The sequence below is a fragment of the Salvelinus namaycush genome, chromosome 39 (genome assembly GCF_016432855.1).
Source record: "Salvelinus namaycush isolate Seneca chromosome 39, SaNama_1.0, whole genome shotgun sequence".
Classification (NCBI taxonomy): Eukaryota; Metazoa; Chordata; class Actinopteri; order Salmoniformes; family Salmonidae; genus Salvelinus; species Salvelinus namaycush.
The window spans coordinates 22,610,594-22,669,409 of record NC_052345.1 but is presented as its reverse complement, the minus strand read 5'-3'; the positions used below and the strand labels follow the sequence as shown (position 1 = coordinate 22,669,409).

The window sequence follows — 58,816 nt, the reverse complement described above, 5'->3', positions numbered from 1 at the left end:
ACTTCATTTACTGTCGAGCAACACTGAAGCATGCATGAGAGCACCAGATGTACCGGACGACTGTGATCACACTCTCCGTAGCCGATGTGAGTAAGACCTTTAAACAAGTCAACATTCACAAGGACGCAGTGCCAAATGGATTACCAGGATGTGTACTCCGAGCATGCGCTGACCAACTGGCAAGTGCCTTCACTGACATTTTCAACCTGTCCCTGACCAAGTCTGTAATACCAATGTCACGTATACACCCTCTCCGGTGCTCGAGGTCACCAGTCTGCTTATTATTACGCACATCTGTCACCACCATTACGCGCACCAGCGCCTCACCGGGACTCCATCACCTTCCTGATTACCTTCCCTATATCTATCACTCCCTTTGGTTCTTTCCCTAGGCGTTATTGACTCTGTTTGTGTTTCATGTCTGTACGCTACTCGTGTTTCTTGTATTGTTCCATTTTCGTTTATTTATTAAATATTCACTCCCTGTACTTGCTTCCTGACTCCTAGTATATACTTTGCAACCAACATGTTTCAAGCAGACCACCATGGTCCCTGCCCAATAACACCAAGGTAACCTGCCTAAGTGACTACTGACCCGTAGCACTCATGTCTGTAGCCATGAAGTGCTTTGAATGGCTGGTCATGGCTCACATTAACACCATTATCCCAGAAACCCCAGACCCACTCCAATTTGCATACCGCCCCAACAGATCCACAGATGACACAATCTCTATTGCGCTCCACACTGCCCATTCCCACCTGAACAAAAGGAACACCTACGTGAGAATGCTATTCATTGACTACAGCTCAGCGTTCAACACCATAGTGCCCTCAATGCTCATCACTAAGCTAAGGACCCTGGGACTAAACACCTCCCTCTGCAACTGGATCCTGGACTTCCTGACAGGCCGCCCCCAGGTGGTAAGGGTAGGTAAAAACACATCTGACACTCTGATCCTCAACACGGGGGCCCTTCATTGGTGCATGCTCAGTCCCCTCCTACTCCCTGTTCACCCATGACTGCATGGCCAAGCACGATTCCAACACCATCATTAAGTTTGCCAACAACACAACAGTGGTAGGCCTGATCACCGACAACGATGAGACAGCCCTATAGAGAGGAGGTCAGAGACCTGGCAGTGTGGTGCCAGGATAACAACCTCTCCCTCAACGTGATCAAGACAAAGGAGATGATCGTGGACTACAGGAATAGGAGGGCCGAGCACGCCTCCATTCTCATCAATGGGTGTGTGGTGGAGCAGGTTGAGAGCTTCAAGTTCCTTGGTGTCCACATCATCAACAAACTATCATGGTTCAAACACACCAAGACAGTCGTGAAGAGGGCACGACAACGCCTATTCCCCCTCAGGAGATTTGGCATGGGGTCCTCAAATCCTCAAAAAGTTCTGCAGCTGCACTATCGAGAGCATCCTGACTGGTTGCATCGCCGTCTGGTATGGCAACTGTCGGTCTCCGACCGCAAGGCACTACAGAGGGTAGTTGGTACGGCCCAGTACATCACTGGGGCCAAGCTTCCTGCCATCCAGGACCTCTATACCAGGCGGTGTCAGAGGAAGGCCCTAAAAATTACCGGAGCTCCAAATCTATGTCCAAAAGGCTTCTTAACAGCTTCCACCCCAAGCCATAAGATTCCTGAACAGCCCGGACTATTTGCATTGACCCCCCCCCGTTTCTACGCTGCTGCTACTCTCTTTTTATTATCTATGCATAGTCACTTTACCTCTACCTACATGTACATATTACCTCAATTACCTTGACTAACCTGTGCCCCCGCACATTGACTCTGTACCGGTACCCCCTGTAAATAGCCTCGTTACTGTTATTTTATTGTTGCTCTTTAATAAATTGTTATTTTTCTATTTTCTCCTTTAAATATATATATATTTTTTTTTTTACTTCTGTTTATTTAGTAAATACTTTTTTAACAATAATTTTTCTGAAAACTGCATTGTTGGTTAAGGGCTTGTAAATAAGCATTTCACTAAGGTTGTATTCGGCGCATGTGACAAATAAAATGTCATTTGATTTGTAATTTGCACCAGTTTGGTTAACCTAGCAAATGTGCCAATTTAATTGCTCAATGTTTTCCCATGTCCACTCCACCAGTACAGATTGCAATCCTTGTCGTCCCCATTTACATGTTTATTTATGTAATTTTTGTCATGCCAGGCACACATCCAGGCTCCATTTTAATGGGCCATTATTAGAGCAGGCGAAGGCGCAGATCAAACAAGCCAAGTTAACACCCACAAATCCATTTCACCAATGCTCGTTTGATGGCAATTATTTCATCACTATGAGCTCAATTCAGACTTTGATACTGTCACAGAATAGAATTGCAATAGCATGATGCTGAAATGTATATTGATCATTTGTTTGGGGACAGATAGGGGATTGTTGAAAATCCGGACATTTTGGATATGTCCCCTGAAAGCTTTATATACAGTTCATGAACTCCGTTCATTAGTTCACTTTAATATGTCCATTGTTTGCGTGTGTGTGTTTTTGGTTTCACTATCCTTGTGGGGACCAGAAATCCTCACTAGTATAGTAAAACAAGAAAAATTGGGGACTTTTCGACAGGCTATTTTAGGCTTAGGGGTTAGGTTTAGGGTTAGGTTTAGAATTAGGGTTAGGGGGTAGGCTAAAGGTTAGGAGTTAGGGTCTGGTTTAGGATTAGGGGTTTGGGTTAAGGCTAGGGTTAGGATTAAGGTTAGGTTAAGGGTTAGGTTTAGGGGTTAGTGAAAATAGGATTCTGAATGGGAGTCAATTGTTTGGTAGTGCATATGTGGGTGTGTGTGTGTGTGTGTGTGTGTAAGATAGAGAGAGGGAGTACTGCAGTATTGGCTCCTATCCTTCCTTGAAAGTTTGTGTGACCATTGCGTTCAGAACAGGTGCATCTTCCAACATTGTGTAGCTGGTCCGCACTCGAAAGGAGATTCAAGGTTTCTTTTTAGTATTAATTTCATTCAGGGGTAGGTAGATAGACAAATGTTTTGGCCTGTTTCGCGTGTGTCATGTATGTGTGTGCATCTGAGAGAGAGCGAGTAATTTAAGTTTTACACATTAAAATTGTCAAACTGTTACTTGTTACTTGTTGTTTTGGGAGTGTTGATGTTTCATCAAAATAAGGACGCAAGGGTTAAGTTACATTTGGAGTCATAGGAAACCATTATTTTATCTTAAAGACACACCCATCTTTATGACTGACTTTGAAAGAGTAGGACAACCTTGACATTCCCTCACACAAGCGCCTCCGGGAGATAGTCATTTCCCTCTCCATGTGAATAGGAGGAGCCTTTAGTTTTAGAGGACACGACTTCAAGTCCAGGTGCTGAGGAGAGGGAAAGAGCGAGAGGGGTGGTGTGGTTTATGCAGGTAAACACTAGTAATCTCGACCACAGAGAGGCAAGTGCGGAGTTTAGCCCACACCCAGCACGCTTGCGGACACCGTACCGATCCACCTGTGTTGCTGTATCTTCCGTTTCAGCAACCCGCGGGTGGGAAGCAGCCAATGCCAATGCGCTCTCGACTGTGGACCGTGCTCGCGGGTCAGAGGATGCGTAAAAATGCTTAGTAACTGGAATAGCAGGTGCTGGAAGAAGGGCGTCCGACTGTCAACACGTCTAAACTGTGCGCATAGCGCCGAGCGCTGATGTTCAAACCATGGAGAAACAAGCTCTTGCAACGGCTCTGAGCTTGTCCATGAGCGTTGTCTCTTTACTCTTGCTGGTCACCGCTATCTTCACCGACCATTGGTACGAGACAGACACCAGAAGGCATAAGGAGAACTGCGACGAGTATGGGTCGGATTCTAACGACCAGAAAAACAGGGAGATGCCAATATACCATTTGCCTCTTGTGGACAACGGTAACTCCAAACGGAACGTGGCGCTTATGAAGCCGATTCACGTCGGGAGTAGAGAGGAGGAATTGCTTGAGAACTGGAGGGCGATACTGGGGATGGGGATTCTTGAGACGGAATGTGGGCGCCCGTTGTTCTCCACATATTCTGGACTGTGGAGAAAATGCTACTTTCAAGGCATGGACCGAGATATCGATAAACTCATATCAAAGGGTAAGTTTTAATGTGCACACTAAAAAGTGTGAGAAAAGAAAAACAGTTGTGAAATTTGCTGTCAATGATCCGTGACTATTAGGCAAGGACTGTTTTGCATTCCTTTAATCGAGGTAGCTCCATCTGTGGTGATGATTCTGCATACGTGCATTGCGTCAAAACAAGGTTTATGAGGGCTCATGCACAAGGGCTCATGATTATACACGCCCAAACTAATTTTCAGGAACATGAATTGCCATTTCAAACTCATTGCCAAAGCTTGCTTTAGTAGGCTATTATTATTTCTATAATTGTCGCATCATGATGAGGGTGCTGGGAAATTATAGCCTAATGATTTAGGTTATTAATAGGTTAATTTATGAAGAACATTTTTACATTTATTTCCCTCTCATTTTCCCACAGTGGTAATCGTTGTAGACTGGCCTTGGAAATGTTTGTTTATGTTGTTATCCCAGTCAAATCGTCAATAGAGCCATCCATAGGGCTACAAAAGCCAAAAATGTTGATTGACTACACTTAGGGAAAAAAAGGTTCCAAGAGGGTTCTTTGGCTGCACCCATAGGAGAACCCTTTTTGATTCCAGTTAAACCCTTTTTGGTTCCAGGTAGAACCATTTTGGGTTCCATGTAAAACCCTCTGTGGAAAGGGTTCTACATGGAACCCAAAATGGTTTTACTTGGAAGCAAAAGGGTTCTACCTGGAAGGGACAGATAGCACCTTTTTTTTACCCACAAAAAAACCCCTTTGAAGCCATTTCTTATTCTACAGGGAAGTGTTCAACATGGAATCCTACAGGGTTCTTAAGAATAATCTCTATGGAAAAAAGGGATCTAAAAGGTTTATTTGATTGAAAGTGTTCTACCTACAACCATAAAGGCTTCTCCTTCAGGGAAACGCCAGAATAAACCTTTTCTAAAACTGATACAGTGAATTCATGCCCAATGTGCTGAAGTTCAAGTCCCTACAAAGTCTTTTTAAGGTTGAAACTCAAAAGGTCGATCGGGATGAAATTTCCCCACGGTGTACAGTCCATCAAGATTAATGTCGCCCTGATTAAGCCAGGGGCTAAATGTCACCGAAACCCACTTGCCACCTTGCATTTAAAACAGATAAGGTGTCATGTGAAGGATCTCAAGCTTCAACACCTACCCTTTGATTTCTGTCAATGTTGATTTAATTTGATACCTGCTTCAACCTGTGAAGGATTGTGCCCATACACTCTTAGAAAAAAGGGTTCCAAAAGTGTTCTTTGCGGAAGGATAGGGTTATACCAAGAACCGTTTTGATCAGAAGAAGGGTTCTTTGTAAGGCGAAGGGTTCTACCTAGAACTTTTAACATCCTAAAAAACGTTTTTGGAAGAAAGGGTTCTTTGATGATTCTTTGGAAGGCAAGAAGGGTTCTACTTAGAACCACATATACAATGCATTAGGAAAGTATTCAGACTCCTTGACTTTGTCCATGTTACAGCCTAGAAATTTTTGCAAATGTATAAAAAAATGTATTAAAAAATATCACATTTACATAAGTATTCACACCCTTTACTCAGTATTTTGTTGAAGCACCTTTTGGCAGCTATTACAGCCTCGAGTCTCTTGGATATGACACTACAAGCTTGTCACACCTGTATTTGGGGAGTTTCTCCCATTCCTCTCTGAAGATCCTCTCAATCTCTGTCTGGTTGGATGGGGAGCATCGCTGCACAGCTATTTTCAGGTGTCTCCAGAGTAGAGGTCGACCGATTAATCGGAATGGCCGATTAATTAGGGCCGATTTCAAGTTTTCATTACAATCGGTAATCGGCATTTTTGGACACCGATTATGGCCGATTACATTGCACTCCACGAGGAGACTGCGTGGCAGGCTGACTACCTGTTATGCGAGTGCAGCAAGGAGCCAAGGTAAGGTGCTAGCTAGCATTAAACTTATCTTATAGAAAACAATCAATCTTAACATAATCACTAGTTAACTACACATGGTTGATGATATTACTAGTTTATCTAGCTTGTCCTGCGTTGCATATAATCAATGCGGTGCCTGTTAATTTATCATTGAATCACAGCCTACTTCGCCAAACGGGTGATGATTTAACAAGCTCATTCGCGAAAAAAGCACTGTCATTGCACCAATGTGTACCTAGCCATAAACATCAACGCCTTTCTTAAAATCAATACACAAGTATATATTTTTAAACCTGCATATTTAGTTAATATTGCCTGCTAACATGAATTTCTTTAAACTAGGGAAATTGTCTCACTTTTCTTGGGTTCTGTGCAACAGAGTCAGGGTATATGCAGCAGTGTAACGGTTTTCTTCCAGGGGTGAAGGAGAGGACCAAAGTGCAGCGCGGCTAGTGTTAAACATGTTTAATAAAGAACAAGTGAAACACTACAAACAACAATACAAAATAACAAATGTGCAAAAACCGACACAGACCTATCTGGTGCAGACAATCACAGAGACAGGAAACAAACACCCACAAAATCCCAACACAAAACAAGCCTCCTATATATGATTCTCAATCAGGGACAACGATTACCATCTGCCTCTGATTGAGAACCATATTAGGCTGGACATAGAAACAGACAAACTAGACACACAACATAGAATTCCCACCCAGCTCACGTCCTGACCAACTAAACACATACAAAACAACAGAAAACAGGTCAGGAACGTGACAGAACCCCCCCCTCAAGGTGCGAACTCCGGGCGCACCCCTAAAACTCAAGGGGAGGGTCTGGGTGGGCATCTGTCCGCGGTGGCGGCTCCGGCGCAGGACGAGGACACCACTCCACCACTGTCTTTGTCCCCCTCCTTAGCGTCCTTTGAGTGGCGACCCTCGCCCACGACCTTGGCCTAAGAATCCTCCCCAAGGCCCCCACATGATTTAGGAGGTAGCTCAGGACAGAGAGGTAGCTCAGGACAGAGAGGTAGCTCAGGACAGAGAGGTAGCTCAGGACAGAGAGGTAGCTCAGGACAGAGAGGTAGCTCAGGACAGAGGGGCAACTCCGGACTAATGGCAGCTCCGGACTGAGTGGCAGCTCCGGACTGAGTGGCAGCTCCGGACTGAGTGGCAGCTCCGGACTGAGTGGCAGCTCCGGACATAATGACCGCTCCGGACTGTAGGGCAGCTCATGACTGTAGGGCAGCTCATGACTGTAGGGCAGCTCATGACTGGAGGGCAGCTCATGACTGGAGGGCAGCTCATGACTGGAGGGCAGCTCATGACTGGAGGGCAGCTCATGACTGGAGGGCAGCTCATGACTGTAGGGCAGCTCATGACTGTAGGGCAGCTCATGACTGTAGGGCAGCTCTGGCAGCTCCTGACTGGCTGGCGTCTCTGGCAGCTCCTGACTGGCTGGCGTCTCTGGCAGCTCCTGACTGGCTGGCGTCTCTGGCAGCTCCTGACTGGCTGGCGTCTCTGGCAGCTCCTGACTGGCTGGCGGCTCTGGCAGCTCCTGACTGGCTGGCGGCTCTGGCAGCTCCTGACTGACGGACGGCTCTAGCGGCTCCTGACTGACGGACGGCTCTAATGGCTCGGGACAGACGGGCGGCTCTAATGGCTCGTGGCAGACGGATGACTCAGATGGCGCTGGGCAGACAGATGGCACAGATGGCGCTAGGCAGACAGATGGCTCAGACGGCGCTGGGCAGACGGATGGCTCAGGCGGCGCTGGGCAGACGGATGGCTCAGGCGGCGTTGGGCAGACGGGCAGTGCAGGCGGCGTTGGGCAGACGGGCAGTTCAGGCACCGCTGGGCAGACGGCAGACTCTGGCCGGCTGAGACGCACTATAGGCCTGATGCGTGGTGCCGGAACTGGAGGTACCGGGCTGAGGGCACGCACCTCAGGGCGAGTGCGGGGAGGAGGAACAGGGCTCTGGAGATGCACTGGAAGCCTGGTGCGTGGTGTAGGCACTGGTGGTACTGGGCTGGGGCGGGAAGGTGGCGCCGGATATACCGGACCGTGAAGGAGGACACGCGCTCTTGAGCACCGAGCCTCTCTAACCTTACCAGGTTGAATGGTCCCCGTAGCCCTGCCAGTGCGGCGAGGTGGAATAGCCCGCACTGGGCTAAGCACGCGTACTGGGGACACCACCTGTAAGGCTGGTGCCATGTACGCCGGCCCGAGGAGACGTACTGGAGGCCAGATATGTTGGGCCGGCTTCATGGCACCCGGCTCGATGCCCAACCTAGCCCTACCAGTGCGGCAAGGTGGAATAGCCCGCACTGGGCTAAGCACGCGTACTGGGGACACCGTGCGCTTTACCGCATAACACGGTGTCTGACCAGTACGACGCCCTCTCACTCCACGGAAAGCCCGGGGAGTTGGCTCAGGTATCCAACCCGGCTTCGCCACACTCCCCTTTAGCCCCCCCCCCAAGAAATTTTTGGGTGAGCCTCTCGGGTTTCCAGCCACTCTGCCTTGCAAGCGCCTCATAATGCCGCCTCTCCGCTTTTGATGCCTCCAGCTCCGCTTTGGGACGGCGACACTCCTCTGGCTCTGCCCAGGGTCCTTCTCCGTCCAGAATCTCCTCCCATGTCCATTCCTCCTTGTACCGCTGCTGCTGTTGCTGCTGCCCGTTGCCACGCTGCTTGGTCCGGGTTTGGTGGGTGTTTCTGTAACGGTTTTCTTCCAGGGGTGAAGGAGAGGACCAAAGTGCAGCGCGGCTAGTGTTAAACATGTTTAATAAAGAACAAGTGAAACACTACAAACAACAATACAAAATAACAAATGTGCAAAAACCGACACAGACCTATCTGGTGCAGACAATCACAGAGACAGGAAACAAACACCCACAAAATCCCAACACAAAACAAGCCTCCTATATATGATTCTCAATCAGGGACAACGATTACCATCTGCCTCTGATTGAGAACCATATTAGGCTGGACATAGAAACAGACAAACTAGACACACAACATAGAATTCCCACCCAGCTCACGTCCTGACCAACTAAACACATACAAAACAACAGAAAACAGGTCAGGAACGTGACAAGCAGTTTGGGCTGCCTGGCTCGTTGCGAACTGTGTGAAGACCATTTCTTCACAAGCGCATTTGCGAAAAAAGCACAATCGTTGCACAAATGTACCTAACCATAAACATCAATGCCTTTCTTAAAATAAATACACAGAAGTATATATTTTTTTACCTGCATATTTAGTTAAAAGAAATTCATGTTAGCAGGCAATATTATCTAGGGAAATTGTGTCGCTTCTCTTGCGTTGTAATTTGCCAGAATTTTACATAATTATGACATAACATTGAAGGTTGTACAATGTAACAGCAATATTATGGCTTATGGATGCCACCCGTTAGATAAAATACGGGACGGTTCTGTATTTCACTGAAAGAATAAACGTTTTCTTTTCGAAATGATAGTTTCCGGATTTGACCATATTAATGACCTAAGGCTCGTATTTCTGTGTGTTATTATATATAATTAAGTCTATGATTTGATAAAGCAGTGTGACTGAGCGGTGGTAGGCAGCAGCAGGCTCGTAAGCATTCATTCAAACAGCACTTTCCTGCGTTTGCCAGCAGCTCTTCGCAATGCTTCAAGCATTGCGCTGTTTATGACTTCAAGCCTATGAACTCCAGAGATTAGGCTGGCACTACTAAAGTACCTATTAGAACATCCAATAGTCATAGGTATATGAAATACAAATGGTATAGAGAGAAATAGTCCTATAATAACTACAACCTAAAACTTCTTACCTGGGAATATTGAAGACTCATGTTAAAAGGAATCACCAGCTTTCATATGTTCTCATGTTCTGAGCAAGGAACTTAACATGTTTCATTATTTATTTGAGACTAAATTGATTTTATTGATGTCTTATATTAAGTAAAAAATAAAAGTGTTCATTGTTCATTCAGTATTGTTGTAATTGTCTATATTACAAATATATATATAAATATCGGCCAATTAATCGGTATCGGTATCGGCGTTGAAAAATCATAAACGGTCGACCTCTACTCCAGAGATGTTAGATCGGGTTCAAGTCCAGGCTCTGGCTGGGCCACTCAAGGACACTCAGAGACTTGCCCCGAAGCCACTCATGCGTTGTCTTGACTGTGTGCTTAGGGTCGTTGTCCTGTTGGAAGGTGAACATTCACCCCAGTCTGAGGTCCTGAGCACTCTGGAGCAGGTTTTCATCAAGGATCTCTCTGTACTTTGCTTTGTAATTTTTTCCCTCGATCCTGACTAGTCTCCCAGTCCCTGCCACTGAAAACATCCCCACAGCATGATCCTGCCACCATCATGCTTCACTGTAGGGATGGTGCCAGGTTTCCTCCAGATGTGACGCTTGGCATTCAGGCCAAAGAGTTCAATCTTGGTTTCATCAGACCAGAGAATCTTGTTTCTCATGGTCTGAGAGTCCTTTACGTGCCTTTTTGGCAAACTCCAAGCGGGCTATCATGTGCCTTTTACTGAAGAGTGGCTTCTGTCTGGCCAATCTACCATAAAGGCCTGATTGGTGGAGTGCTGCAGAGATGGTTGTCCTTCTGGAAGGTTCTCCCATCTCCACAGAGGAACTCTGGAGCTGTGTCAGAGTGACCATCGGGTTCTTGGTCACCTCCCTGACCAAGGCCCTTCTCCTCGATTGCTCAGTTTCGCCAGGCAGCCAGCTCTAGGAAGAGTCTTGGTGGTTCCAAATTTACATTTAGGAATGATGGAGGCCAGTGGGTTCTTGGGGAACCCACTTCCTTCAATGCTGCAGAAGTTTTTTGGTACCCTTTCCCAGATCTGTGCCTCGACACAATCCTGTCTACGAACAATTCCTTCGACCTCATGGCTTGTTTTTGTTCTGACACGCACTGTCAACTGTGGGACCTTTATATAGACATGTGTGTGCTTTTCCAAATCATGTCCAATCAATTGAATTTACCACAGGTGGACTCCAATCAAGTTGTAGAAACATCTCAAGGATGATCAATGGAAACAGGATGCACCTGAGCTCAATTTCGAGTCTCATAGCAAACAGTCGTAATACTTATGCAAATAAGGTATTTATTTATTTTTTACAAATTTGCAAAAAATCCTGTTTTTGCTTTGTCGTTATGGGCTATTGTGTGTAGATTGATGAGGAAAACAATTAATGTAATCCATTTTAGAATACAGCTGTAACATATCAAAATGTGGAAAAAGGGAAGGGGTCTGAATACTTTCCAAATGCACTGTATACTATATATAATATTTCACAGCATGCTCTATTGCAGGGAGATTTTCGGAATTGTTTGTTTTACTGTAATATCTGTGTTTTTGCATGTACATTGATCGCTTGATAAATGTTATGTTACACAGAGATAAATAACATACCGGTTTCTAAACTAATCCAATCTGTTAGTAATTGGATTTATTTCACCCATTACTGAGATGATTGTTTTAATTTAGATGATTGAAGTTGTCTCAGTATTCAATCTTCCCTACCCTGGCAGTCATTCTGAAAGCAGGTTGCAGATGATTAACAATTCCACTTGTTGGATATCCTAACTCTGTCTGGATTCCAATAGGAATTACACATCACTTTGCAAGCCAGCGTAATGTGACTTGCAGGCCTGATGTGGCCTGTAAACCAGGAGATTCCTAACACCACTGTATTAGGGAATAATTAGACCCTCAACAAATGGCCTTGTGATATATGTAAAATATTGTCAGAAATAATTCGATTTTAAAAGCTAATAAGCCTAGTGGAACCGTTCATATAGGGTTCTAGGAAGAACCCTCAGAAGATAAAAGGGTTCTCAGTAGAACCCTTTATAGATGGTTCTAGGAAGAACCTTCAGATGATAAAATGGTTAGAGGGCTCTAGGCAGAACCTTTCATAGAGAGTTCTCGGTAGAACCATATACAGGGGGTTCTTTGAAGAACCCTACATGGAGGGTTCTAAATAGAACTCTACACAAAGAGTTCTATTCAGCACCAAAAAGGGTTCCCCATGGGGACAAACCAAAGAACCCTGTACTGTATGGTTCTACTTAGCACCTATTTTTCTAAGTGTGTAGACTAAGGCTACTCAACCTGTAGTGCACTTATTTTGACCAGGGCACATAGAGCAATAGTCAAAAGTAGTGCACTATACACTCTTAGGAAAAAAAGGTGCGATCTAGAACCTAAAAGGGTTTTTCGGCTGTCCCCATAGGAGAAACCTTTGAAGAACCCTTTTTGGTTCCAGGTAGAACCTTTTTGGGTTCCCTTCAAAACCATTTCCACAGAGGGTTCTACATGGAACCCAAAAGGGTTCTACCTGGAACCAAAAAGGGTTCTACCCAGGCTCCCAGTGTTCTGTCTGGAGCGTGAAGTCACGAGCTCTGCTGGTTGGCTACTGCGAAGCAACCTAGTGGTGCCAAAAGCCCTAGAAAACGTATGTAAATTACGATCGTCAGAACGGCCAAAAATGTTTGGGGTGGACAGCCGTTTTGGGCTCAATCTAGTTTATTATGGTCAAGTTCGATCCCCACAGTGAATTATTTAAGAGTTCACTACAAATTGAGATATTTAATTAAATAGTGATCCAGTCTGACTACTACACAGGACCACATGCTGACACAGACCAATCACGGGCTACGAGGAGGCTCCCAGTTGACTCTCTCAGGCAGGATGAAAACGACTACATCGACCATGATCTTTTGCTAGTTACAGCCACTTTCACTATGATCCTTAGTGCCATTCAGCCCCATTTAGCAATAGGGCATGCTTAAAATTAACATACTTCCGGCTCCATGTGCCAATCGGGAGTTTTCCATGGTTTTCCATAGGAATACGTGGATGACGTCAGCGCTATCACTATCTACTGGAACTAAAAAGGGTGCTCCTATGGGGCCAGTCGAAGAATACTTTTTTCTAAGAGTGTATAGGGAATAGGGTGCCATTTTGGACACAGCCAGGGACTGCGAGCAGAGCTACTCATATCTATGCAAAGGCACGGAGTGTTGGCTACTGTAAATAACCAAACAACCTCCCCACTCTCTGAGCGTGAGATGCAGATGCTCGGCTCGCAGCCTCACACGCCTCGCGTTCGCAGTGAGAGACCAAACACAGGTGTCAGCGCTCACTTCAAAGTGCCTGCTCAGATATGCACATGATGATGTTTCATAATGTCTACCAAGTATGAAATGGTAGCGGTTCCCATGCATTATGTAGATGTGGACCACAAGACCTATGATAGAGCTTTTGAATGTGTGTTAAGATTTGGAATAATTCAAGTGTTTTAAAGAGTATCAGGGCTTCATTCGATGGTAAACTGTCGAGATTTTGTCCCACCAATTCAAGTTGTGGGAGCTCAGCTTGAAATAAGGACAGACGTTCTCACCAGCAACATAGCAACATAGGACTCATGGGGCGTCTACTGTACTCTCGAACAAGAAAGAGACAATGTTTTACAGTAGCTCACATACAGAGACACCGTAACAGCAGCACAGGTAACTTGGTAACACTTCATAGGTTGCCTTTATAAAGGTACATTTTCTAAATGGCTTATAACAGTTATTTAATCATTTGTAAATGCATCATAAACAAATTGAAAAGGGTACCTTATAAAGGGTTACTGAGCACTCACTATGTGAACCTGTCTAAACCTGTCCAGTTTGGAAAAAGAACAACGTAAGCAACAGCACAGGCCAAGTTAAATTAATTTGTCCTGCATATAGTTGATTACTATACCAATTCAACTCTGCAGAAGACCTAGGCCTACCATGTGTGTAAGGGAAACTGGACAACCCAAGTCACAGGTTGCTTCAAAGCCAAGTAAATGTTAAAGTGTTTACCCTTTTCCAACCAAGTGAGCCATTGCATGGAAATACAAGAGCTCTCTCAAATGTCACAGTTTGAGGCAGTTAATGAGGGTTAAAAGATTGAGTATTGCAATGGCCCTTTACAATGCGACCTGACACATCAAATTTATAACACTGTTATAAGCATGCCCTGTATAATATGCAATGCCTGGTTTATGACAAAAAGGCTTTTGTTAACCATCAGTGACATAAAGCTGTTATGAAATTAAACGTTAAATGAAACTTTTATACAGTACATGATTATAAACCATTATAATATGGCATTATGCCATATACAGTACCAGTCAAAAGTTTGGACACACCTATTCATTCAAGGTTTTTTTTTTTTTTTTTTTTTTACTATTTTCTACATTGTAGAATAATAGTGAAGACATAAAAACAATGAAATAACACATATGGAATCATGTAGTAACCAAAAACAAATCAAAATATATTTTATATTGTCACGTCCTGACCTTAGTTATCTATGTTTTCTTTATTATTTTGGTTAGGTCAGGGTGTGACTAGGGTGGGTATGCTGGTTTTGTATTGTCGAGGTTTTTTTGTAGTCTAGGTATATGTAGGTCTATGGTGGCCTGAATTGGTTCCCAATCAGAGGCAGCTGTTTATCGTTGTCTCTGATTGGGGATCATATTTAGGTTGCCATTTCCCCTTTTGGTTTTGTGGGTTCTTGATCTATGTTTAGTTGCCTGTCTGCACTATACATATTAGCTTCACGGTTCGTTTTGTTATTTTTTTCGTTTGTTCAGTGTTCGTTCTTTTAATAAAGAAGAATGTACGCTGACCACGCTGCCCCATGGTCTCCTCCTTACGACGGCCATGACAGAAGAACCCAACATAAAAGGACCAAGCAGCGGGTTAAATAGGAGCGGACATCCTGGGCCCGGGAGAAAGATGAGTGGAGGACATCCTGGACTTGGGAGGAGGTAATGACAGGGGACAAGACCCTGCCATGGAAGCAGGTGGAGATAGCACAGGAGGAACGGCGACGATACGAGGGGACACGGTGAGCAAGGAAGCCCGAGAGGCAGCTCCAATAAGTTTTTTGGGGGGGCACACGAGGTGATTGGCTGAGTCAGGTTGGAGACCTGAGCCAACTCCTCGTGCTTACCGTGGGGAGCGTGTGACTGGTCAGGCACCGTGTTATGCAGAAATGCGCACGGTGTCTCCAGTTCGCATTCATAGCCCGGTGCTATCTATTCCAGCTCCTCGCATTTGCCGGGCTAGAATGGGCATCCAGCCAGGACGGATGGTGCCGGCTTAGCACTCCTGGTCTCCAGTATACCTCCTTGGACCAGGATATCCTGCGCCGGCTTAGCGTACTGTGTCTACGGTGCGTCTGCACAGCCCAGTGCGTCCTGTGCTAGCGCTCCGCACTTGCCGGGCTCAAGTGAGCATCCAGCCAGGATTGTGCCAGCTCTACACTGCAGATCTCCAGTGCGCCTCCACAGTCCAGTATGTCCTGTGCCTCCTCTCCACACTCGTCCTGAGATGCGTGTCCCCAGCCCGGTACCACCAGTGCCGGCACCACGCATCAGACCTCCAGTGCGCCTCCACAGTCCAGTACGTCCTGTTGTCCTGTTTCTGCTCCTCACACTCGCCCTGAGGTGCGTGTCCTCAGCCCGGTACCACCAGTTCCGGCACCACGCATCAGGCCTCCAGTGCGCTTCCACAGTCCAATACGGCCTGTGCCTCTTCCCCGCATTCGCCCTGAGGTGCGTGTCCTCAGCCCGGTACCACCAGTTCCGGCACCATGCATCAGGCCTCCAGTGCGCTTCCACACTCCAATACGGCCTGTGCCTCTTCCCCGCACTCGCCCTGAGGTGCGTGTCCTCAGCCCGGTACCACCAGTTCCGGCACCACGCATCAGGCTTCCAGTGCGCTTCCATAGTCCAGAGCTTCCGGCGACAGTACCCAGTCCAGAGCTTCCGGCGACAGTACCCAGTCCAGAGCTTCCGGCGATAGTACCCAGTCCAGAGCTTCCGGCGACGTTTCACAGTCCGGAACCTCCAACGACGGGCCACAGTCCGGAACCTCCAACGACGGGCCACAGTCCGGAATCTCCTACGACGGGCCACAGTCCGGAACCTCCTATGACGGGCCACAGTTCGGAACCTCCTATGACGGGCCACAGTTCGGAACCTCCTATGACGGGCCACAGTCCGGAGCCTCCAGCGACGATCCCCAGTCCGGGGCCTCCAGCAACGATCCCCAGTCCGGAGCCTCCAGCGACGATCCCCAGTCCGGAGCCTCCAGCGACGATCCCCAGTCCGGGGCCTCCTGCGACGATCCCCAGCCCGGGGCCTCCGGCGACGATCCCCAGCCCGGGGTCTCCGGCGACGATCCCCAGCCCGGGGTCTCCAGGGACGGTCCCTAGCCCGGGGTCTCAGGCGATGATCCCCAGTCCGGGGCCTCCGGCGAAGAGCTGCGGTCCGGCTCTACAAAGGCGAAGGGACCAGTGTAAAGAGGGGGGGCGGCGTCCAGAACAAGAGCCGCCACCGGGGGTAGATGCCTACCCGGACCCTCCCCTATAAGTTCAGGTTTGCGGTCGGGAGTCCGCACCTTTGGGGGGGGGGGGGGGGGGGGGTACTGTCACGCCCTGACTTTAGTTATCTATGTTTTCTGTATTATTTTGGTTAGGTCAGGGTGTGACTAGGGTGGGTATGCTGGTTTTGTATTGTCTAGGGTTTTTTGTATGTCTAGGGGTTTTGGTAGTCTAGGTATATGTAGGTCTATGGTGGCCTGAATTGGTTCATAATCAGAGGCAGCTGTTTATCGTTGTCTCTGATTGGGGATCATACTTAGGTTGCAATTTTCCCTTTTGGTTTTGTGGGTTCTTGATCTATGTTTAGTTGCCTGTCTGCACTATACATATTAGCTTCACGGTTCGTTTTGTTATTTTTTTCGTTTGTTCAGTGTTCGTTCTTTTAATAAAGAAGAATGTACGCTTACTACACTGCGCCTTGGTCTCCTCCTTACGACGGCCGTGACATATATTGAGATTCTTCAAAGTAGCCACCCTTTTCCTTGATGACAGCTTTGCACACTCTTGGCATTCTCTCAACCAGCTTCATGAGGAATGGTTTTCCAACAATCTTGAAGGAGTTCCCACATATGCTGAGCACTTGTTGGCTGCTTTTCCTTCACTCTGTGATCCAGGTCGCGTGATTGTGGAGGCCAGGTCATCTGATGCAGCACTCCATCACTCTCCTTGGTCAAATAGCCCTTACCCAGCCTGGAGGTGTGTTTTGGGTCATTGTTCTGTGGGAAAAACAAATGATAGTCCCACTAAGCGCAAGCGAGATGGAATGGTGTATCGCTGCAGAATGCTGTGGTCGCCATGCTGGTTAAGTGTGCCTTGAATTCTAAATAAATCACTGACAGTGTCACCAGCAAAGCACCATCACACCTCCTCCTCCATGCTTCACGGTGGTAACAACACATGCGGAGATCATCCATTCATCTACTCTAAATCTCACAAAGACACAGCGGTTGGAACCAAAAATCTCAAATTTGGACTCATCAGACCAAAGGACAGACTTCCACCAGTCTAGTCCATTTCTCGTGTTTCTTGGCCCAAGCAAGTCTCTTCATCTTATTGGTGTTCTTTAGTAGTGGTTTCTTTGCAGCAATTCGACCATGAAGAAAGCTGGTACCGATTATTGGAGGACCAAAAAAAGCCGATACCCATTAATCGGCCTATTTTTATTTATTTATTTGTAATAGTGACAATTACAATAATACTGAATGAACACTTATTTTAACTTAATATAATACATCAATAAAATCAATTTAGCCTCAAATAAATAATGAAACATGTTCAATTTGGTTTAAATAATGCAAAAACAAAGTGTTGGAGAAGAAAGTAAAAGTGCAATATGTGCCATGTAAGAAAGCTAACGTTTAAGTTCCTTGATTCACGCAGTCTCCTCTGAACAGTTGATGTTGAGATGTGTCTGTTACTTGAACTCTGTGAAGCATTTATTTGGACTGCAATCTGAAGTGCAGTTAACTCTAATGAACATCCTCAGCAGCAGAGATAACTCTGGGTCTTCCAGTCCTGTGGCGATCCTCATGAGAGGCAGTTTCATCATAGAGCTTGATGGTTTTTGCGACTGCACTTGAAGAAACTTTCGAAGTTTTTGAAATGTTACGTATTGACTGACCTTCATGTCTTAAAGTAATGATGGACTGTCGTTTCTCTTTGCTTATTTGACCTGTTCTTGCCATAATATGGATTTGGTCTTTTACCAAATAGGGCTATCTTCTGTATTAGAGGTCGACCGATTATGATTTTTCAACGCCAATACCGGTACCGATTATTGGAGGACCAAAAAAAGCCGATACCCATTAATCGGCCTATTTTTATTTATTTATTTGTAATAGTGACAATTACAATAATACTGAATGAACACTTATTTTAACTTAATATAATACATCAATAAAATCAATTTAGCCTCAAATAAATAATGAAACATGTTCAATTTGGTTTAAATAATGCAAAAACAAAGTGTTGGAGAAGAAAGTAAAAGTGCAATATGTGCCATGTAAGAAAGCTAACGTTTAAGTTCCTTGCTCAGAACATGAGAACATATGAAAGCTGGTGGTTCCTTTTAACATGAGTCTTCAATATTCCCAGGTAAGAAGTTTTAGGTTGTAGTTATTCTTGGAATTATAGGACTATTTCTCTCTATACCATTTGTATTTCATATACCTTTGACTATTGGATGTTCTTATAGGCATTTTAGTATTGCCAGTGTAACAGTATAGCTTCCGTCCCTCTCCTCGCCCCTACCTGGGCTCGAACCAGGAACACATCGACAACAGCCACCCTCGAAGCATCGTTACCCATCGCTCCACAAATGCCGCAGCCCTTGCAGAGCAAGGGGAACAACTACTCCAAGTCTCAGAGCGAGTGACGCTATTAGCGCGCACCCCGCTAACTAGCTAGCCATTTCACATCGGTTACGCCAGCCTAATCTCGGGAGTTGATGCTTGAAGCATTGCAAAGAGCTGCTGGCAAAACGCACGAAAGTGCTGTTTGAATGAATGCTTGCCTACCATCGCTCAGTCTGACTGCTCTATCAAATATCAAATCATAGACTTAATTATAACATAATAACACACAGAAATACGAGCCTTTGGTCATTAATATGCTCGAATCCGGAAACTATCATTTCGAAAACAAAACGTTTATTCTTTCAGTGAAATACGGAACCGTTCCGTATTTTATCTAACGGATGGCATCCCTAAGTCTAAATATTGCTGTTACATTGCACAACCTTCAATGTTATGTCATAATTATGTACAATTCTGGCAAATTAATTACGGTCTTTGTTAGGAATAAATGGACTTCACACAGTTCGCAACGAGCCAGGCGGCCCAAACTGCTGCATATACCCTGACTGCTTGCACGGAACGCAAGAGAAGTGACACAATTTCCCGAATTATAAGAAATTCATGTTAGAAGGCAATATTAACTAAATATGCAGGTTTAAAAATATATACTTGTGTATTGATTTTAAGAAAGGCATTGATGTTTATTGTTAGGTACATTGGTGAAACGACAGTGCTTTTTTTCACAAATGCGCTTGTTAAATCATCCCCCTATTGTCGAAGTAGGCTTTGATTCAATGAGAAATTAACAGGCTCCAGCATCGATTATATGCAACGCAGGAAACGCTAGATAAACTAGTAATATCATCAACCATGTGTAGTTAACTAGTGATTATGTTAAGATTGATTGTTTTTATAAGATAAGTTTAATGCTAGCTAGCAACTTACCTTGGCTTCTTGCTGCCCTCGCGTAACAGGTAGTCAGCCTGCCACGCAGGCTCCTCGTGGAGTGCAATGTAAGGCAGGTGGTTAGAGCGTTGGACTAGTAACCGGAAGGTTGCAAAAACGAATCCCCGAGGTGACAAGGTAAAAATCTGTCATTCTGCCCCTGAACAAGGCCGTTAACCCACCGTTCCTAGGCCATCATTGAAAATAAGAATGTGTTCTTAAACACTTCTTGTGAATAGGGGGCGCTGTTTTCACTTTGGGAAAAAATCGTGTCCAATTTAAACGGCCTCGTACTCTATTCTAGATCGTACAATATGCATATTATTATTACTATTGGATAGAAAACACTCTCAAGTTTCTAAAACTGTTTGAATTATATCTGTGAGTAAAACAGAACTCATTTGGCAGCAAACTTCCAGACAGGAAGTGAAAAATCTGAAAATGATGCTCTGTTCCAGGGCCTGCCTATTCAATTGCTTAATATTTATGGATTTGCATGCACTGCATACGCCTTCCACTAGATGTCAACAGGCAGTGGAAGGTGGAATGGGGTGTCTAGCTTGATCTGAGGTCGAACAAGAGCTCTTGGAATGACGTGACCACAATTTCCTTTCTCTACCTAGGCGCGGGAAGGACATCAGCATTGGCTTCTGAAAAGCGTTCGGTATAGACGGTGGATGTCTCCGGCTCTGATTTTATTTGATAGATGTGATAAAAACATCATAAAGTAGTTTTTTTCAACCGAGTTGTATCAGTTTATTCAACGTTTATTGCGACTTTTGGCATTTTCCTTTCTTTGCGTCAGGAGAAGATGGGCATGTTCGCGCCACATGGCTAGCTAAGGTTGCTAATTCGACAGGAGAAGAGGACATTCTAAAACCAAACAACGATTTATTCTGGACCTAGGACTCCTTGTACAAGATTCTGATGGAAGCTCAGCAAAAGTAAGAACCATTTATGATGTTATTTCGTATTTCTGTGGAAAATGTAGAGTCCTATTTTCCGCCCTTTTTGCGGGCGCTGTCTCGCTATAACGTAAGCTGTTTGTTATGGTAAAGTTATTTTTAAAAATCTAACATGGCGGTTGCATTAAGAACTAGTGTATCTTTCATTTGCTGTCCAACATGTATTTTTTAGTAAAGTATTATGATGAGTTCTTTGGTCAGATTAGGTGAGTGTCCAAAATATCTCCGGAGATTCTGGTGAATCGATGCTACATATTCACAATGTATAACCACGGTTTGCAGCTCAAAATATGCACATTTTCGAACAAAACATAAGTGTATTGTATAACCTGATGTTATAGGACTGTCATCTGATGAAGTTGGTCAAGGTTAGTGATTAATTTTATATCCTTTGCTGTTTTTTTGCGATCGCTACCTTTTGCTGCTGATAAATGCATTTGTGTGTTTGGCTATTGTGGTAAGCTAATATAATGCTATATTGTGTTTTCGCTGTAAAACACTTAAAAATATCTGAAATATTGGCTGGATTCACAAGATGTTTATCTTTCATTTGCGGTACACCATGTATTTTTCATAAATGTTTTATGATGAGTATTTAGGTATTTCACGTTGCTCTCTGTAATTATTCTGCTTTAGTGATATTTTTGATGGTAGCTGCAATGTAAAACTATGATTTATACCTCAAATATGCACATTTTCGAACAAAACATACATTTATTGTATAACATGTTATAAGACTGTCATCTGATGAAGTTGTTTCTTGGTTAGTGACTAATTATATCTCTATTTGGTCGGTTTTGTGATAGCTACCTATGCGGTAGAAAAATGGTGAAAATATGCGGTTGAGTCTTTTGCTATTGTGGTTAGCTAATAGAAATACATATTGTGTTTTCGCTGTAAAACATTTTAAAAATCAGAAATGGTGGCTGGATTCACAAGATGTTTATCTTTCATTTGCTGTATTGGACTTGTGATTTCATGAAAATTATATTATATGATATCCCTGTCGCGTTAGGCTAGGCTATGCTAGTCAGCTTTTTTGATGAGGAGGATCCCGGATCCGGGAGAGAGAAGCGGTAGAGGTTTTAACTGACTTGCCTAGTTAAATAAAGGTGTAAAAAAAAAAAATGAAAACTTGAAATCGGCTCTAATTAATCGGCCATACCGATTAATCGGTCGACCTCTATTCTGTATACCACCTCTACCTTGTCACAACACAACTGATTGGCTTAAACGCATTAAGAAAGAAAGAAATTCCACAAATTAACTTTAAACAAGGCACGCCAATTTGGTATTTTATTAGGATCCCTATTAGCTGTTGCAAAAGAAGCAGCTACTCTTCCTGAAGTCCACACAAAACATTTAACATGGAATAATACAGAACATTAATAGACAAGAGCAGCTCAAGGCCTGAACTACATACATTTAAAACAAGGCCCACGTAGCCTACATATTAATGCATACACTTGGACCAACTATCTAGGTCAAATAGAGGAGAGGCGTTGTGCTGTGAGGTGTTGCTTTATCTGTTTTTTAAATCAGGTTTGCTGGTTATTTGAGCAACAATAGATGGAACGGAGTTCCATGCAATAATGGCTCTATATAATACTGTACGCTTTCTTGAATTTGTTCTGGATTTGGGGACTGTGAAAAGACCCCTGGTGGTATGTTTGGTGGGGTAAGTGTGTGTGTCAGAGCTGTGTGTAAGTTGACTATGCAAACAATTTGGGATTTTCAACATATGAATGTTTCTTATAAAAAGAAGAAATGATGCAGTCAGTCTCTCCTCAACTCTTAGCCAAGAGAGACTGGCATGCATAGTATTTATATCAACCCTTTGATTACAATGAAGAGCAATACGTGCCTCTCTGTTCTGGGCCAGCTGCAGCTTAACTATGTCTTTCCTTGCAGCACTGGACCACACAACTGGACAATAATTATGATTAGACAAAACTAGAGCCTGCAGAACTTGCTTTTTGGAGTGTGGTGTCAAAAAAGCAGAGCATCTCTTTATTACGGACAGACCTCTCTCCATCTTTACAACCATTGAATCTTTATGTTTTGACCATGACAGTTTACAATCTAAGGTAACGCCAAGTAATTTAGTCTCCTCAAATTGTTCAACAGCCACACCATTCATTACCAGATTCAGCTGAGGTCTAGAACCTAGGGAATGATGCTCTTAGTTTTAGAGATGTTCTGGACCAGTTTATTACTGGCCACCCATTCCAAAACAGACTGCAACTCTTTGTTTAAGGTTTCAGTGACTTTATTATCTGTGGTTGAATCATCAGCATACATGGACACATATGCTGTGTTTAATGCCAGTGGCAGGTCATTGGTAAAAATAGAAAAGAGTAGAGGGCCAAGAGAGCTTCCCTGCAGTACACCACACTTTACATGTTTGGCATTAGAGGAGCTTTGGCATTAGAGGAGCTTCCATTAAAGAAAACCCTTTGAGTTCTATTAGATAGATAGCTCTAAATCCACGATATGGCAGAGATTGAAAAGCCGTAACACATGCGTTTTTTCAACAACAGGTTATGGTCAATAATATCAAAGGCTGCACTGAAATCTAACAGTACAGCTCCCACAATCTTCTTACTATCAATTTTTTTCAACCAATCATCAGTCATTTGTGTCAGTGCAGTACATGTTGAGTGCCCTTCTCTATAAGCATGCTGAAAGTATGTTGTTAATTTGTTTCCAGAGAAATATTTGGTCAAACACAATTTTTCCAACAGTTTGCTAAGAGCCGGCAGCAAACTTATAGGTCTGCTGTTAGAACCAGTAAGGGCCACTTTACCACTATTGGGTAGCAGAATAACTTTGGCTTCCCTCCAGGCCTGAGGGCAAAGACTTTCCTCTAGGCTCAGATTAAAGATATGACAGATAGGAGTGGCTTTAGAGTCAGCTACCATCCTCAGTAGCTTTCCATCTAAGTTGTCAATGCCAGGAGGTTTGCCATTATTGATCGATAACAATATTTTTTCCACCTCTCCCACACTAACTTTACAGAATTCAAACTTGCAATGCTTTTCTTTCATTATTAGTTTTTTATGCATGAATACGATGGTTCACTGTTCGTTGAATTGAAATGCATTCCAAGTGACTACCTCATGAAGCTGGTTGAGAGAATGCCAAGAGTGTGCAAAGCTGTCATCAAGGCAAAGGGTGGCTACTTTGAAGAATATAAAATATATTTTTGGGTTACTACATGATTCCATATGTGTTATTTCATAGTTTTGATGTATTTACTATTATTCTACAATGTAGAAAATAAGAAAAAATTATTTAAAAAACCTTGAATGAGTAGGTGTGTCCACACTTTTGACTGGTACTGTATGTTGTCCTAAGAGTTGTGCAAAGTTGGTAGAATATTATTCACAGCTGTAATGGCTGCCAAAGGTGCTTCCACCGAGTATTAACTCTGAGGTGTGAAGACACATGCAATCAAGACATCTTATTTTGAATTCATTTAGACATTTTTCTCAAACTTTCTTTCAATTTAAATATGTGGAGTAGGTTGTGTAGATATGTAGGTAAAAATCCAGTGTAATCCCTTTTTAAATGTAATTATGGTAACTTCAAGTAAAGATATGCAAGTCGGGCAAAGATTTTACATAACGAAAGTAATGCGTTCTAATGTTAAAACGTAGAGCTTTTTAGTAATCCTTTCTCTCCACAGGTATTGCGGACCGATGCACAACTGTCAAGTACCATTTCTCTCAGCCCATTCGGCTTCGAAACATCCCGCTCAACCTGACGAGAACCATTCAGCAAGATGAATGGCATCTCTTACGTAAGTATTGCAGACTGAACGTCCCACAACCACCTGCAATAAAACCGCTTGCATGGCTAGCAGTTTTGTATAGAGAGAAATAGTAATTGTGTCTTTATGTAGGAACTAAAGGAGGCTAACTGCACCATGGATCGTTGGCCAAAGCCTATGGGGAAATGTATGTTTTATTTTGGAGGAGGGGTTGGATAAATGTAAAAAATAATGTCTGTGGTATAAGGTCACAGGCTTATGAGATCTTATACGTTTCGTTCTATGAGATAATCTTCCTCAGCTAACGTCACTTTGTGAATTTTTAAGCATTTATGTAATCAAAACAAGCACACAAAGCACATAAATACTTTATAATTCATAAAGGTCATGTAATCTTACTGATATTATCTCATAGAACAAAACATATAAGATCACATAAGCCTGTGTTAACTTCAGATCTTATTTTCAGTGTTTATCCTAAAATCCCACTCCTTCCCCATTCATTTCCCCCATTTCCCCAAACGAACCAGAGGTAGAAAATGCTATCTCATTTCTGGCTGGGTCTGAGCAAAAAGTATTTTGAACAATGGATAGATGGCCTTGGTGTGGTGTGAGACGTTTGATTCCAGGTGCCCCACAACTGATCTGCGGTGGGATAGTCTGACGTCTGTCACGAGTAGCGTTCGGGTCCTTTAAGATGAGCTTTTCCAGGTAGTGGTTGGTGCAAAAACTTAGCGATCCGAACTTTCATCTTACGGATTTGGGGCAAATTTCTACCACCATCTTTGCTCAAACAATCATTTCATTATTTATTGGGAAATATTTTTACTGTTCTTGCTCTTCCCGTCCCTTGTATTGTGTGTGTTTTTTTGTATAAATATTTACATGTTTTGTATGTGTGTTTTTTAAAATATGTTTTTCAATGCTTCATACAGTACTGCAGACTAAAGGTTCCGTCTGTTGTGTCTAGGTTTGATAATGAAATAACAGTGGAGGTCCAAATCTCAGTGCTCCATATTCATTTGGCTTCATGCTGTGGAACTTTTGGAACCTTCAGACAACCCTAGTGATCTCATCAGACATCCATGATCTGTAATAAGGCTACTACGGTACCCACATGCTGAATATGTTAAGTTAACCTTTTCAAAGCTAGTATTCCTACTCCAATGTCCAACCCCTGATGAGTGGATTACTACATGGTTATAGAACATGTTCACGGGGAGGAAGTAAATGTCAGCTCGTACAAGAAAAACATATTAACTCCACACAGTCTTATTATTACTGCACAACTAGTCTGAGGAAGAACATTCATCAAAGTCAATATACGTTTGGTTTTCTTTGGCCGCATCCCAAATGGCACCCTATTCCCTATTAAGTGCACAGTTGTTCCCTATTAAGTGCATACGGTGTTATTTGGGACGCCGACCTTGTTTTTCCTGTTCGAGTTTGATCCCGTGTTATAGAATTCCGCAACTCGATCTGACAAATGTCTGAGATGCAGAGCAGGCCTAAATGTATCGGACATGTGATTTATGATCAATGGGTCAAAATGTTGTTACAGTATATCATACGTTGCAGGAATTGAATATTTCCATCAACATATCCCATTATAAAACTGTTGTGTGTTGAGTGACATAATGCTTGCCATAATGTTTACTGAAAAACAATGCTGTCATGATGCATTAAGGAAATCATTCAAATTCACCTATTTTTAACAGTCGTTGCTGGCCATTTTATGTTATGACAGGCATCGTGTCATTCTTATGACAGGGTTGTAACAAATGTAGGACAGGGGTGATCAAAAGAATAGTATTACCTAACAAAAACGTGTGTTTTTCCCCGTGTTTGTTTGGAGACTGTTGGCGGGCAGCACGAGCGGGTTTACCAGGGGGGTGGTTGTCATGGAAATGTTGGTGTGTGCACGTGTGCTAATGTTTTCACTTGTGTTTGTGCTCTTTTGTGTGTGTGTGTGTGTGTGTGTACGCTTTGTGTTTGTCTGTGTGTGTGTACCTATATGTACGCTTTTGTGTGTGTGTGTGTGTGTGTGTGTGTGTGTGTGTGTGTGTGTGTGTGTGTGTGTGTGTGTGTGTGTGTGTGTGTGTGTGTGTGTGTGTGTGTGTGTGTGTGTGTGTGTGTGTGTGTGTGTGAGTGCTATGTTTATATGTGTGTGTGTCTCAGATCTGCGGCGAATCACGGCGGGGTTCCTGGGGATGGCGGCTGCCGTTTTGCTGTGTGGCAGCATTGTGGCCACAGTGGGCTTCTTTTGGGAGGAGAGCCTCACCCAGCACGTCTCCGGCCTGCTCTTCCTCATGGCAGGTACATCGCCTGCCAACTACCAACACCCTACCTTTCCTGTGTGTGTGTTAGGGCTTTCATTGCCAACGACCTACCTATCCTGTATGTGTGTGTGTGTGTGTTTGTGTGTGTGTTAGAGAGAGAGAGAGACAGCGAGAGATATAGAGAGTGTGTGGTTCTCTTTCCCTTTCATTGTTGGTTTCTTTGTGATGGCAGCTTTCAACTTTTGTCTCTCTGTGCCTCTTTTACTGCAGCCTTCCTCTATATCTCTATCTTTAGTTTTCTCCCCCTTTCTCTCTCTCTGTCACATCTTCTCCTGCTCCTCCCCTCCGGCGTACGACATCGCCAGAATACTAACCACTGGTCCTGGGATTCATCATTATGCGCACCTAGCACTCATCATTACGCACACCTAGCACTTATCATTACGCGCACCTGTTAATCATTACAATTCACACCTGGACTTCATTACCTTCGTCATTTCCTCCCCTTTATATGTCACTCTCTTATGTCTTCTTACCAGTTGGTATTATTCTTGTGTACCTGCGTGTAGCCACATGGAATTGTCTCGTTTCTGTTTTTGTTGTTTTATTAAACGTTTCACCTGCACCTGCTTCCCGACTCACAGCTCTGTTATTACAGAATACCAACTCAAACTATGGAAGCAGCAGGAAAGTCTGGGAGAGAGGAGAGGAGGAGCTAGATTATTATGAGGGCTTCATGGCTCTGTTTAAATGCATTGTCGATCATCCCGCGGAGGGCAGTGAGTGTTTGCTTCAGCTTCAGCAGGGGAATCAGATGGCTGCTGCGCTCACCTTCCGGACAGTAGCAGCTTCCAGTGGAGAGGTTCCTGTCCAGAGGGCACCCATAATCCCATCTTGCTGTGTCGTGGGTCCAGTGGTTTGGGATGTAGATGTGGACATCCGCCAGGCTCTAGAGAGGGAGCCCGCACCCTGGAATTGTCCTCCCGCGCGCATCTATGTTCCCACAGGGATAAAGGATCTGCTGCTGACCTGGGCACACACAGCTGTTGTCGTTGGATATCCAGGTATTTCTCGCACCATCCACTCCATTGCTGAGAAGTACTGGTGGCCCACCTTGGTGCAGGATGTTACTCGGTATGTCAACTTCTGTTCTGTATGTGCTCAAACCAAATCCCACCGGAATGCTCCAGCAGGGAAGCTCCTGCCGCTTCCCGTGCCTCAGCAACCTTAGTCACATCTATCCAATGACTTTGTAACCGATCTTCCCCGCTCTGATGTTTTCACCACCATTCTGGTGGTAGTTGATAGATTTTCGAAGTCATGTCAATTAATCCCTTTTCCTGGTCTCCCCATTGCTCTCCAGGTCATTGAAGCACTCTTTCAGCAGGTCTTCCAGCATTATGGCCTTCCGGAGGACATCGTCTTCGACCGTGGCCCCCAATTCACATCATGAGTTTGGAGGGCCTTCTTGGAGAAGCTCGGGGTCACGGTCAGCCTCACTTCCGGGTATTGGCCTCAGTCCAACGGGCAGGTGGAGAGGATGAGCCAGGAGCTGGGGAGGTTCCTGAGGAGTCAGGGTGATTGGGCACGATTCCTTCCCTGGGCAGAGTACGTCCAGATCTCCCTACGTCACTCCTCCACTGGGTTGACCCCCTTCCAGTGTGTTTTGGGTTTCCAGCCAGGACTGGCCCCGTGGACCCTGGGTCAGACCGCGGCTCCTGCGGTAGATGAGTGGTTCCGGCGTGCGGAGGAGGTGTGGAGTGACGCGCACGTGAGACTCCAGCGCGCCTTCCATCATTAGAAGGAACAGGCAGACTGCCACCGCAGTGAGACTCCTGTGTTCCATCCTGGGGACAACGTCTGGCTCTATCAGGAACATCCCACTTCACCCATCCCGCAAGAAACTGAGCCCCATGGTTTGGCCGTTCAAGGTTCTCCGGAGTGTCAACAAGGTGACGTACAGGTTACAACTACCCAGTCGCTATTGCATCTCTCCCTCTTTCATGTCTCCCTTCTCAGGCCAGTGGTTCCTGGTCCCTTAACTGATACTGTCCCCCACGACACACCTCCACCCCCTTGGACATTGAGGGGGGGTCCGGCATACGCTGTCAGATCTTCAGGTCGTCCCTCTTGGCGGAGTCGTCCTGCGGCTGGAGCCACGTGTCACATCTTATCCTGCTACCCCCCTCCGGCGTACCACTTTGCCAGAATACTAACCACCGGTCCTGGGATTCCTCAATACGCACACCTAGCACTCATCATTACGCGCACCTGTTAATCATTATGATTCACACCTGGACTTCATTACCTTCATCATTTCTTCCCCTTTATATGTCACTCTCTTATGTTTTCTTACCAGTTGGTATTATTCTTGTGTACCAGCGTATAGCCACATGTAATTATCTCGTTTCTGGTTTTTGTTGTTTTATTAAACGTTTCACCTGCACCTGCTTCCCGACTCACAGCTCCGTTATTACACTCTCTCTCTCGTCCAAATCTTCCTCCAAAGTGTTCATCAAACACATACAGTAAAGGCTCTTTTTTTTAGCAGAATTTGTAAATGCCTAATGGACACAGATGCATTCATAATACCTTACAGACAGGTGTTAATATGCATAATAAAACATGCCATAAGCATTCATAATAGCTCATCGCTACAAACAGGAGACTACTTTCTATGGTTGTATGCAAACATTCCTATAACATATTTATAACATTACACAATAGGGCGGCTAATTTTTCATTTCAGTTGTGTTTTAGATTTCCTTTCAACTTGTGTTTTTTATTTATTTATGCTATGCTCATTCATTTCCGTTCCATGTGAATGGCAATCCGGATTGGTACTCCATTTTTTTTACTTTTAAATGACTAATATATAAAGCCATTGAAGAATACAATTTATAAATGCCTCATGATCTTACTTCAACTGTCTAACCTATCCTTTGTTGTTATTTTACTCCTGCAATGTCTCTTTAATACAAATCTTGGAAGTTACAATTTGTCCCCTCCAGGGATCTTCTGCACCATCTCCTTGTGCACCTACGCCGCCAGCGTCTCCTATGACCTCTCCCGGAACCCACCCTTCATCTACGGACTGCCCGGCGACGTGGACCATGGCTACGGCTGGTCCATCTTCTGCGCCTGGGTCAGCCTGGGACTGACCGTGGCATCAGGCTGCCTCAGCACCACCTACCCCTTCCTCAGCCAAACCAAGGCCCTGCACTCCAAAACCGCACGGGAGTCCTCAGTATGAGCGGCATGAGCAGTGTGAGAGAATGCCCCTTGTAGATTCGCGGGGGGATGAATTGTTGGTGTGGACATTTTGTTGCTGACTGAAAACCAATATAAGAGGAGATGTTTTATTTTTACGAAACCAGAGATGAAAACATAGTGTTTCGGTGAGATGTGGGAATCTTGTTGCTCTTTTGTAGACTCTCGTCATCCTTTATCGAGGTGTTATGCAAGGTGCAGGTGTTATGATGTGTTATTTATGTGTGTTTGTATGTGCACACAGGCAAACTCCCACATACATATGGACCTACACACCCGTACACAAGTACACACACAAATTGTTAGTTCTCTCTCTCTCTCACTATCTCTCTCTCTCTCTCTCCAAGACATGGAGAACAACATGAGAGTGAATGAAACATGAAACAACGTAAATACCCACACAGGCATACCACACACACATAAAACATGTGTGTATATATTACCATATATATGAAAAAGGCATCATTCTTATGGGTGGTTTGGTAAGATTGAATCAAATGGACATTGTATAAAAATACTAGTATCACTTTGAAAGCAAGAACCCTTTTTTTTCCAGATGTAAGTGGTATATTTTCAAAACTCTTAAGTACAAAACTCTAAACTGATAACGTGTGTAATGCCCCCTATCTTGTGTTCAGAACTTTTGACTGTGCATTCATCGGGGTTTCACACATATTTCACCCCTGAGTCATTAATGCAAAATCAAAGTTTTCCTTAAATACCACAAGTACATTTTTTTTGTCACCAATACATCAGATAATGATAGGCTCACCATATAGTCATTTGAACTACCACATTCAAAAAAAAAAAAATTCAATCACTTTGGCGCAATTTTCATTAGTATGTGGTACATTTTCGCAAAACAAGCACAAAAATCAAAACAGGTCATCACAATCGCTCATGTTTCAAAACTTTAAGCACATTTACAATTGACTGAGTACGACAAACAAATTCACAAAGTCAATTGTTCACTGCACCAAATCACTTTTTCAAGTTGGATACATAATCAATCAAAGTATCTGCTTTTCAAAATGCAATATCCACTTTACTTTTGATGTGAGTTTCTTGTCATTTGTTAACAATACTATAAACTATCACTTAATCAAACTGCTCAAAATGACAACCACAATTATGTACTGCCTAGCTAACATATATAGTTTGATAACTGTTGAACACTGTAAATGTCTATATTTTTACCTAAATGTATCAATTTGATATCAATTTATGCTGGAAGTTTTGAAACATGAGCCATTTTCATTATCTGTTTAGATTTTTGTGCTTGGAGTTGTGTACCACATACTTGTGAAAATTGCACCAAAGTGATTGAAAAAAACTGTAATCCACAGCCTATGAGATCCGATGGATTCGATTGGTCATTTCAGTTGTGGCAATCAAATTGTACAAAGTTTTTAGCAAACCCATTAACCAGTCCCTTCCCAAACAGACGAGGCATAATCACAAATAATTTGAAAATGTGCGCCAGACTGTGAGAACAATGCTGACAATGATAGACGAAGGACTACAGGGTTTGTCGCTGACATAGTTGAGGAAAGTCATTTTTCTCGCCCATGGACACAAATGGTGCACAATTCTACATTGGAGTGTGAAAACGGTGGAAACTGGAGGAGATCATGTTGACACCGCTTGAATGGATGTAAGACTTTTGTGCTGAACCATCATCACAGATATTCTGAGCAGCCAACAGTGAGGGGTGGGCTCTGAAAGTTAGTTGCTGCCCCATGGAAGGGCCAGCTTTCGCAACGACTCTGACCTGGACGACTTGTAGGGACCTTGAATGGCTTGTGGGGACATTACATGACACGTGTGGACCTTGCAGGTTATGTATGTTCGACTCAGCGTGCTGTGTCAGAAGCAGAGCAGCATTTCCGAAACAGTACAATGAGCTTCAAGTTTTCTCTATGAATTGTAAATAAAAGATTATCAACAAGAACGTATGTGGAGAGTTTTATGACATGCCTTATGTTGAGCTTTGTCTCTGTGTGTTACCTGCGTTACGAAGGCCTGCATGATGCTGTTATAATGCATTTTCAAGACCCCCTTATAGTGTCATATAATCGTATCATAATGATCCTTACTAAATGCACCATTTCATATCAGTTGACAAAACATATTTTATTCTTAAGGTATTATAAAGGATCCTTCATACGCTCATGACAAGGTATTGTCAGTAAATCCATTGTAGCACATCAGAGCATGGTTTAACTACCAGATACCAGAGATCTTGAGCAGTATTGCCATAATCGTCTTTGTTGGGAGCTGGGAGCGGCGCCTACTGGACAGGTGACTTCAACAGGTCCCTCGTACAGTTTAGATCTGCCTGCACTCGAGATCACGATGCGTAAACTACACTCTCTGTCTGACTTGCCACAAACACATTGGTGAAACAAGACACAACAGCCTCTACTGCAGTCCTGAATTCATCTGAGGAGTTCTGGTCCACGTGCACGAATATACATTCTGAGGTGTGTACAAAGCACGCAGGAGTCGCTCAAACATCTCAATCTTCTCATGGACCACGATGGAGTAGGTGATGGGGAAGTCTCTCTCCTCCACACCCAGGGGTGTCATGACCAACCCTTTGTCTGTAACATAACTTCAACAGTTTTAGGTCACGTCGTGGCAGAATGCCTCAGACAGGAGCTTGGGCTTATTCTTTGTTTTCAGAAGTCTTCTGAGCTGCTCCTTGTCGACGCCCTTCAGGTCTCCTCTGACGATTGGGGGAGTAGGCTGGCAGATCGTCTGCGTGGTCTCGTGGTAGGAGGTAAGGTGCTGGGGGCGGGCTCCTCTCAGAGCAGGTTGAGCTTCTCAGAGTGGTCCAGAGGAGAAGAGAGATCAAATCGCACATTAGGAAGAGAAAGAGGTTTCTGAAGCATCTATGTGATCTTGATCACCTAAGAGGACCCATAACGATTTATCTATGTATTATTAGTATTTGTGCAGACCATAGCTTTGGAGCACTGCTGTTAAATTATAATTGTCACACACAAACACACTGTAATGGAGACGCAGGGAGTCAGGAATTAGGTGCAGTTGGTGAGTTTAATGGTAAATGAACATTACCATTAAACTCAAATACAAAAGAGGAGAAGCGTCTGGACATGATAACAGAACCAATACTGTCTGATGATAAATTCTACAGTGCTAGATAAAGGTGAAGTAATCAGGGTAGGGATGAAGTCCAGGTGTGCCTAATGATTGGTCGGAGGTGTGTGTAATGACGGTTGCCAACGTGCATCACACTTAACGTCAGAGGCAAATGCAGCATCCTACAATGCTTGTGTAACGGATGTGAAATGGCTAGCTAGTTAGCGGGTACGCGCTACTAGCGTTTCAATCAGTTACGTCACTTGCTCTGAAACCTACAAGTAGTGTTGCACCTTGCTCTGCAAGGGCCGTGGCCTTTGTGGAGCGATGGGTAACGATGCTTCGTGGGCGACCGTTGTTGATGTGTGCAGAGGGTCCCTGGTTCGCGCCCGTGTCGGTGCGAGGGGACGTACTAAAGTTATACTGTTACACTTGCAGCTCTACCGCTGCTTTCTGCTAGTAGGAAAGTCAGTTAAGAACAAATTCTTATTTACCATAAAAGACATTGTACTTATTCTAAGCTCCCCCAGGTTTGCAACATTACCGTTTTGGTATAATTTAGCAGACGCTCTAATCCACAGCCACTTCCAATTCGTTTAATAGTTAAACCTGTCATGAGAGACTGGGGTTGGTCGGGGTCAATTCAGTCAATTCCGGAAGTACACTGAAGAAAGAAAATGCAGGTTATATAAGCTATGTTCAATGTGCTAAATCATGAGTTTCATAAGAATGGTTCGGCCTACTGTTGATCATTTTCAAACAATTTTGTGACAACAGCCTTGGACAATAGAGTGACGGCCAGTGAGAGCCAGCTGGAGGAACTTTTGTAATTTGTGTGAACTATCGCTTTAAGTAATTTCTTGAATTCATTATTGTCCAGCCTTGGAGGCCAGAGTAACAGCCAGTGACAGACAGGTGGAGGAACTGAAGAATGGGAATGCAGGTAGTGAAAGAACAAACATAATATAAAATCAAATGCTCCACCCTTCTGTTGTTCTTTTATTAAATAACACTTTTATTGAATTCAATATTCAAAAAAAATTCAGATTTTAGCCTTGGAGGCCAGACTGAGTTCCAGTGAGAGTCAGTTAGAGGAGATGAAGAAAGACAATTCTGGTAATAATGAGATCTGAATATGAATGAGAGCTAAAACTCTATAAAACATGTAGTTTTTGCAAGTCGGTTAGGACATCTACTTTGTGCATGACACAAGTAATTTTTCTAACAATTGTTTACAGACAGATTATTTCACTTATAATTCACTGTAACACAATTCCAGTGGGTCAGAAGTGTACATACACTAAGTTGACTGTGCCTTGAAACAGCTTGGAACATTCCCGAAAATGATGCCATGGCTTTAGAAGATTCGGATAGGCTAATTGACATAATTTGGGTCAATTGGAGGTGTAGCTGTGGATATATTTCAAGGCCTACCTTCAAACTCAGTGCCTCTTTGCTTGACATCATGGGAAAATCAAAAGAAATCAGCCTGGTTCATCCCTGGGAGCAATTTCCAAAGGCCTGAAGGTACCACGTTCATCTGTACAAACAATAGTATGCAAGTATAAACACCATGGGACCACGCAGCCGTCATACCACTCAGGAAGGAGACGCGTTCTGTCTCCTAGAGATGAACATACTTTGGTGCTAAAAGTGCAAATCAATCCCAGAACAACAGCAAAGAACCTTGTGAAGATGCTGGAGGAAACAGGTACAAAAGTATCTATATCCACAGTAAAACAAGTCCTATATCGACATAACCTGAAAGGCAGCTCAGCAAGGAAGAAGCCACTGCTCCAAAACCGCCATAAAAAAGCCAGACTACGGTTTGCAACTGCACATGGGGACAAAGATCGTACTTTTTGGAGAAATGTCCTCTGGTCTGATGAAACAAAAATAGAGCTGTTTGGCCATAATGACCATCATTATGTTTGAAGGAAAAAGGGGGAGGCTTGCAAGCCGAAGAACACCATCCCAACCGTGAAGCATGGGGGTGACAGCATCATGTTGTGGTGGTGCTTTGCTGCAGGAGGGAATGGTGCACTTCACAAAATAGATGGCATATTGAGGAAGGAAAATTATGTGGATATATTGAAGCATTATCTCAAAAAATCAGTCAGGAAGTTAAAGCTTAGGTCTTCCAAATGGACAATGACCCCAAGCATACTTCCAAAGTTGTAGCAAAATGGCTTAAGGACAACAAAGTCAAGGTATTGGTGTGGCCATCACAAAGCCCTGACCTCAATCCTATAGAAAATTTGTTTGCAGAACTGAAAAAGCGTGTGCGAGCAAGGAGGCCTACAAACCTGACTCAGTTACACCAGCTCTGTCAGGAGGAATGGGCCAAAATTCACCCAACTTATTGTGGGAATTTTGTGGAAGGCTACATGAAACGTTTTACCCAAGTTAAACAATTTAAAGGCAATGCTACCAAATACTAATTGAGTGTATGTAAACTTCTGACCCACTGGGAATGTGATGAAAGAAATAAAAGCTGAAATAAATCATTCTCTCTACTATTATTCTGACATTTCACATTCTTAAAATAAAGTTCCGACTTCAACTGTATAGTATATACTATATTCTATCATTTCAGCCCAAGCAGCAGAAGTGTCAACCCTGGAGAACAGAGTAGCAGCCAGTGAGAGTCAGGTGGAGGAAATGAAGAAAGAACACACAGGTAACATTAAGCTATGTTCAATGTGCTAAATCATGAGAGCTGAATCTGTAAAAAAAAACATTTCCTTAATAATTCATTCAATGCAAATATAAAAAAAATGATTCATAATTTCAGCCCAAGCAGCAGAACTGTCAGCCTTGGGGACTAGAGTTACAGCCAGTGAGACTCAGATTTTGGTTGTGGCCTTGTTGTGGTTATTTGGTTTGTTTGTGTTGGCACCCTTCAACACCCCTACTTATCACATGTATACACGCAACCACTCACCTACACTACTGACTACTGACTACACACACACCATTGTTAATTGTATTTACTTTACCTTAGTTAATACATATATTTTGTTATTCCTTATCTCCATGTGGTCTCCCTTTTGTTACGGGCTTTGAGCCGGTTCATGACAATAATCATTACTATAACAATATTACGTTTTTCCATTCAGTGAGAGCAAGCTGGAGGAACTGAAGAGAATTATTGCAGGTGACATACAAAAACCATCAGCTCAATCCATCATTTACGGACACAAACACTGTGTGGCCGTGTCATGCTTATAAGAGTAAAATGGGCTAAACAAAGCTTACTCTCCTGTGTTTGCAGACAGAACGAATGTGGCTTTCTCTGTTGGTTTGACTAACTCAGGATATGTGGGATGATTCAACTCAGAGAAAACTCTGGTCTACACACAAGTATTCACCAACATCGGCAATGCTTACGACACAACCTCAGGTAACAGTTTACAGCCTTACACCAACAATACTACAGGTGCAGCTTATGGCATTAAAAATAATTAGGGATAGACACTTTTTATTTATTCTTTTGCCTAAATGACCCAAATCTAACTGCCTGTAGCTCAGGACCTGAAGCAAGGATATGCATATTCTTGGTACCATTTGAAAGGAAACACTTTGGAGATTGTGGAAATGTGAATTGAATGTAGGAGAATATAACACAATAGATCTGGTAGAATAAAATACTCAGAAAAAACAACCAGTCTTTTTCTACCACCATCTTTGAAATGCAAGAGAAAGATCACAGTTCCAGCCATCACTCTGGTTGTAATTCCAATAGTGTCCACAAGATGGCAGAAGTGTATGTGCAAAGTTTCAGATGGATAACTTGAGGTATGAGAACTACAAGACTTTTAGTGTGAAGTCCCCAGGTACATTTGGGCAAATAGTGAAGGAGACATTTGCATTCCTATTATATTTTTCTGCAAGAATATAGTCAAATCTGTATACTTGGACTTTGATTTAGCTTTCCAAGTATTAGTAGCCATATTATAACTTCAACATTTGCAAAACAACCAGTTTTCATAACTCTGAATATCCTTATAATTTTTTAGCAAAATGAAAAGGCATGCTGTCGTACAAGGTTAGTAGCTACATTCTACACCAGATACATGGTTTACGGATAGTCCCATCAAGCCCAGCTCTTTGGCTATCTAATTAGCTTTGTTTGACCCCGATTGGTGCTTATGGCAGCAATTCTACAGGTGCTGCTTATGGCAACAAAAATACAGGTGTTGCTTGTACAGCAACAATACAAAGGGTGCTGTTTATGCAGCAACAATACTACAGGTGCTGCTTATGGCAACACTACTACAGGTGCTGCTTGTACAGTAACAATACTACAGGTGCTGCTTATGGCAGCAATACTACAGGTGCTGCTTATGGCAGCAATACTACAGGTGCTGCTTATGGCAACAATGCTACAGGTGCTGCTTGTGCAGCAACAATACTACAGGTGCTGCTTATGGCAACAATACTACAGGTGCTACTTATGGCAACAATACTACAGGTGCTGCTTATGGCAACAATACTACAGGTGCTGCTTATGGCAACAATACTACACGTGTTGCTTATGGCAACAATACTACAGGTGCTGCTTATGGCAACAATACTACACGTGTTGCTTATGGCAACAATACTACAGGTGCTGCTTATGGCAACAATACTACAGGTGCTGCTTATGGCAACAATACTACAGGTGCTGCTTATGGCAACAGTACTACAGGTGCTGCTTACGGTAGCAATACTACAGGTGCTGCTTATGGCAACAATAATACAAGTGTTGCTTATGGCAACAATACTACAGGTGCTGCTTATGGCAACAATACTACAGGTGCTGCTTATGGCAACAATACTACAGGTGCTGCTTGTGGCAACAATACTACAGGTGCTGCTTATGGCAACAATACTACAGGTGCTGCTTATACAGCAACAATGCTACAGGTGCTGCTTGTACAGCAACAATACTACAGGTGCTGCTTGTACAGCAACAATACTACATGTGCTGCTTATACAGCAACAATGCTACAGGTGCTGCTTGTACAGCAACAGTACTACAGGTGCTGCTTATGGCAGCAATTCTACAGGTGCTGCTTATGGCAGCAATACTACAGGTTCTGCTTATACAGCAGCAATACTACAGGTGCTGCTTATGGCAACAGTACTACAGGTGCTGCTCATGGCAACAATACTACAGGTGCTGCTTATGGCAACAATACTACATGTGCTGGTTATGGCAAAAATACTACAGGTGCTGCATATACAGCAACACTACAGGTGCTGCTTATACAGCAACAATAATACAGGTGTTGCTTATACAGCAACACTACAACAGGTGCTGCATATACAGCAACAATACAACAGGTGTTGTTCATGCAGCAACAGTACAACAGGTGCTGTTTATGGCAGCCATACTACAGGTGCTGCTTGTGGCAACAATACTACAGGTGCTGCTTGTGGCAACAATACTACATGTGCTGCTTATGGCAACAATACTACAGGTGCTGCTTGTACAGCAACAGTACTACAGGTGCTGCTTATGGCAACACTACTACAGGTGCTGCTTGTGAAGCAACAGTACGAAAGGTGCTGCTTATGGCAGCAATAATACAGGTGCTGCTTATGGCAACAATACTACAATGGCTGCTTATGGCAACAATTCTACAGGTGCTGCTTATGGCAGCAATAATACAGGTGCAGCTTGTATGGCAACAGTACTACAGGTGCTGCTTTTGGCAGCAATACTACAGGTGCTGCCTATGGCAACAATACTACAGTTGCTGCTTATACAGCAACAATGCAACAGGTGCTCCTTATACAGCAACAATACTACAGGTGCTGCATATACAGCAACAACACTACTACAGGTACTGCTTATACAGCAACACTACTACATGTGCTGTTTATGCAGCAAAAATACTACAGGGGCTGTTTATGGCAGCAATACTACAGGTGCTGATTGTACAGCAACAGTACTACAGGTGCTGATTGTACAGCAACAGTACTACATGTGCTGCTTATGGCAACAATACTACACGTGTTGCTTATGGCAACAATACTACAGTTGCTGCTTATGGAAACAATACTACAGGTGCTGCTTGTGGCAGAAATACTACAGGTGCTGCTTATACAGCAACAATACTACATGTGCTGCTTATACAGCAACACTACTAGATGTGCTGCTTATACAGCAACAATACTACATGTGCTGCTTATACAGCAACACTACTACATGTGCTGCTTATACAGCAACAATACTACAGGTGCTGCTTATACAGCACCAATACTACAGGTGCTGTTTATGCCGCAAACGTACTACAGGGGCTGCTTATGGCAGCAATACTACAGGTGCTGCTTATGGCAACAATACTACAGGTGCTGCTTATGGCAACAATACTAGAAGGGCTGCTTATGGCAGCAATACTACAGGTGCTGCTTATGGCAACAATACTACAGGTGCTGCTTATGGCAACAATACTACAGGTGCTGCTTATGGCAGCAATACTACAGGTGCTGCTTATGGCAACAATACTACAGGTGCTGCTTATGGCAGCAATACTACAGGTGCTGCTTATGGCAGCAATACTACAGGTGCTGCTTATGGCAACAATACTACAGGTGCTGCTTATGGCAGCAATACTACAGGTGCTGCTTATGGCAACAATACTACAGGTGCTGCTTATGGCAACAATACTACAAGGGCTGCTTATGGCAACAATACTACGGCTGCTGCTTATGGCAACAATACTACAGGTGCTGCTTATGGCAGCAATACTACAGGTGCTGCTTATGGTACCAATACTACAGGTGCTGCTTATGGCAACAATACTACAGGTGCTGCTTATGGCAATAATACTACAGGTGCTGCTTATGGCAACAATACTACAGGTGCTGCTTGTACAGCAACAATACTACAGGTGCTGCTTATGGCAACAATACTACAGGTGCTGCTTATGGCAACAATACTACATGTGCTGCTTATGGCAACAGTACTACAGGTGCTGCTTACGGCAGCAATGCTACAAGGTGCTGCTTATGGCAACAATACTACAGGTGCTCCTTATACCGCAACAATACTACAGGTGCTGCATATACAGCAACAACACTACCGGTGTTGCTTATACAGCAACACTACTACAGGTGCTGTTTATGCCGCAAAAGTACTACAGGGGCTGCTTATGGCAGCAATACTACAGGTGCTGATTGTACAGCAACAGTACTACAGGTGCTGCTTGTACAACAGCAATACTACAGGTGCTGCTTATGGCAACAATACTACAGGTGCTGCTTATGGCAACAATACTACAGGTGCTGCTTATACAGCAACAATGCAACAGGTGCTCCTTATACAGCAACAATACTACAGGTGCTGCATATACAGCAACAACACTACTACAGGTGCTGCATATACAGCAACACTACTACAGGTGCTGTTTATTCTGCAAAAGTACTACAGGGGCTGCTTATGGCAGCAATACTACAGGTGCTGATTGTACAGCAACAGTACCACAGGCGCTGCTTATGGCAACAATACTACATGTGCTGCTTGTAGCAACAATACTACAGGTGCTGCTTATGGCAACAATACTACATGTGCTGCTTGTACAGCAACAGTACTACAGGTGCTGCTTATACAACAGCAATACTACAGGTGCTGCTTATGGCAACAATACTACAGGTGCTGCTTATGGCAACAATACTACAGGTGCTGCTTATACAGCAACAATGCAACAGGTGCTCCTTATACAGCAACAATACTACAGGTGCTGCATATACAGCAACAACACTACTACAGGTGCTGCTTATACAGCAACACTACTACAGGTGCTGTTTATGCCGCAAAAGTACTACAGGTGCTGCTCATGGCAACAATACTACAGGTGTTGCTATTGGCAACAATACTACAGGTGCTGCTTATGGAAACAATACTACAGGTGCTGCTTATGGGAGAAATACTACAGGTGCTGCTTATGGCAACAATACTACAGGTGCTGCTTATACAGCAACAATACTACAGGTGCTACTTATGGCAACAATACTACAGGTGCTGCTTATGGCAACAATACTACAGGTACAGCTTATGGCAACAATACTACGGCTGCTGCTTATTGCAACAATACTACAGGTGCTGCTTATGGCAGCAATACTACATGTGCTGCTTATGGCACCAATACTACAGGTGCTGCTTGTACAGCAACACTACTACAGGTGCTACTTATGGCAACAATACTACAGGTGCTGCTTATGGCAACAATACTACGGCTGCTGCTTATTGCAACAATACTACAGGTGCTGCTTATGCCAGCAATACTACATGTGCTGCTTATGGCAACAATACTACATGTGCTGCTTATGGTACCAATACTACAGGTGCTGCTTATGGCAACAATACTACAGGTGCTGCTTGTACAGCAACAATACTACAGGTGCTGCTTACGGCAACAATACAACAGGTGCTGCTTATGGCAACAATACTACATGTGCTGCTTATGGCAACAGTACTACAGGTGCTGCTTACGGCAGCAATACTACAAGGTGCTGCTTATGGCAACAATACTACAGGTGCTGCTTATGGCAACAATACTACAGGTGCTGCTTATGGCAACAATACTACATGTGCTGCTTATGGCAACAGTACTACAGGTGCTGCTTACGGCAGCAATACTGCAAGGTGCTGCTTATGGCAACAATACTACAGGTGCTCCTTATACAGCAACAATACTACAGGTGCTGCATATACAGCAACAACACTACCAGTGTTGCTTATACAGCAACACTACTACAGGTGCTGTTTATGCAGCAAAAGTACTACAGGGGCTGCTTATGACAGCAATACTACAGGTGCTGCTTGTACAGCAACAATACTACAGGTGCTGCTTGTACAGCAACAGTACTACATGTGCTGCTTATGGCAACAATACTACAGGTGTTGCTTATGGCAACAATACTACAGGTGCTGCTTATGGCAACAATACTACAGCTGCTGCTTATGGCAACAATACTACAGATGCTGCTTGTGGCAACAATACTACATGTGCTGCTTATGGCAACAATACTACAGGTGCTGCTTATACAGCAACAATGCTACATGTGCTGCTTATACAGCAACACTACTACATGTGCTGCATATACATCATTAATACTACATGTGCTGCATATACATCATTGATACTACATGTGCTGCTTATACAGCAACACTACTACATGTGCTGCATATACATCATTAATACTACAGGTGCTGCTTATACAGCAACAATACTACATGTGCTGCTTATACAACAACAATACTACATGTGCTGCTTATGGCAACAATACTACAGGTGCTGCTTATACAGCAACAATGCTACATGTGCTGCTTATACAGCAACACTACTACATGTGCTGCATATACATCATTAATACTACATGTGCTGCATATACATCATTGATACTACATGTGCTGCTTATACAGCAACACTACTACATGTGCTGCATATACATCATTAATACTACATGTGCTGCTTATACAACAACAATACTACATGTGCTGCTTATGGCAACAATACTACAGGTGCTGCTTATACAACAACAATACTACAGGTGCTGCTTATACAGCGACAATACTACATGTGCTGCTTATGGCAACAATACTACAGGTGCTGCTTATACAACAACAATACTACATGTGCTGCTTATACAGCAACATTACTACAGGTGCTGCTTATACAGCATTAATACTACAGATGTTGCTTATACAGCAACACTACTACATGTGCTGCTTATGGCAACAATACTACATGTGCAGCTTATGGCAACAATACTACAGGTGCTGCTTGCACAGCAACAATACTACAGGTGTGGCTTACATTCCACTTGGCATAAACTGGTTGAATCAATGTTGTTCCAACGTAATTTGTCAATGTATTGTGACGAGAAATCTACATGGAAAATACTTTGGATTAGGAAAAGGTGTAGTTTTGAGAATAAAACGTCAATCACATGATTATGTCATCATTGTAACCGATTTTCAACAGACAAAACTTGTATGAAATATGTTGAATTTGTACCTTTGAAACAGCGTCAGATCTTCAACGTTATATCCAATATCAGAAAATAAGACAATAGGCTGGGCAGCACCTCCTGATAGAGAGTTTATCTATCTACAGCTATTTTTGGTCTCCCATCGAGGGTTTTACCAAACCAAGCATTGATATTTGTCACTGACTACTACCAACCTGCTAGCGTGAGAATGATTATTGAGGAATTTCTTAATAACTAAATATTCACTGTTGCTCGCGCAGTCATTCCAAAGGGTTGGTTTAACAGTCATATATTGTTAATGATACTATTTGGTCCATTATAGCATTTGCAAAGTCATCTACAGCTATTGTTTCAATTCAATCCAGGGTTCAACTAAAAGTAGACAATACATATAGGCTCAGGGTTTCAAGCTTTGGTTGATTTCAAGCTCTGGTTGGATTAACCTCTCCTTTTCAAACAAAAATATTGTAATGATCGTCTAATGGAGGAGACCAAAACGCAGCGTGGTAAGTGTTCATATTATAATTTAATTCAAAACTGAACACTAAACAAAATAACAACGAGAGTGAACGAAAACGAAACAGTTCTGTTAGGTGAAGACACACAAAACAACTACCCACAAACACAGGTAGGAAAAAAAGGGCGGGGGTGTATGCCTTATGTTGTTGAGAGACGGTGTTGCGCCTTCTTCACCATGCTGTCTGTGTGGGTGGACCATTTCAGTTTGTCTGTGATGTGTACGCCGAGGAACTTAAAACTTTCCACCTTCTCCACTACTATCCCGTCAATTTGGATAGTGGGGTGCTCCCTCTGCTGTTCCCTGAAGTCCACAATCATCTCCTTTTGTTTTGTGAGGTTATTTGAGGTTAGTTGAGTGTGAGGTTATTTTCCTGACACCACACTCCGAGAGCCCTCACCTCCTCCCTGTAGGCCGTCTCGTCGTTGTTGGTAATCAAGCCTACCACTGTAGTGTCGTCTGCAAACTTGATGATTGAGTTGGAGGTGTGCATGGCCACGCCGTCATGGGTGAACAGGGAGTACAGGAGAGGGCTGAGAACGCACCCTTGTGGGTCCCCAGTGTTGGGAATCAGCGGGGTGGAGATGTTGTTTCCTACCCTCACCACCTGGGGGCGGCCCGTCAGGAAGTCCAGGACCCAGATGCACACGGCGAGGTCGAGACCCAGGGCATCCAGCTTAATGATGAGCTTTGAGGGTACTATGGTGTTAAATGCTGAGCTGTAGTCAATGAACAGCATTCTTACATAGGTATTCCTCTTGTCCAGATGGGTTAGGGCAGTGTGCAGTGTGATTGCAATTGCGTCGTCTGTGGACCTATTGGGCGGTAAGCAAATTGGAGTGGGTCTAGGGTGTCAGGTATGGTGGGGGTGATATGATCCTTGACTAGTCTCTCAAAGCACTTCATGGTGACAGAAGTGAGTGCTACGGGGTGATAGTCGTTTAGCTCAGTTACCTTAGCATTCTTGGGAAAAAGAACAATGGTGGCCCTCTTGAAGCATGTGGGAACAGCAGACTGGGATAGGGATTGATTGAATATGTCCGTAAACACACCAGCCAGCTGGTCTGCGCATGCTCTGAGGATGCGGCTAGGGATGCTGTCTGGGCCGGCTGCCTTGCGAGGGTTAACACGTTTAAATGTTTTACTCACGTTGGCGGCGGTGAAGGAGAGCCCGCAGGTTTTTGGTAGCGGGCCATGTCGGTGGCACAGTAGTGTCCTCAAAGCAAGGAAAGAAGTTGTTTAAATTGTCTGGGAGCAAGACGTCGGTGTCCGCGACGGGGCTGGTTTTCTTTTTGTAATCCGTGATTGACTGTAGAACCTGCCACATACGTCTCATGTCTGAGCCGTTGAATTGCAACTCTACTTTGTCTCTATACTGACGCTTAGCTTGTTTGATTGCCTTGCGGAGGGAATAGCTACACTGTTTGTATTTGGTCATGTTTCCGGTCGCTTTGCCATGATTAAAAGCAGTGGTTTGCACTTTCAGTTTTGCGCGAATGCTGCCATCAATCCACGGTTTCTGGTTGGGGAAGGTTTTAATAGTCTCAGTGGGTACAACATCACCAATGCACTTGCTAATAAACTCGCTCACAGAATCAGCGTATACATCAATGTTGTTGTCTGAGGCTTTCCGGAACATATCCCAGTCCACGTGATCGAAGCAATCTTGAAGCGTGGAGTCCGATTGGTCGGAGCAGCGTTGAACAGACCTGAGCACGGGCATTTCCTGTTTTAGTTTCTGTCTATAGGCTGGGAGCAACAAAATAGAGTCGTGGTCAGATTTGCCCGAAAGGAGGGCGAGGGAGGGCTTTGTATGCATCGCAGAAGTTAGAGTAGCAATAATCCAGAACGCTGCCAGCCCGCATTCGATATGCTGATAAAATTTAGGGAGCCTTGTTTTCAGATTAGCTCTGTTAATATCCCCAGCTACAATAAATGCAGCCTCAGGATATATGGTTTCCAGTTTACATAGAGTCCAATGAAGTTCTTTCAGGGCGGTCGAGGTGTCTGCTTGGGGGGGATATACACGGCTGTGATTATAGTCGAAGAGAATTCTCTTGGTAGATAATGCGGTCGGCATTTGATTGTAAGGAATTCTAGGTCAGGTGAACAAAAGAACTTGAGTTCCTGTATATTGTTATGATCACATCACGACTCGTTAATCATAAGGCATACACCCCCGCCCTTCTTCTTACCAGAGAGATGTTTGTTTCTGTCGGCGCGATGCGTGAAGAAACCGTGTGGCTGTACCGACTCTGATAACATATCCCGAATGAGCCATGTTTCCGTGAAACAGAGAATGTTACAATCTCTGATGTCTCTCTGGAAGGTAACCCTTGCTCGAATTTCGTCAACCTTGTTGTCAAGAGACTGGACATTAGCGAGTAGTATACTCGGGAGCGGTGAGCGATGTGCCCGTCTACGGAGCCTGATCAGAAGACCGCTCCGTCTGCCCCTTCTGCGGCGCCATTGTTTTGGGTCGCCTACTGGGATCCAATCCATTGTCCTGGGTGGTGGTCCAAACAGAGGATGCGTATTCCTGGTCGTAATGTTGGTAAGTTGACGTTGCTCTTATATCCAATAGTTCTTCCCGGCTGTATGTAATAAGACTTAAGATTTCCTGGGGTAACAATGTAAGAAATAATACATAAAAAACGAAATACTGCATAATGTCCTAAGAAAGCGAAGCGAGGCGACCATCTCTGTCGGCACCAATCTTACGTCTCCATCTCAAACACTAAATCAAATTGGAATGTAAATGCACTTTAAATAAGGTTTGATTTGATTTAGTCCTATAATTTAACTAAGTATTCTTGGTTGAGATGGAGACATGAATCCAACATATCAACTATTAATTTGTAGACAAACTGGAATTATAGCCAGACTGAGTCATTGGCACAAAAGACACATCTCCTTCAAATGTTGATAATAAGTTGCGCTGTCAGACAAACACAATTCAATAATACTTTTGTAATAGAGTAAATAGCCTGAAGTTAACAATCTTACAAACTATTGTAACAGTATTTATTCAACCTTATGGCCACATTTTGAGGTTAGCCTACTGTAACTAAACTCAGCAAAAAAAGAAACATCCTCTCACTGTCAACTGCATTTATTTTCAGCAATCTCAAAATGTGTAAATATTTGTATGAACGTAACAAGATTCAACAACTGAGACTAAGTTGTTAAGATCCAAAGACATGTGTCACGTTCCTGACCGTTTTTCTGTTATTTTGTATGTGTTTGACGGTCAGGGCGTGAGTTTGGGTGGGTGGTCTATGTTATGTGTTTCTATGTTGGTTTAAGGGTGACCTGATATGGCTCTCAATTAGAGGCAGGTGGTTTTCATTTCCTCTGATTGAGAGCCATATTAAGGTAGGTGTTTTCACATTGTTTGTTGTGGGTGGTTGTCTCCTGTGTCAGTGTATGTTACGCCACGCGGGACTGTTTCGGTTTTGTTTATTCGTTCGTTTTATGTAGTCAGTTTTCCTGTTCTTGCGTTCTTCGTGTTTCAAGTAAGTTCGTCGTCCAGGTCTGTCTACGTCGTTTGTTGTTTTGTAATTATTCAAGTGTTCGTCGTGTTTTCTGTTTTGTTGATTAAAAATCATGTCTTATCACAACGCTGCATTTTGGTCTAATCCTTGCTACTCCTCTTCGGATGAGGAGAAGGAGGAAGCCCGTTACAACATGTGACTAACAGAAATTGAATAATGTGTCCTTGAACAAAGGGGGGATCAAAATCAAAAGTAACAGTCAATATCTGGTGTGGCCACCAGCTGCATTAACTACTGCAGTGCATCTCCTCCTCATGGACTGCACCAGATTTGCTAGTTCTTGCTGTGAGATGTTACCCCACTCTTCCAACAAGGAACCTGCAAGTTCCCGGACATTTCTGGGGGGGATGGCCCTAGACCTCAATCTCTGATCCAACAGGTCCCAGACGTGCTCAATGGGATTGAGATCTGGGCTCTTCGTTGGCCATGGCAGAACACTGACATTCCTGTCACTGACAAACAACGACTCGTCAGTGAAGAGCACTTTTTGCCAGTCCTGTCTGGTCCAGCGACGGTGGGTTTGTGCCCATAGGCAATGCTGTTGCCGGTGATGTCTGTACAACAGACCTACAAGCCCTCAGTCCAGCCTCTCTCAGCCTATTGTGGACAATCTTAGCACTGATTGAGGGATTGTACATTCCTGGTGTAATCCTGTACCTGTCCCGCAGGTGTGATGTTCGGATGTACCGATCCTGTGCAGGTGTTGTACACGTGGTCTGCCACTGCGAGGACAATCATCTGTCCGTCCTGTCTCCCTGTAGCGCTGTCTTAGGCGTCTCACAGTACGGACATTGCAATTTATTGCCCTGGCCACATCTGCAGTCCTCATGCCTCCTTGCAGCATGCCTAAGGCACATTCACGCAGATGAGCAGGGACCCTGGGCATCTTTCTTTAGGTGTTTTTCAGAGTCAGTAGAAAGGCCTCTTTAGTGTCCTAAGTTTTCATAACTGTGACCTTAATTGCCTACCGTCTGTAAGCTGTTAGTGTCTTAACGACCGTTCGACAGGTGCATGTTCATTAATTGTTTATGGTTCATTGAACAAGCATGGGAAACAGTGTTATCCTTTACAATGAAGATCTGTGAAGTTATTTGGATTTTTACGAATTATCTTTGAAAGACAGGGTCCTGTAAAAGGGATGTTTCTTTTTTTGAGTTTATATATGTCTTCCTATGTAATCATAGATGCGTGCATGTCAAGATAGCATGCAAAGCAGGTCTGTGGAGATCTTCACAATTGCTATAGTAATCTGCGTTGACTCTTGAACCGTAATGATCACTTGCACTATGTACTTTTGTACTATGTACTTTTGTACTACACTTGCACTATGTACTTAATCTCATCCGCAATCCAGGTCATTTGTTTGCGCTATTAGATGAAGCACAGTGATAACACATTTAGATGGCAAATAAACTAACACAACTAATTAATTAGGTTGTTTTATAAATACAAACTATCTGATATTGTTTTCCCTTTTTAACTTTGCTTTGCTTAATAATGGTTGAAAGTGCAGTGCAGTGATAAAACATGACAACTAAACAAAAAATCTGACATTGTTTTTCTAATGGAATTTGTGCTTTTAGATGGTTGATCGCAATAGTGATACCACATTGGGATTTCAACAAACTGGCTGTCTTTTTGAGTGGGTGAATAAAGGTTGAAATCTCATTGATCAACGTCTCAACCAAATAATACACACATTTCCACATTGAAATGACGTGGTGTGCCCAGTGGGTTGCAACAATACTAGGTACTGCTAACACATACCATCTTCATATACTGTACAAACGCACATGCTTAACAGGCTGCTCCGGTGTCTATGAGAGACGGATAGTGTTTATCCCTGATTCTCCTTTGATACAGGCATCTTCAGAGCACCAGTGAAAGGAGTCTACTACTTTAGATTCACCGCCATGGTCGACGAAAGTCTTCTCCGAAAATCGGTGTGTACTTGACCAAAAATGGACAGCGGCTGCTACACAACGTCCAGGACAACTTCAATGGTAGTTCCGAGTACATATCAGGTGCCATGATTCTGCAACTGGAGAAAGATGGTCAATGATACATGGAGCTTCCCTGGGCATGTGGGCTGTTTGATGACTCGTACAACCACAACATCTTTAGTGGCATCTTGCTCTTCCCCACCAACCCAGCTATGGTCCTACACCATTAAAATCCTTATGTCCCTCCCGAACCCTGTACTAAAGTTCACACCCACAAAGTCCCCAAGTCTTTTCTAGTCAGGAATAATTGATAATTAGTTGATACAATTTTAAAAACACAAAGCTTCTGTCAAATAGTGTTATTAGCTCATTTATAATAGGGTTTCGATGCAGGACTTGCTTTTGGGAACATATGTCATAAGAATGCAATTTCACTGAGAGCCATGATTGAACAACATTTTTTCTATGGGAGTCACAGAGACAACAGGATAGCATATCTGTTATTTGGGTAACACTTTGTTTGAGGTAGAATCAATGGCTCATATTTTTTACCTGACGATTATATCTGGTACTACCCCAGGGTTTGGAAGGCGGCTCATGTACCTCCTCTTCGCAACGGAGATGACCCTTGCCACCTAAATAACGATCAACCTATTTCAGAGCAATAATATTAGAATCCTTGATCAATTCTCAGTTACGATCTTTCGTATCTATGAATAGTATTCTTGATGTTAATCAGTCTGGTTTTAGACTAGGACATAGCACCATCTTTGCTGCATCCCTAGCAGTAAATGATGTAGTAAATTGTTTAGATAAGAAACAACATTGTGCTGCACTCTTTATGGACCTTTCACTGTTGATCATTCATTGTTGCTTCAGAAGCTATCTTCAATTGGCCTAGATGAGGTCGCTTGCACTTAATTTATCTGACTGATAGAACGCAATGTATATCTATTGATGGTGTTCAGTCTAGTTTTCTTAATATAACAAAAGGTGTTCCGCAAGGGTCTACATTTCTAAGTCTAGTACCTTGTACTATCTACACGAATGATATTGGTTTGTCTGTGAATAATCGTTGTGTATTCTATAGCGTCCACTGTGGACCAGGCTGTCAGGTGTGTGCGTACTGGTAGCAAAGTCAGGTGCAGGAGAGCAGAGAGTTGTGAACAGGCGCACACTTTATTGAGGCAGGAGAAACCAACAGACGGATGCAACTGCATCAAAACCTCCAGCCAATAGGCAAAAGTGCAAAACGCGCAAAACAGTCACAATAATTTATGTTTAACAATAAACATCTTCGTGAACAACACGGTATAAGCAAACCAGTCTGGCGAATCAACAATTAAAATTTCACACAAAGACATGAGGGGGAACAGAGCAATAAATACATGCAGTGTGATTGGGGAATGAAAACCAGGTGTGCAGGGAACAAGACAAAACAAATGGATCAATGAAAAATGAGCGGCGATGGCTAGAAAGCCAGTGATGTCGACCGCCGAACGCCGCCCGAACAAAGAGAGAAGCCGACTTCGGCGGAAGTCGTGACACAGGCTCTATCTGACCTACAGAATTCTTTCGTCTTACAAAAAACACTAATTGTTCTTAATTAAATTAGTATCGAATGTGGGAAAAACTAAATACACTGCTCAAAAAAATAAAGGGAACACTTAAACAACACAATGTAACTCCAAGTCAATCACACTTCTGTGAAATCAAACTGTCCACTTAGGAAGCAACACTGATTGACAATAAATTTCACATGCTGTTGTGCAAATGGAATAGACAAAAGGTGGAAATTATAGGCAATTAGCAAGACACCCCCAATAAAGGACTGGTTCTGCAGGTGGTGACCACAGACCACTTCTCAGTTCCTATGCTTCCTGGCTGATGTTTTGGTCACTTTTGAATGCTGGCGGTGCTTTCACTCTAGCGGTAGCATGAGACGGAGTCTACAACCCACACAAGTGGCTCAGGTAGTGCAGCTCATCCAGGATGGCACATCAATGCGAGCTGTGGCAAGAAGGTTTGCTGTGTCTGTCAGCGTAGTGTCCAGAGCATGGAGGCGCTACCAGGAGACAGGCCAGTACATCAGGAGACGTGGAGGAGGCCGTAGGAGGGCAACAACCCAGCAGCAGGACCGCTACCTCCGCCTTTGTGCAAGGAGGAGCAGGTGGAGCACTGCCAGAGCCCTGCAAAATGACCTCCAGCAGGCCACAAATGTGCATGTGTCTGCTCAAACGGTCAGAAACAGACTCCATGAGGGTGGTATGAGGGCCCGACGTCCACAGGTGGGGGTTGTGCTTACAGCCCAACACCGTGCAGGACGTTTGGCATTTGCCAGAGAACACCAAGATTGGCAAATTCGCCACTGGCACCCTGTGCTCTTCACAGATGAAAGCAGGTTCACACTGAGCACATGAGCACCTGTGACAGACGTGACAGAGTCTGGAGACGCCGTGGAGAACGTTCTGCTGCCTGCAACATCCACCAGCATGACCGGTTTGGCGGTGGGTCAGTCATGGTGTGGGGTGGCATTTCTTTGTGGGGCCGCACAGCCCTCCATGTGCTCGCCAGAGGTAGCCTGACTGCCATTAGGTACCGAGATGAGATCCTCAGACCCCTTGTGAGACCATATGCTGACACATGCACATTTGTGGCCTGCTGGAGGTCATTTTGCAGGACTCTGGCAGTGCTCCTCCTTGCACAAAGGCGGAGGTAGCGGTCCTGCTGCTGGGTTGTTGCCCTCCTACGGCCTCCTCCACGTCTCCTGATGTACTGGCCTGTCTCCTGGTAGCGCCTCCATGCTCTGGACACTACGCTGACAGACACAGCAAACCTTCTTGCCACAGCTCGCATTGATGTGCCATCCTGGATGAGCTGCACTACCTGAGCCACTTGTGTGGGTTGTAGACTCCGTCTCATGCTACCGCTAGAGTGAAAGCACCGCCAGCATTCAAAAGTGACCAAAACATCAGCCAGGAAGCATAGGAACTGAGAAGTGGTCTGTGGTCACCACCTGCAGAACCAGTCCTTTATTGGGGGTGTCTTGCTAATTGCCTATAATTTCCACCTTTTGTCTATTCCATTTGCACAACAGCATGTGAAATTTATTGTCAATCAGTGTTGCTTCCTAAGTGGACAGTTTGATTTCACAGAAGTGTGATTGACTTGGAGTTACATTGTGTTGTTTAAGTGTTCCCTTTATTTTTTTGAGCAGTGTATATGTTGTTTTCTAGAGCGCACAATTACTCTAAAGATTTAAGAATCTGTATCTTGATGGTGCCCAAATGATATGCTTACAAATATCTGGGTATTTGGGTAGACAATAAGTTGTCTTCTAACAAACATATAGTTGAGTTAACCAAGAAGCTGACAATAAAACGGGGCTATTTCTATAGAAATAGGTCATGCCTCTCGCCTAGCAGATCCTTCAGTCTACATCCCTACCGGTCCTATACTATGCGACATCAGCTACATGAACGTAGCTGCCACTCCATTAAAGCTATTAGACGCAGTTTACCACAGCACATGTTTTTTTATCACTGGCGACAGGTTTTGCACTCGTCACTGCTTATCATAGCCGATCAGATTCAATTTTTCTGCAACAACTACAACAACTAATTTCTTAAGATTGTAATATCCTTTTTATACAATTGATGTATTTCATTCTTTTTGTCACTGATTTACATCAAATACTCTCAAAGTGTTGACATTTTAAAAAGAAATAATTCCATCCCAAAAATGTAAGCCAGTCTTAATTTTTAATAGTAATCACCCTGTGATAGTTTGTGTTATTACTGCTGTAACTAATTTCCCCTTAGGGTTGAATAAGTATCACCACTTCTCTCGCTTTCATCTCTTAAGACATCATGTGACAAATCTGGGTTGGATCCAATGACTGTATACATGAATAGACAAAGCCATCAATCACCGATCACGCGACACCATTCATTCCTATGGGAAGACTCAACAGCGCATTGAAGCCAAATAAAGTCGGTTAAGGTGGCCTCTGATGGAGACATAAGGGCTCAAACACACCATAAGCGTTTGCTGAACGAGGGTACTTAGCACCTCTGAAAGTAATTTGCAAACAGAATGCACACTGATTTTAAATGTAGAATACAGTGAAAGCTGGCAGCAGTCAGAGTCTACAGGGGCTGGTCCCTAAAACACAGCGCGCTGAACGATCAGCAGAGCAACAGCAGACCTAGATCCACATTTGGTGCAATGTGTGCGAGCCTTGACAAGTGCAGTTTGAGCTACTCCTGGAAGTGGTGTTGCAGGCTAGCTCAGTGCTACCCCTTCTCATTGAGTAACTCAAGTTGAAGGCCAAATGGGGTTATATTATCCTTATAACTTCTTCTGTGTGCGATTTAAAATACTCGGTTGAAGGACATACACCTGTTTATTTAAAGAAATTATTGGGACCATGATTGGCTTAAAAAAAACTATTTACAGAAAGATGGACCACGAAGATTGCCATTTTTACATTCACTATAATGGGGGATCCTGTTTTCTGCGAACAGTACCGCGGTCTGCCGTGAACTTCCATGGCTTCAATGAGCGGGGAAAGTTGTTCTCTGGTTGGATTAAAGATTGTGTATTATATTGACAAGATATTCATGTGACCGCTCTAACAATGGAAATACATGTCCTCAAAGATGGAAGGCAGGCGAGAGAAGGCGAGATCAGGTGGGACCCTTCTAGCCAATGAGAGGGCAGATATGCGTATGAACAACAGACCATAGAGATAGATGGATGACTCAAATTTGTATCTGTGCCATTATAGCATCTGTGACAGCATGGGCAGCGCCATTGAGGCTCAATTTGAAAGTAGTCATTTGTCTTCTTCTTCATTGGCTGATTGCTCCCAACTCATAAGAATCCCCACCCAGTTGGCTACTTTAAAATCATGGAAGCTCTCCATTGCAATGTTCATGCTGAAATAGGTTATATCCATGATAAGTCCTCTATCTATCTTTATGGTAACAGACACAACTCCTATATAAAGTCGTTTTTTTCCAAAGTTGCCAAAATGCCATATGCATCCATATCAGTGCATTCCTAACAACCTAACCATTACGAAACTCCTTTTCGATCAAATAAGCCTCACTTAGAAAATTAGCCATTACATTTTTTGTTGACCAAAATTTGACAGTCTCCTTGACCTCCATACAAAAATTCCTCACTCCGTGTGCTTATTTTCATGGACAGATTTTGGGTTGAGTGAAACCTCCTCTCTGGCTGAATTCACTCCCCGGCCTCTGTTTTTCAACCCTTACCATCAGCTGGGCAATCTGCAAATGCTACTTCCATTTGTGGACTTTTAAATGAATAATATAAAGCCATTGATTATTGAAGAATATAACCTATAAATGCCTCATGTACTTAGTTCAACTGTCTAACCCGCAGGCTGTAAAAAATATGGACGAAGCCATCGATGACATCGCCCCATTGTTTCCTACGAGAATGCTCAGTGGCGCATTTGAAGATCAAGAAGTGTCATTTCGGCGTGTCACCATCTTGCTACATGAAGGAGCATCTAACCCCATCAGGACCGTAAAAGGTCCGTTTGTTTTACTCCATTATTTGTGACCAATGTAATTGTAAATTAACACGGTAGAGCTTCAAAACATGGTTAAAACTATCATTTTGATCTCATGGATGGTCAGTCCTTGCATCCATAGCCCCGACTAAAGGGTGACCGCTTTGTTATTGTTTGAACTGCAGATTGCCATTTCATGAATCTCTTCTGGTTTACCTGCACACGCAGAGACGTTTAAAGGACATTTTATACGATTAGATTAATATTCAGTCATTTTTTTCAAAATGATAAAAATATGTTTTTTTTTAAATATGGGAAAAAAGTCAAGTCCTGTAAAGGAATACAGTAATATGTATCTTAAGCGTTTGTCAATACAGTATCAGCTAAATATACCAGAAGGGGGCGCCAACTTACTGTTTTTCAGAAATATCTATTTGACCAAATACCCAACTCCTAACATCATACACAATCATGTACACACCCATAACAACTCTACTGATGTCCCTGAGACAAGCTAGGTTTCAAAACTTTTATTTTCTGTGACAGAACTAATTGAGCCTTGGTACACATTACAGATTGTGTACGTCCCTCCTGTTTTGCATGCACAATGAAAGAAAAAATAATTACATTCAAATACATTTTACAGCAAACAAATACATTTAAACCAAAAACCCTGATAAAAAAAATAAAAAAACGAAATGAAACCTATAGAACAAGCATTCTGAGAGAAATATGGTGTTTGTATTACCTAGCCTGGTGGTCCAGTCTGTTTGCGCTTTTGCCAAATCCTCTACATGACCAAAAGTATGTGGACACCTGCTTGTCGAACATCTCATTCTAAAATCATGGGCATTAATATAGAGTTAGTCCCCCTTTGGTGCTATGACAGCCTCCACTCTGCTGGGAAGGCTTTACACTAGATGTTGTAACATTGCTGCGGGGACTTGCTTCCATTCAGCCACAAGAGCATTAGTGAGGTCGGGCAATGATGTTGGGCGATTAGGCCTGGCTCACAGTCGGCATTCCAATTCATCCCAATTCATCTGATCTCGACAAACCATTTCTGTATGGACCTCACTTTCTGCACTGGGACATTGTCATGTGAAACAGGAAAGGGCCTTCCCCAAACTGTTGCCACAAAGTGGGAAGCACAGAATCTCTAGAATGTCATTGTATGCTGTAGCATTAAGATTCCCTTCACTGGAACTAAGGGGCCTAGCCCGAACCATGAAAAACAGCCCCAGACCATTATTCCTCCTCCACCAAACTTTACAGTTGGCAGTATGCAGGTAGTGTTCTCCTGGCATCCGCCAAACCCAGATTAATCCCTCAGACTGCCAGAGGGTGAAGGGTGATTCATCACTCCAAAGAACGTGTTTACACTGCTCCAGAGTCCAATGGCGGCGAGCTTTACATCACTCCAGCTGACAATTGGCATTGCGCGTGGTGATCTTAGGCTTGTGTGCAACTGCTCGGCCATGGAAACCCATTTCATGAAGATCCCGACGAACAGTTATGGTGCTGATGGTGCCTCAAGAGGCAGTTTGGAACTCAGTAGTGAGTGTTGCAACCGAGGACAGACTATTTTTACGCGCTATGTGCTTCAGCACTCAGCTGTCCCGTTCTGTGAGCTTGTGTGGCCTACCACTTCGTGGCTGAGCCGTTGTTGCTCCAAGATGTTTCCACTTCCCAATAACAGCACTTACAGTTGACCGGGGCAGCTCTAGCAGGGCAGAAATTTGACAAACTGACTTGTTGTAAAGTCGGCATCCTATGACGGTGACATGTTGAAAGTCACTGAGCTCTTCAGTAAGGCCATTCGACTGACAATGTTCGTCTATGGAGATTGCATGGTTGTGTCCTCGATTTTATACACCTGTCAGGAACTGGTGTGGCTGAAATAGTCAAATCCATTCATTTGAAGGGGTGTCCACATACTTTTGTATATATAGTGTATGTATAGCTTGACAAGGATGGAAGAATAGAAAGTTGGCTACAGCACAGTTACAGAAGGGGACAAGGCTATACAGTATGTATGACCAATGTTAATACATAAAACAATTTGTCTAGAGATGGGCCTAGGCTTGTGACGAGCTGAGGAAGAGTGAATCAATAAAATATTGTCAATGTGTGTGACATCACCAGTAGGAACAATGAGAAAGGTGAAATAAACAGAAGCCACAATATGGCTTTTTTTTTGTGCATCAGCTGTCCTAATAGTGAATCAATGTTCCTAATGTGAGAGAAAAAAATTGGGCTCGATTCCTTTTGTTTTGTTTAAACCAGTCAAAACTGTGTAAGAAGTTACAATACCATACATTCACACAGTACTGGTAAAGGGAATGCTATTTTTTATTTTATTTTTTAGATTTGGCTGAATTCACTCTGTAGTCGGTTTGTAGTATCCGTTTTGGCCCCTGAATGTATTGACGACAGGACAACTTCCATTGCAAGAAAGGATCAAAATCCCTCAACAAGGACAAGAACCACCCAGACTCATTCAGAAATATGTGAGGAAAAGAGGGGGGAACGTCAATTCAAACGTGGCTCCCCTGGAAGGCAACATTAGCTATTCTTGTGTCCCCAAAAGGGTAGGAAAATAAATAGCTTGAATCTTATATTTTCAACATTGAGGCCAACTACCTCACTTTGACAACACTGTACACTATATACAAAAAAAAGTACAAAGTACTGCTTCGTCTTTTCCTCAATCTTGACATCAGCAAACTAAAGCAGAGCAATATAGCTTTGGACAGTACAAATAACTATTTCATCAACTCAAGAGTATGAGATATTGCCTTTCATACAAATAAGAAATGATTTGTTCACATCACTTTAAAGAAGTGGAGTCTTTCAGATGACATTGTTCTAGGAGCAAACACACAAAAAACAAACTAAATCAACCCAAATCCATTACTAGTCATTATTAACACGTGTCCCCTAATGTTAACGATAACTACGGCTTATCATATGCAGTTATGTTTACACTCATGCATATAGTTCACAAGTAGCACATTGATAATCCAACGTTGAGGATGGTTCAGTCAGAGTTAACGCTAGCACACTATGCTCACCACAGCGCTAAAGTGAACATCGCCGCACGCCTGGACAAAGAATCGACAACAACGTATATGACAAAACTTGACCCGCAAGACATTCTTGATGACTTTTCCATGAAAGAAGCACAACTGAAGAGTTTGTGTTGTTTTGTCTGTCACCTGCGGTGGTTAACAGACCAAATGAAAGATCACATATATAAAGGGATTGGCAGTCTCTGTCTTGGAGATCTTGATAGCTTACTACAGGGATGGGCAACGGAACTCATCATGAGGGGCGGCAGTGGGTCGTGGGTCTGCGTGCCCACATCCATACCACCCCCTGCCAGCAAAGCACCGTTGTGACAGCGAAGAGAAACATCTTAAGTTTTCAAGTTAATTTCCTGCAGTTCTACACATTTTGCCATGGGGTGTAGAGAAAATGTTGCCGTTTTAAAGCAAGTTCTCTGCAATTCTACACATTTTGCCACAGGGCAGAGAGAATATATTTTTATTTTATAACTCATTTCATGCAATTCTACTCATTTTGCCATGGGCTAGAGAAAACAATTAGCAGTTTACAGCTAATGTCATGCAATTCTACCCATTTTGCCATTGGGTGGATGCAAATGTTAGCAGTTTTTAATATGATAACTGATAATCAATGGGACCATCCTGGTTGGTAATTCGACCATGCTTACTACAAGCTTAGATCGCTGGCCACTCGACTAACTTACCAATCAAAAAACATTTAGCTGACATGGGCTAATTGAGTGACTGCTGATGCACAACCCCATTTCGAAATTGCATCTTGTGTATTCTTTATTCTAACCTTCAACAGTAAGTTGAGACCCCGACTTAACTCCTACGAATTCGTTTTTTTTGGTCCGCAGGCCTACAAAAGGAGGGTCGCCAGTTGCCCATCCATGGCGTACTATATCTTTTCTGGACTTTATCTTCTTACTACAGTATGATAGAAGTCTTAAAAGCCCTATTCACCCAAATATGGAAGATCCATACTGTATAGGATATAATCCTTGTCATAAGAGGTCTGATAAGAATATCAAAAGAGCTTCAACTTGTCCAACCACGCTAGAAAAGGTTGATTCATTTTCCTAAAAACATTTTCAAAAATCTTCCACTGAAAGATATCTAGGCTCATTCCT

At 43.5% G+C, this 58,816-nt stretch overlaps 1 protein-coding gene and 1 pseudogene across 5 annotated transcripts; both read left to right on the top strand.

The window, feature by feature from the left end:
- Window positions 1-3,275: 3,275 nt before the first annotated feature.
- LOC120032832 (transmembrane protein 178A) lies at window positions 3,276-31,908 on the top strand. 5 transcript variants are annotated; one of them, XR_005473857.1, is made up of 6 exons: window positions 3,276-4,099; window positions 24,335-24,448; window positions 26,597-26,734; window positions 27,342-27,831; window positions 28,061-28,649; window positions 29,709-29,798. XR_005473857.1 is itself a non-coding variant. In XM_038979030.1 (5 exons), exons 1-5 carry the CDS (start codon window positions 3,688-3,690, stop codon window positions 28,239-28,241), a joined length of 1,335 nt encoding a protein of 444 aa, XP_038834958.1. In that variant the 5' UTR covers window positions 3,276-3,687; the 3' UTR covers window positions 28,242-29,148. The 5 variants fall into 5 exon arrangements, 4 of the variants coding, with proteins under 4 accessions (XP_038834958.1, XP_038834959.1, XP_038834961.1 ...); XM_038979030.1 differs by lacking the exon at window positions 29,709-29,798 and having other exon boundaries at window positions 28,061-29,148; XM_038979031.1 differs by lacking the exon at window positions 29,709-29,798 and having other exon boundaries at window positions 27,342-27,761; window positions 28,061-28,156.
- Window positions 31,909-33,159: 1,251 nt separating this feature from the next.
- Window positions 33,160-49,300, top strand: LOC120032766 (annotated as a pseudogene).
- Window positions 49,301-58,816: the final 9,516 nt, after the last annotated feature.

Excerpts from the sequence above, each read along its gene's own strand:
- LOC120032832 (XM_038979030.1), top strand. The coding sequence starts at position 3,688 with ATGGAGAAACAAGCTCTTGCAACGGCTCTGAGCTTGTCCATGAGCGTT. Across the intron at positions 24,449-26,596 it reads AGATGAATGGCATCTCTTAC|ATCTGCGGCGAATCACGGCG; the intron begins GTAAGTATTGCA and ends TGTGTGTCTCAG. Across the intron at positions 26,735-27,341 it reads CCTGCTCTTCCTCATGGCAG|CTCTGTTATTACAGAATACC; the intron begins GTACATCGCCTG and ends CCCGACTCACAG.